The sequence below is a fragment of the Tuber melanosporum genome, assembly GCF_000151645.1.
Source record: "Tuber melanosporum whole genome shotgun sequence assembly, scaffold_148, strain Mel28".
NCBI classification, from domain to species: domain Eukaryota; kingdom Fungi; phylum Ascomycota; class Pezizomycetes; order Pezizales; family Tuberaceae; genus Tuber; species Tuber melanosporum.
This window is the reverse complement of record NW_003298806.1, coordinates 147,467-212,953: the sequence shown is the minus strand read 5'-3', so window position 1 is coordinate 212,953 and position 65,487 is coordinate 147,467. Positions and strand designations below refer to the sequence as shown.

General features: G+C 43.7%; 4 protein-coding genes; 2 read left to right on the top strand and 2 right to left on the bottom strand.

Moving 5' to 3' along the window:
- Positions 1-6,248: 6,248 nt before the first annotated feature.
- Positions 6,249-7,421, top strand: GSTUM_00002847001 (uncharacterized protein; the record flags this gene model as incomplete). XM_002836468.2 has 4 exons in its annotated part: positions 6,249-6,657; positions 6,720-7,027; positions 7,081-7,165; positions 7,228-7,421. The coding sequence occupies exons 1-4, from the start codon at positions 6,333-6,335 to the stop codon at positions 7,419-7,421; spliced, it is 912 nt and encodes a 303-aa protein (XP_002836514.1). The 5' UTR covers positions 6,249-6,332.
- A 31,147-nt stretch (positions 7,422-38,568) lies between these two features.
- Positions 38,569-39,804, top strand: GSTUM_00002845001 (uncharacterized protein; the record flags this gene model as incomplete). XM_002836467.2 has 1 exon in its annotated part: positions 38,569-39,804. The coding sequence occupies exon 1, from the start codon at positions 39,394-39,396 to the stop codon at positions 39,802-39,804; it is 411 nt and encodes a 136-aa protein (XP_002836513.1). The 5' UTR covers positions 38,569-39,393.
- Positions 39,805-41,809: 2,005 nt separating this feature from the next.
- On the bottom strand, positions 41,810-44,440 carry GSTUM_00002844001 (uncharacterized protein; the record flags this gene model as incomplete). XM_002836466.2 has 1 exon in its annotated part: positions 41,810-44,440. The coding sequence occupies one exon, from the start codon at positions 44,438-44,440 to the stop codon at positions 42,062-42,064; it is 2,379 nt and encodes a 792-aa protein (XP_002836512.1). The 3' UTR covers positions 41,810-42,061.
- Positions 44,441-46,925: 2,485 nt separating this feature from the next.
- GSTUM_00002843001 (uncharacterized protein) lies at positions 46,926-49,873 on the bottom strand. XM_002836465.2 has 10 exons: positions 49,259-49,873; positions 49,081-49,152; positions 48,903-49,016; positions 48,647-48,833; positions 48,482-48,582; positions 48,217-48,405; positions 48,134-48,153; positions 47,627-48,077; positions 47,435-47,555; positions 46,926-47,379 (listed from the first exon to the last, which is right to left on the bottom strand). Exons 1-10 carry the CDS (start codon positions 49,712-49,714, stop codon positions 47,195-47,197), a joined length of 1,896 nt encoding a protein of 631 aa, XP_002836511.1. The 5' UTR covers positions 49,715-49,873; the 3' UTR covers positions 46,926-47,194.
- Between the last annotated feature and the right edge of the window lie 15,614 nt (positions 49,874-65,487).

Sequence of the window (65,487 nt, the reverse complement as noted above, 5' to 3'; positions counted from 1 at the left end):
AGCTCGTGTTGCTAGTTGGAGTTTCGTGTATTGATAGGGTATGTAAACTCAGTTGTCCATTGATCAAAAACTTTAGATTTGAGATCTTTCCCTTCTCCTGTAAATTTCAGTAGTAGGTAGAGCTTGAGTCCAGATATGTCAGATATTTTGACTTCTTGTTAATTTTCTTCAGGGTATAACTTTGAATATCCTTCTCTTGAAGGTCCTCCTCCTATACTAGTCATATCGGATTCACTACAAGAGTTGTGATTGTCAGGATGTCCAAGTACAAGTTTCTTTACCGGGGCAGATGGGAATTCTCATAGAGGCTGTGATGTTTCTGTGGTTGCAGGTTGTTCTAGTTCTTACGCTACTTGGCGATATCCTGGATGCCTTACAGGCTTATTGCTCTTGAGGTCCTTAGCAGAGTATCGGAGTTGTTTCATCCTTGTAAGATCTTGCTATAGGATCTGCTTCCCACTCCCAGTCCTCATTGACTCTATGCCGGTGTTGAAATAAAGCTAATTATACTATAATTCTGCTCCTTCTCTCCACTAGGATTCTAAGGTAAATATTGATAGGTTGATCAGGCCTTGGTCTAGTAACAGGTTCTTAACCACTTGTTGAGGTTAAAAAATAAGTAACTGGTTCATAAGGAACTAATTACATTTCAGGGTAAGGTATAATAGTTGACAAGCTGCCTGCTCTACCAGAGAGAAGACAAGAGCTGCGAATTAAATGAGGCTTTAAAGGTATACTGAGAAAACTAAAGAGTAACTGTTCAACCAAGTATATTGAAATACTCTCTGTCCAAGTTTGCCTTTTCCATCATAGAATCATGTGGTCTTTAAATACACAAATCTGTTTATATTAAGCATAAACAAAACTAATCCAAGTTATCAAGCAATACACTTTTGTAAAATTATTTAAGTATTAAAGAGATACTTAAAACATAAACATAAAACCAAACCAGATATCAAACGAGACTTAAAATAAACTAAGGATCAAACAATACTTAAAACAAAACATAAAACACAATCTTTAATCCCATACCCATAATTGTTACAGAAACACTATTGAAGAAGCTAACAGACTTTAAGGAGTGTTACAACTAGGTGAAGGGATACGTTATAGTTGCATAAATCATTACCGATTCCATATGATGACCAAAGTCCTATTGCTTAGAACAACTACGAGTTCCCAACTAAGTGATTATAGGTCAATATACTAGATTGGCTTTTTGTACACCAGTAGAAAATTATCTGAAAGATATCTGTTTGTTGGATTAGGAGTTTTGGAGGTTCAAAGTTGGTGACCTAAAATGGTTGCATATATGACTACTATAGTGGATACTACCCTTAGATGCAACTGATCGTTTCATAGATAGGAGAGACAATTAGGATCAATACAGTGTAACTTAAGAAATAGTCCATAAGTCTAAAAACTCTTAATATTGGATAATTACTATTGGGAACAATACAGTCTCCCAATTGGTAAAATAGTAATTACTAAAAAGAGTGTAATGATTTTCAGGGCCTCAGAGTTTTTGTACTTCTGGAGAATACCTGACATTGCGAGTTATAGTCAGAGAGGTACATAAATTGTATGAGAGATAGATGTAGTCTGTGAAAACTCAAACATGGAATATAAATATTAAAGTGCCTTCTAAGTATTTAGATATTATCAAGCAATACAGAAGTGAACTTAATATAATATAATTTATACGATTCTATTCTACTTTAGTTTACTCTTATTAGTTATACACAAAACAAGTAATTCTTTTTCAGCCTTCTAAGACAATTTTCTTTCTACAAAATGAATCTTCATTGGTTTTGACAATTCTAAGTCTATACTGATTGTCTTCACTTAACAACTATGCAACAAAGTATTTTTCTCAATTATGTATACAATAGTCCTCAATCTTAATAAGTGAAATTAATAGCCAGTTCCCCTCCTATTTTGCTGTCACTTATAGTTGGGCAAAGCAAGTGTGATGCCTCAAAAAAAGAAAAATTGTATTTTTCTACCACAGCTTTCATAGTATTATATTCAATTGTATGACTTTTATTATACCTTAAATAAGATATAGAAATAATAATTGACAAGTAGACTCCATTCATACATTCTTGCCTCCTTCAACTCAGTTTAATTGAAATACAATAACCAAATTTTACCTCCTACACAAATTACCATGTCGAATCTGATTAACTCAATGGAAGAGAAAGAGTGCTTAGATTGTATCCTAGAATGGCTTGATGAAGAGCCTACTGAGAAGGCTAGTACTGTAGCACGAATATTTCATGTTAAAGCATCATCAATTCCAATACGTCAGTTGTGTCTGAATAATCAAGAGCATAACACCTATCGTATTCTCAATCACTATGAAGGAAATAATGTTATTTTGACAGCAGAATAACAGAAAGCTGTTTTTTTGTTACTGCTTTGAGCAGATTAAGATGGGATTCGGATCGACACCACCAATCATTTATACAGCTATCTGCAATCTTCGACAAGCAGAGCAACTAGGCCCGCCATCATGAGAATAGTTCCAGCTGTGGCTTAAGAGTAATCCAGATCTCCATACTATTAATACAAAGCCTATCGCCCGTGTCCAAATAGTTAGCCATACAGAAGATCTTCACAACTTTTTTGTTGAGTATTAAAACACTCTCTCAAAATATAGAATCAGGTGAGGAAAATACATCTTCAATATAGATGAGTCTGGGGTATTTGTTGGATGTCTCACTGGAGAAACTGTTATTGTTCCAACAGAGGTCAAGGAGCTTTATACGGCAAGTCCTGAGAATAGAAAGTCTGTTACAATTATTGAGGCTATATAATGCCAACAGTAGCCGACCATTGCCACCTGTTATTATCTGTACAGGAGAAAAGATTATGGAGAACTGGATACAAGATACCTTGACAGGTGCTGAGGTAATTGCACTATCAGAAACAGGATACACAAATGAGAATGTTGCTCTCAAATGGCTTGATTACTTTATCAAGTATGCTAATGCTGGCCCCAATGAACACTGGCACATCCTTCTATTCGATGGACATGTCTCTTATTGTACTGATGAGTTTACAATCAAGTGTTATGAGAACCATATTGTTCCCTTCCAATTTCCTTCTCATCTGACACATGTCCTACAGCTGCTAGGTGTTGGAGTGTTTTGGCAATGGAAGCACTATCATAATAAGGCAATTCAACTTGCACTTCACTCCCTTGATATCGATTGTACTATTTCTTCCTTTTTCTGTGACTTGAGTTCTATCTGAGAACAAACCTTTCAACCACATACTATCAAAAACTCCTTCAAGGATTCTGGAATGTTTCCTATTTCTTTTAAAAATGCTTTAAAAAAGATGCGCCACTATGATAGTAAAAGGAAAGGACAGTCAATTCCAGTTGATAGCCAAAATCATGGTAGTCAAGAAATTGAAGATCTAGCTATAAAGGCGTCAATGGATGATATGGAGAGGCTAGAGCTCCTGAAAATTCCCAGCATATACTTTGAGCGCCAGTGAGGCATAGGAGAGTGAATTGACCGAGCTGAGAGTTTTAGTCCCACTTCTAAGAAGCGATTTTAACAATGGGCCAAGAGTACTGAGGTTGTTCTAACTCAGGCACAACTACAGCAGGAACAATACCGTACTATTCAAGCCCAAGTTCTCGAGAACCAAAGACTTAAAACCAATTCCCACCGCATAGTGCAAAAAGGAGGTATGATTACATCTGAGGGTGCCAGACTTCGAAAGAAGGAAAAGGAGGAGAAGGAAAAAGCTACCACAATTAAGAATGTGAAGATGAATATCCATATGGTTATGAATAAAGCCAAGAGTGCACTAAACAGTCATGGTATTAATGCTCGAAAGATGGAAAGAGAGAGAGAAAAAAAAGTACAAGAGATTGTAGGTCAGGGTAGGATTGTTCTAACTGAGTTGCTGATCCCAATTCCTGACTCTGAGAAGAACCCAAGCCCAGATGACCTTGTGTCACTTCAGATACCACCAGATTTAATGCAAGCTCTCTTGCTGCTACAACCAGCAGGAAGTATTCCTGGTAGTGTGATTGATCTACAATTATAAGAGATTGAGGAGGACATAGAAGCAGTTAGAATTTATAGAGCTGGGAGGAAGATTAGTAATACATATTATGGCAATACTAGTATTGGAAGTGAAGGTGAAGATTTGAGTAGTGAATCAGATTCTGATGATTCTTCCTCTATATCCACTGACTCAATTATGGAAAATAATGATTTTGTTACTTTAAATTGAAACTTTGTATTCTCTTAAAAAAAATGATGTATCTAATTAATACTAGTATTGTGAAGGCCTGTAAGTGGTAAAAATAAAAAAAGTTCAAAAAGGTTTGAAGCGTCACACTTGCTTTGGCATCACTTTTACTTTGCCCGACTATGAGTGACAGCGAAATAGGAGGGGAACTGGCTATTACTGTTATATCTTAAATTTATTTATACCACTTTCGAACTCCTGTTCAATATAATCTTCTCTATTAAAGAATATACTTTCATCTTTCCACTGGCAGTCTCTGATTTACAGAGTCAAATTGACATTTTCATAAAACTTCTTTCTAATTAACTATTATTCCAGCAGTTTCTTCTAAATTCATAAATTGGCTAACTTATATGTCCAACACCTATGCATAATGTACATCTGATATATACTATACTAATACTTTATGTCTACTCCTTATTAGATATTCTGAGTCTGAGCAACTTCTTCTTGGTCTACCTTGCCTTCTAGCAAATTGCTTCTAGAGGAATCCTATATCTGGGATCAACTAATCTCCTGTTATTTTCAGCACATAGTCATGATACTAAACTTTAAAACCTAATAATTCAAAGTGCTTCTGATGGATTTCTTTCATTCTACTTATTTGAGGTACCTAGAGGTTTTCTCTTATATATCCTGTATACAGCATCTGTTTGGACAGACGGCAGTAATATATATGATATTATGGGGTAGACTTCATTGAAATAACATTATGGTCATGGGATACAACTTTTCAAATCTTGGTAAGGATATACAAACCTCATGATAGGATGGGAGGGAGGGTGTTGGCAGATTTGATAAATAAGAATCTATGTGCAGCTTCCTTACTGCAGAGTCTGTGCACTTCCATATACCTAACAAGTATACCCAGGATTCTAATATATCTAAAGCAGTAGAGTCCAGGCAGTCTACTAGTAAAAAAATATTAATCTTTTATCTAGAGTATAAGTTTGTATTAAGAGGAATCTAGAATATATGCTGAGTGTATTTGCTATATCCTGCTACTGTGTTAGGGAATCTTTACACTATAATTAAGACAAGAATAACTAACAAGTTACACTAAAAAGCTCGGTCAATGAACAATTATTTTGTGCACTTTTGATATTCGAAGTAGTATGATCGTTTTGTTTGAATTTTGCAAACTTTATTTTCAAAATACAAATATGTGTCTAGATCTTACCCAATTGGATGTAAATTTTATATCCATTTATAAAAGTAATATTTTTGTTATTTTTGCAAGTATCAAATTACATTAATTAGACATTATTCAAATGTACTTTAGACACATACAATGTACAGAAATATGTAAATGCAAATTAGCTTTCAGAATGTAGGGATTTTTTCTTTTTCTGATATACATACTAAAGGAAGAAGAGTCATCCAAGGTGTATCAAGTTCCGTCTTGTACATACAAAAAATATTAAGCTGTATACAAATATAGTAGGTCCATGCAGATTTATTCAGATTTGGAGTTTATGTTAAGAGTGTCTGGAGTGTCTGACTTACAGGGTGCACAAGACACAAGTTGTTATTTTTGCTGATGAGGTATATCTCGCCCGGCCTTGGGAACTATGCCATTTCAAAAGTCTCCGGACACCAGGAGGCCAAGGAAGGTTTTCAGTGCACCTCCTGGTGTCCGGAGACTTTTGAAATGGCATAGTTCCCAAGGCTAGGCGAGATATATTTGAGCTTGATAGTGCAAAACATCACCGGGAAATCGGTCAGGAAAATGCGCGGAGCAGTCGTTCGGGCCACATTAGCAAGGGGGATAGTCCCTATCAGAAAGGAGGTGATGGTAGCGTAATCCTGGTAGTATAATTGTGAATACGAATGGGTGTACGAGCGGGCAGCGTGTAGGAGAGGTACGATACGCGTATGGGCGGGTGGTGTGTGAGAGGCTGAGCATGTGTGGAGGGGAATTTTGGGTTACCCTTCTGAGAGTTTATTTCGCTCTCAACGTGCAGCCTTTCCTTTCCTTTTCATAGAAGGTACAAATCTCTTCTCACTCCAACCAGCTACGCAACTGAGGGATTCATTTGACCACCACTAAAGGAAACATGGGCGATCAAAACCCTATGGTACAGGAACCGGTGGCAAAATTCTATGTGGTAGAAGATCCAGAGGAGGATGAAATCAAGACCCAGAAGGCAATTCCCGACACCAATGAGATTGGCGCATACCTCAAATATCTGATCTTGAACCACCGAATGGGCTTGCAAAACATGTATGGTAAGATTGAAGCGGAGTTAAACAAAAGCCTGGCAGTAGCAATCAAAAGGGGAGAGATAATGGCGAGAAGGTTGATTCTGGAGATGGGATGCGGTTATGAAGTCGCGAAAGAATTAACTGTGTTGACACTTTATGATATGGCTATATTAATTGGTATGTCCTGATGCTAATACGTATTCCTTAGTATTTGTTTCGCTTATAGGTTGAATGGTCAGATGACTCTGATTCCATGATCTACGAGGAAGAGGGCAAAAGGAAGGAATGTCTGATACAATATATCGACCACATCACCGACATCTATAAGTTGGCAAATGAGTCCGGTATCCTTGCTATGCGCTTCATGAACGGTCATAAAGGTAAAAAAAACTGGACCGGGGAGTCGAAAGAATATCTGGATCAGCACAAATATGGAGGCCCGACAAGAATAGGAACGGAACTCAAGCAGAAGATTTTGGACTTATTTGTAACCGGAAACGAGAAACAGGTCAGGCCATTACTAGTGCTAATTGTTACCGATGGCGTGGTACGTCCTCCCCCTTGAATTTCTATAGCTATATAATAACTATTTGAAAACAGGTTGAGGGGGAGAGGAGAGGCCGTCTGAAAAAAGTTATTCAAGATAGTGTGAATGAACGTCAAGAAGCAGGTAAAGGGTTCGACGGTTAGTCGGTCATGGGATTTTGATGATATACTTTGCCTCTAATATTTACACTCAACTGATAGCCATATCGTTCCAATTCTCATGCATTGGAAACGATCCGTTTGCCCGTCAGTTATTGATAGAACTAGACCAAGACCGAGAGCTTGGTGGATACATCGACGTGTTCCCGGTTGAATGCGAATTCAAACGCCAGCTCGAGGAAGACAAGTGGTTTGTGGTGAGTTATGATCTGCTCTTCTCCGGGCTGAATGAATGAAATGGAGGTCTCGCTGACTCCATATCCCCTCTTTTTAAAAACAAGTTACCCAAGATCTTGCTTGGTGCAATTTTACCTCATGTAAGCTCTTCCTACCACAACTCTTCAGCTCAACAATCCGCCAACGATGGAGAACAGTGGGACCGACAAGATTACTACAATGGTAGCTTGCCATTGGACCGCCTGGCCAACAAGCATGCCTAATGCATCGATCACAGAGAGGACCATGGTGCTTACTAATAGCCGAAGCCCAGCACGGAGTCCACTAGCACCCCATCCTGAGCAGATGTTTTTCAAACTTAAACTATCTAAGCATTCTCCGGTTTGGCTGTTAGTTAGCCTTTGGTTCTTCCAGAGTTATTTTTCTTTTTCTAGGCTGTGGTTCTGCTAGCCATAGGGCTATCTGAGGGACATGAAACTACTCTTTTGTTTAGGCGTTCCTATGTAAGGTGAACAAAATTTCTTTGCTTGCAAAGCGTGCATGTTCTGGCATGTTTCTACCCGCGACGCAGCACCCGAGCACAAGTCAACGTCCCCAATTCTCCGGAGGCCCCTTAGGCAATAGAAAAGCAAAAACAAAAACTATTACCATTACCATGGGCCGGCCTATCTCGCAATCCTCCGTCCGAACCCCACAGCTGACAGGCTCACGGGCGCTCATCGAGGTCAACGCCATCCCGGGGTTAATGCGTCCTCCTAGCTCGCAACCCTTCTCAAAAGCTTCCGGGCTGCTGGCGGTTCTCATTCAAGTGAAGTTAGTGAAAACAATGCGGAATATCTGATATCGTTCTTTTATCATGAGTGAAAGCCGCCAGCTTATCCACAAGCTGAATACCCGTATGACATCCCTACTACTGTACTCCCGCGACCTCACCAGGTGTAACTTCCCATGACAATTGCGAATCCCTTCTTGCCACCGAAGATCTGATAACTCAGGTCCCTGATTTAATTCAGCTTTCCAGAAGGTATTAGGATACTTGAGTTTGTATAGGGAAAAGAGGGAGAATGAGCAATTAAGGTTTGTGGAAATTTACTACCTGGTAGAGTTGCACCATAACCATCCCATATCATGACTAGAAAGCCGTCCGGTATGGAATCACAATATGTTACAGACATACAAAGCCTGCATGTTACCCAGGCCGGAACCGACTTGGGTATTGAAAAGCCACTTTTCCATAGCGCGGCCCAGCCATCCCGCCAAAAGTGTGGGTCAGCCCGGCCGCTCGGAATCACTACGACAAAATAACCCTCCACACTAAAAATCAGGCCATAATATTATGATGTCAATCCACAGCAATTCTCCAATCAAAGCCTGGGTGGTCGAGCCCGAGGGATTAGAAGGGGAGATTGAATCCGGTCACCTGAGGACCGCAGACTAAGGTAGAATACCAAGCATCAATAACGATTTCTCCCAAGGTCCTATCACCATGTATTTTTTCCCAATCTCAAACAGATAACTTGCGAATCTATCGAGTCACACTATTTACTTTTAAGAGCAATTGTAAATAGTCATGAAATCTAATAGTTCAATGCCTCTCGGGAAAACGCAGCTGCGACCACTGACAACGAACACGGTTTTAGCTCTTTCTATGAGCAGCCTATCGTGAACCCTCGTACTCTATGTGGGGGGGGGGGGTAAACCACCTTTGACCAGCAATCCCCTCAGAGCAAGCCAGTGAGAGATTGCCTTAGTTATAGGCATTCCTAGCCCCCCCCCCCGGCTAATAGATCTTACCCAAAATAAGCCATTGTTACCATTTCCCCCGGAGCGGATCCATTCATACCCAGCCTTCCCGCCCCTACCCTCCTATGAACTTCCTATTCCACCTTTCCCCTTCCTTCCCCCTCCCAACTACATTTCCGATCCGTTAACCCCAAACTCTCATCTCCAGTTTAGACATCATAATATTATGATAATAAAAATTACAGTACTCGACATTTCTTATGGGATTAAAGCTGAGTGATCACTGGTGACTTTTCCATGATCCGCCGTCATACCCTTAGTTTATCAACAAGCGGCATTGATGTGAGTGTTCTGGCGAACAATGCGCCTTATAGGTGTGCGCAGCAATCATATTTTGAAAATGCTAGTATAGGAACAGAAACGCAACAGGTCATCTACGGCTGATTCCCACAAATTCCCATACCCCGGTACGGATATCACATCCCTCACTGGAACAAAACGTTTAGAGTAGAATAGCATGAGGCATACAAAAAACAGTAAATTCGCGTTTGTAAACACTGCATGAGCGACCGGCTTCCAATCGATAACCCACTAGAGACGTTTAATCTATTGAACATTTAGGAAGTCATTTAAGTATTGGACACAATAAAAAGGAACATAGTACTCACCGGTCGCATTTTTGACCCTGCATTACAAGCCCGGGCTGGGCTGCGCGTGCAGATCCGGCGTGTCCTGGATGCAAAACTACCGAGGGTTAATAATCTATGTTGAGGGTAAGACAGTAAATTGGAACGGCTCACGGACTACAAGAAATGTTAGCAAATATCCTGTACCGACAGTGTAAGTAGTAATAAAATAATATTACTCACTTTCTGTGTTTCCCGAATGGTTGTGAGAAAGGCTATGGGTTAGTGGGGGAACCAAGAAGAGGGAAAAAGAGATCTGCTAACAAGCTGCAACACAATACCAAGTATCAGTTATAACCTACAGGAGATGGAATGGAGGTTGCATACAAACTGAGAGGGGAAGTAGTAATTGGTTAGCTTACGGGAGCGGTGTGATAAGGGGATTTACAATGCTTACCTCCTATGGAGGAATAAAACGTGAAGTTAGTCTGGAATCACAAGCACTCCCGAAGACCTCAACAATTGTCGACTACATACAATCTAGAAGAGTGGGAGAGTCGTCAGTAATGCAGAAACAAATGACAGAGTGTACAGGTCCGCCTACCGCCTTAGTGTACCAAGAAGCAGGTCATCAGCGATTGACTCGCGCAAGAACCATCGTTTAGAACCATTGTATGTCCACTTACCCTCTACAATACTCAATACGCCAGAGGTCAGCAATAGCCACGTCCAAGAATCTTGGTTGATCTTGTGTACTTACAGCCTATAAAACTCAATGGGCCAGATTTCGGCAATTGCCCGCTTCGGAACCGTGTATGACATGCTCACTTACCTCCTACAAGATTCGGCGAGCCAGAGGTCAGTAAGCGTCTTGCCCTAGATCCGTAGCTGAAACTATCCACCTACCCACTGCAAATGCCAGTGAACCAGAATTCAGTAATTGGCTTTCCCAGAACCGCGGCTGTCCAGTTCACTTACCCACTATAACACGCAGCAAGCAAGAGGTCAGTAATTGACTCGTCCCAGAACCGTAGTTGATCTGGCTCACTTACAAACTGCAACACTCGGGGAGCCGAAGGTCAATAGCTGCCAGCACAAGAACCGTGGTTGATCCTATTAACTTACTCGCTACAACACCCATCGAGCCAGATGTCAGTAATTGCCTCGTTTGTGAACCGCAGCTGGTCCTGTTCCCTTACAGTCTGCAACGCTCGGTGAGAAAGAGGTCAGCAAACTATCTTGTCCCAGAAGCGCTGCTAACCCCGCTGACTTACTGTCTACAGCACTCGGCAAGCTAGAGGTCAGCAAATGACCCGCCCTCGTCCCAGAACCGTGGTTGACCCGGCTCACTCACATCCTACAACACTCAGCCATCCAGAGGTCAGCAGTTGCCGAGACCGGGGACCGTAGTTGATCCCATTCACTTACTCTCTATAACACTCAGCGAGACAAAGGTCAGCAGTTGACTCGTCTAACAACGGTGGCTGATCGAGCTCACTTACCGACTACAACACCCGGCAAACTAGAGGTCAGTAATTGACTTGTAATGGACCGTCACTTGCCCCAGAACAGTGGCTTATCTTGTTTACTTACTTCCTACAACGTTTCTCAAGTCAGGGGTCAGCACCTGTAACACCCCCAACCGTGGCTGATTCTGTTCACTTACCCACTATAACTCTCAGTGACCCAGAGGTCAGTAACTGCCTCACCAAAGAGCCGTGCCCGATCCTGTCCACTCACCGACTGCGACACCCAGCGAGCTAGACGTCAGTCCTCTCGTTCCAGAGCCGCGGGTAATCCAGTCCACTTACCCACTACAAGGCTCAGGGAGCCAGTGATCAGCAGTTGTCTCGTCCCAGAACAGGGGTAGGCCCCAGGCACTTACTCGTTACAACACTCAGGGGGCCGGAGGTTAGCAATTTCTTTGTCCCAGAACCGCCATTGGCCCTGTTCACTTACTCGCTACAACGGTTAGCGAGCCCAAGGTCAGCAATTGCCTGGCCCTAGAACCGTGGCTTGGGCTGATCTAGTCCACTTACCCACTGCAACACTCGGTGAGCCAGAGGTCAGCAATTGCCTTGTCCCAGAACAGTGGTTTATCCCATTCACTAACAACCTAGAGCACTCAGAATGCCAATGGTCAGCAATCGTCTCCCCAAAAAAGACCTTGGTTCTATTTACTTACTTCCTACAACATTCCCCCAGCCATGGGTCAGTAACTATTCCGTGATAGAATCGTGGTTGGTGATGTTCGCTCACTCGCTGATCAGCGAGACTGGGGTCAGCAACTATCCCGTCCTAGACACGTAGTTGATCTTACAAGCTACAACATCAGCCCATCAGAAGTCAGCAATGGTCTCGTTCCAGAGCCGCGGTTGATCTTGTTCAGTTACCTCCTGCATCACTCGGTGGCCCGGAGGTCAGCAACCGTCTCGCCAAGGAACTGTGATTGATCCTGTTCGCTCACCTCCTACAACACTCAGAGGGCCAGAGGTGAGCAACTGTCTCGTCCCGGAACCCTAATTGGTCCTGTTCACTTACAAGCTACAAGGCGCAGCGCGTCGGAGGTCAGCAATTGCCTCGTCTCAGAACCTCGGCTGATCCTATTCACCCACCATCTACAACAGCCAATGCGCCAGAGGTCAGCAATTGCCTCGCCTCGAAACAGTGGTTGGTCCTGTTCACTCACAGCCTACAACGCTCAACCAGCCAGAGGTCAGTAATTTCCCCGTTCTAGAGCAGTGGTTGACGATCTTCACTTACCTCCTAAACATACGGCGGGCAAGAGGTCAGAAATCGCCTCGTATCATAAACACTCTTCATCCGTTTACATACAAGCTGTTACACCCAGAACTCCGCAATTAGCAGTCACTCCCTTCATCTGTGATATTTACCGACCCTACCTCCTGTTCCTCCGCCACTAATCAGTAAACATTATACTACTATCCACTAGTGTCGGTCGGAAATTCTAACTTACACTCTGCACTCACGGATCAATCCGGAGTTAGTCGCAAGGGCTACCCCATATCCCATACCCAGTTCACTTACTCTCTATAGTTCCCAAACCCCTAGCATCAGTAATATGAGGGTGCGAATAGGACATGGGTAGGGGCTCCGACTCACCTTCTTTAACGTAAAACAAGTTCTGGATTAGCTCTAACCCTGTCCGATTATAGAAGATTCACACACCATCTATCAGACAATGTTAATCCATTGTCAGCTGTGCACTAGTCACCTCACACAAAGACCTTACATGCAAGACGCTATACTCCTTCCCACCTAGACGGGCTCTGGCATTCCTGTCCAGCAGCATTCTGGTCATATCCTTGTCCTTCCGGGCAGCTGCTATGTTCAATGCGGTGCCATATTTTTTGGACCGGGAATTAATATCTGCTCCCTCATCTAACAGCTGCTCAACTATCCTCACCTGCCCTAGCCACGATGCTACCAGCAAGTGTGTAAAATCATTGGGGCGTCCATACGACCGCTCGGCATAAAACAAACAGACTTGAAACCATGTCAGAAATCGTTTAGATCCACCTTTACAAATCAGTTGCGTAGACTTGAATAGCTCCATCTGCTGGTCCCCCGAATCTCGAAAGTGATCTGCCCAGTGCCTCGCGGCGTAATCAAGAAAGGGATATTTCTGCAAATAGTCATCCAGTGCCTCCGTTGCGACTCTGCTGTTAGTACCGATCGCTAAGGGGTCGTTTTCAAACTCTTCTAGTGAAAGATAGGAGATACAAATATCAGCTAATGCAAAGTTGGAATCCTTGGGACACAAGGTATACTGCGAGCTGCCTTGGCCTGTCAAAGATCCCTTAAGCAGGAACTCCCTCGCGGTTTGGTGAACGAAGTAGATCTTTGAATCGATAATCCGAATGAAATGCCCGCACAGATTCTTCACAGTTCTTTCGAATTCGGGGGAAAAACACTCGAGGTCCTTGACCGACCCGTGGCCCCGGTTGATTCTAAACGCGACGTTGAATTCCTGGAGTGTAAGCGGCCTTGCAGCTGCTACCGCTATTTTTAAGATTTTCAGGGCTTTGGTGTGTGATCGGATATTCCCAAGAATCTTGCTATAAAATTCCGCCAGATCGCGTGGTGCAGTGGTGGCAATGCGGGTCAACTCCTCCGACGAACAATCCTCGGAAGCCTTCAATTCCGTGAGAACAAGGGAAACCCAAAGGAATGTCCGATCGGCAGAGGATTCGAGGAGGTTTCGCAAGTATCCAAGCCCGCCAGGCCTTTTCCAGTATTCCTCCAGCTCCGCGATGCCATCACCTATAAAACGAGTAATGTCAGCAGTAACAGCACCGATCTCTTCCTCGCCTTTCAGCCGGATTGTCGGTGTGCGTAAACAAAGGCCCCTCTCAATTAAGCTGTATGGACGACTTGTAACGAGGAGTTTCAAAGGTATCTCAGGATTTCGTGACCCAGAGAGGGGAGCCAGGAGCGGAATGAGTTGCTCCTGAGTCTTTCGTGAGCACTCGTCTAATGCGTCTATAACACAAATCACGTTGCCGCACTGTTCCAGCGCCACTGCTTTAACCAAAATCTCCCACAATGTATAGACCTCGTCCGTAAACACCCCCCCTTTAGACCCAAACACTTCCTTGGCATGTTCACTGACAAATTTTCTCTGCACAAAAAGCTGATGAAGTATCGCGCAAAGTGCAAATGTTGCGCTCATTTGATCTTTGCTGTCGTCTTTAAAAAAGAAATAGCAAATAGTGGCGTTCGTATTGGTTTCAAGGTGGGTTACGAGGAAAGATGCTATGACTGATTTTCCGCAACCAGGGTCTGCCGATAACCAGAGGAGATCTGATGTCTGCTTTTCCAACCAGTTCTTATAATTTGGATGTTCCGTAACCCAAGTGCATGTTCCCGTGGCTGGCTCCCGAACCCGTTTTCGCTGCTCCTGGTACGCACACCTGTATAGGCATCGCAAAACCTCGTCATCCGTGGGTAGCAAGTCCTGGACTTGGTGGTAGTAAATGGAGTTACCGGAGCCGTAGATATTATAATTTCCGACGTTGCCGCTATAATTGCCTTGAACAATGCTGCTGGCCCCAGAGTTGGAACCGTGGTGACTGACACCAGTGATTAGAAACGCCAATACAAGCACGCGACATTCCTGAAGCTTACCGCTGGTGTGAGGAAGGAACCTCAAAACGAGTGTTTGATCGTTCATTACCCATCTTGTAGGTTAATTTTTGAATTGCGAGAAGCCGGGTTTTATCGAGGTAAGAAATGAGCGTGTTTGACGTTCGTAAAGATAACTTACAAGCAGGTGCGGAGACTGGAGACAGCCCTCCTTCGAGAAGACAAAGGACTGCTTGTGGAACACTGCTTGTGGAACACTGATTGTCTGCTACCCCGCACCACTGGTACTGTACGTTACTGCGCCATCGCTCATGTCGAATGAATAACTTACCATATACGGAGAATGGTACCCCAGTATCATAAGAATCGCGTCCTCCCAGCAGACAGCGCGTCAGATCGGTCGATACAAGAATCTTCTTTAAGCCGCGCCAATAGCTCTACCGTACTCGAGTACAAATAATTCCACAATCTACCCCAGTACTGCATCACACCTGCACATTTATGCAAGAGAAAACTCTCAAGTGGGACCACCGTTCAATCATTCAGGAAGTTCTCTATTTACCTTAATCTACAATGTTTTCTTTTTTTCCATCAGACTATAACAATGTCAACGGTCACAGTCATAGTAAGAAAATATCAAGGAAGGGAATACAATAGGTTTGACAGTACAAAAAGCCAACAGAAAATCAATACAGAGACAAGAGCAGCAACTCAGACTACTCTAATAGGTAGGTTAATGCACAATGAACTGTAGAGAACTATAATAAGACTCTTTGTATCCAGTGGCCCGAGCTGGGTATCTAGCATAGCAATAATACTATACAAAACGAGTTAAAGTTACTACTCAAAAGTCTTAGTAATCACGTGATCTTGTTTATGGACCAATACACCTAACCATAATAATTAGTAATAGGGGTATTTGATATGGAAGTGCAGCTAGAGTTATGAGACTCCTAAAAAGAAATAAGGTTTAAGACAAAGTGGTTTGAGAATATGTGACCTGTTAAGATAGATAAAGCAATCCTTGAAGACAATAGTTCCCTTATTCTATTCTCAACAGCGACAATGTGGGAGACTCCGCTCATTAAATACATGAAAGGAAAAGTAGTTATCTCTAGAATACGGGGCATAAAGAGAAAGAAATAGGACACATATCCAAACTCAGACTCAATGACAACAATCCACCTCAATATTACCTGAAGACATGTAAACAGGAGGTATAGGTGTAAAATAGTTAACAAGAAAGTATAATCCTAAAAAAAATTGTAATGTTGTAACTATAACTACAGGAGTAAGATAATAGGAAGAATACAACAACACATACAATTATCAACAAGGGGCTCCTGTCAAAAAACCAGATTGTGACAAGGCAGACTGGGATAGACGAATAATGTTTTTACATAACTCAAGGTTATAAGTCATTGGTGTTTATTATTAAGTAATGACTCACGTTTGTAAGTTATATAATATTATAGCTTTCATGTGTGACTTACAAGTATGAGTCATGAGTTTCATACAGGTGATACACGTAATACACATGACTTGTTATAATATTTATGATTAATTTAGGTATTTTATTCCGTTGACTTATAAGAGTCAGTTGAGAGATCTTACATAACTAATGCCTGTGAGTCATAGGATATAGTGACATGGAGGTATGAGTTATATCAGAGTTAGGATTTAGTCAGGTGTCTATATATAAGACAGGTTTAAGGATCTCTAAAGCACCATGCTCTATGACCTCTATTTTCCTCCTCCTATGTTTTACCTCTGCACTCAACCCCACTAGTAGCTAGTAAAAATTTCTTGCTCCTCATAATCCTTCCCACCCTGTGACTAAGGACCTTCTCTACTTGCTTAGGCTCTAGACTCCAGCACCTCGTCTCCCACTGGTACTCCTATTTCCCGAATAATATATCCCTTCTCACCCTTCCTCCTGTTCATTTTCAACAGCTCCAATTTTCCCCCTCCAGGCCTATCTAGCTTCCTTAATCTCTACAACTGGTGGAATACATGAATGACTCCTGGAACATGTCTCCTTCCTCTCCTGTAAAAACTTAATTGACCTCTGTACTGGAGAATACTACCTCCTCTCTCTAATCTGCTCATTCATCTATGGCCTGAACTTCCTCTTCAGACCTGTTACTGAACTTGCCACATAGGTTCACAACCTCTTTTCCTAAATTGCCAAGATGCTTTCCCCTCCTGCTGGCCTCAATAAAGCCAGCAACATTCTGGTGAGCTCTGTGATCTCCCTCTAAGCTCCAATCAGAGACCTATCCAGTAGGATTTCAGCATCCCCAGTCCTGCCACCTTGTCCTCTTGGGTAGGCCCCTACTGTCATGCTTCCTTGACCTTCCCACAGGGTAAGGAGCCAGCTACCAACACTTTTACTCTGACAAATACCTCAACTCTACTCTCAAGGTACCCAACTGAATACGGTTTCGACACCTCTGTATATGACACTGCAATAGGTAGACACCAGAGAAACATAGCTACCTTTATAGCCAAATACTCTAAGCTGTGGGACGCTCAATAAAGGAGAAATGAGAAGTACCCTGACCATTATGAGTTTCTCCACAGGATTTCCGATCCAGACAACTCTCATTACACTACTAGGCTATCTTATACTACTTCTTCTTTTGCCTTTACACACTCCAAGGATAAGAAGAAGTAAGGTTCAGCAGCTCCCACTATAGTTTAAGTTGTAAAAGCTACCTCCACTACAGCACAACTTGCAAAAACAGCCCCAGGGCTGACAGGTCTTCTGGTTCCTCTACTGCTGCTAGCTACAGAAAGGAGGTATTATACTCCTTGCCCATTCCCTACTCTCCAGTTTCTGTAACCAGTATGGATACTTAATTAAGTATATTGTTTTATGTTTTGTTTGAAGTATCGTTTTGATACTTAGTTTGAAGTATTGTTTCATACTTAGTTTTGTTTTATAGTTTGTTTTAAGTATCATTTTGATACATGGCCTGTTTTTTAAGTATCATTTGATACTAAGTTTTGTTTTATATTATTTTAAAGTATCCTTTTAATACTTAAGTTATTTTACCAAAATAAATTGCTTGATACCTTTGATTAGTTTTGTTCAGGTTAGACATGAACAGATTTGTGTATTTAAAGATTGCCTGATTGTACAATTGAAAAGGCAGACTTCAACAGATATTATTTTAATATACTTAGTTGAATGGTAACTTCTTTTAAATTTTCCCAGTACACCTTTAAAGCTTCCTTTAGTTCACAGTGCTCACCTCCTCTCAGTAAGAACAGGCCACCTGTTTTATAACCAGTACAGGTACTCGGTTATTGGTTTTGTTTTATATTTTGTTTTAAGTATCACTTTGATACTTGGTTTTGTTTTATGTTTTGTTTTAAGTATCGCTTTGATACTTGGTTTGTTTTAAGTATCGTTGGATACTTGGTTTTGTTTTATGTTTTGTTATAAATATCACTTTGATACTTGGTTTGTTTTAAGTATCGTTTGATACTTAGTTTTGTTTTATGTATTGTTTTAAGTATCGCTTGATACTTAATTAGTTTTACCAAAGTGTATCAATTGATATTTTTGATTAATTTCGTTCATGCTAGACATGAACAGATTTGTTTATTTAAAGACTACCTGATTCGACAATGGAAAAGGCAAACTTCAACAGACAGTATTTCAATATACTTGGTACGAATAGTCTTTGCTTGTAGTAAATCAACTCATCGGATAGGATCCAGTCTTTCGGGAAAGGTTTGCCATGGTCTCGTAAGCTTTCTAACTCATTTCTTCTTTTGAGCCATTCTCTATCCCCTGGGATAGCTTTTAGGACTTGCTCTAGAAATTCCGGGTTGAATTTCTTTAGTTCCTTATGGGCCAGTATAGCGCTAGTCATGAGTGTTTGTTCGGGTACTTCGGTTGCATCATACCAATGTATATTTTGGTTTGTTGACGCATGTAATTGGGTGACTACCGGTTCTAATTCTCAGATAGTAATAGCCCTTGTTGCGATGTCTGTGCTGCTGAATCCCAATATACCTCTTTCGGTATTCTCTAAGTTGTCTATTTCCATCATCTCTGCAGTATTAATTTTTTCTATCACCAGTTAGGCAATTCGGTCGCTGGCCTTGATGTAACAGTCTGCATCTCGATAGTTGAATAGCAGTACCTTGAGTTCACTGGTATAATCTGCGTCGATTACACCAGCACCAATGGAGATACCGCTTTTGACTGCGAGTCTGCTTCTAGGCGTAATCCTTCCATACATTCCAGTTGGTATACCAATTGCAATACCGGTTCCAACAACTAATTGTCCTCGTGCTGGGACTGTGTTTTCCTACATTGCGTAGAGATCATGGCCCGCTGCCATTCTTGAGCCTTTAGTTGGCAATCTTGCCCTGGTATCCAACTGTTTTACTCGAATTACCGAGTCTAAGTCATTCCAGTTAGGAGTTTCCTGTATATCACCTATGCTTGTATCGTTCGTTTGGCTACCTGCTATTAAGCATATTTGAATTTCCCCTTTCGCAGTTCTTGTTGCTGAACTGATTTGGAAGTGTTTGGATTTCAATATCGCCTGTTCGCGATGTGCAGCTCCCTCCTCAGAATGGTACTCCGGCCGTCGACTGAGTGCATCAGGTTTTCCCCCTCTCATTCCTGGGCGGTACACAATTCTAAAGTTGTAATCTACTAACTTCTGTGCCCAACAGATTTGGCGTCCACTCCAGACTTTTGGGGTGAGAAAATATTGAAGGTTTTGGTGATCGGTATACACAGTTATAGGTTTCTCAGTTCCAACCAGGTATTGGCGCCATTCTTTGAAAGCTTCCAATATTGCCAGTAGCTCTTTGTCGTGGATTTCGTAATTTCGCTCTGCGGAATTCAACTTGCAGGAATGAAAAGCTACAGGATGTAGTCTTTTTTCCACAAACTGGGATAGGATGCAGCCCAAGGCAAAGTCACTAGTATCTGTTTCCATCACTGTTTCTCTCTCTGGGAAGAATGGTGCAAGATTGGGGTCGAAGTAAATCTTCTTTTAAGCTTCTGGAAGGCCCTTTCCTGTTCCGAGCCCCACCGGAACTTCTTTGAATCGCCTTTTAATGTTTCTGTAGTAGGAGCACAAATTTTAGAGAAGTTTTCTATAAAACGTCGGTAGAAATTAGCAAATCCTTGAAATACTTGGACTTCCTTAACCGACGTAGGTGATTTCCAGTTTAATACTGAATCCACCTTTCGCGTACTCATGGATACCCCATCAACGGCTATCATGTAGCCTAAGAATTCCACCTTTTTAACGTGGAAGAAAGATTTCTTTATTGATATCGCGAGTTGGAAATCCGTTAATCGCTGTAATACTTTTGTTACCAGCTCGATATGTTCCTTATCATTATTGGAATAAATGAGAATGTCATCCAAATAACATACGACCCCTTGATCTAGATATTCCTGAAGGACCTCATTCATCATGTCCTGAAATATAGCCGGAGCGTTGGCTAGTCCGAAAGGCATGACCTTATACTTGTACTGTCTATAGCATGATCGGGAAGCTGTTTTCCATTTATCTTCTTCTTTGATTCGGATAAGATTGTAGCCGTCTTTTAAATCAATTTTGGAAAAGATACTAGCCCCTACTACGCGATCACGTAGCTCCAACATTAATGGTAGTGGGTATTTGTTCAAGATGGTTATCTTGTTCAGGTTTCGGTAGTCTACCACTAGTCGTAGTCTTCCATCTGCCTTTAGTGTAAAGAGAATTGGGGTACCAAAAGGCGATTGACTCTTCGTGATCTTTCCTTGTCATATCACGTCATCGAGGTATTCTCGTAACAGCTTAAGTTGTTTATCAGACAGAGGATAAATCGATTCCCAAGAGGGTTTCGCTCCCTCAATTAACTTAATTTCATGATCGAAGGTTCTCCTAGGGGCTAACTTTGCTGCCGTTTGTGGGAGAAATAATTTCTTGAATTTCCAGTAGTGTTTTGGAACAGAATTGAAGTTGATATCATTAGGATTTTCTGCAACTCCGATTTTTCCTATTTGGATCGCATTCTCATCCCAAGCGACGGTTTCATCGTATTCGAACATATCCACAATCCCTTCATCCTCTTCTTCCATGCAGTTCTTGCATTTAGAGTCCCGAAATTCCCATTTTGTAGGTTCTCCAATGTTGGATAGGGGGTGCTCTGAATGCCACCACCCAAAAGGGATTATCATCCCGTAGTCACCTGCTGCTGCGATTTCGCACGCAACTTCAGACATGTGTTTGTTTCGTCCTATTTCAAGCCAAATAGGGTGTGTGTAGAATTTTCCTCCTGATGGAGTTGATACTCCATCAAAGCCCTGAATGTTGACCGGATTCGGTCTCTCTGTGAATGGGATTTTTAATTCTTTCACGAGTTCTTGGTTGATTAGGAACACATTGGATCCTGAATCTAATAGTACTCGTATTTTGTAGCGCAGACGATTCGGGTTTATAACGTGAATGTAAGCATGTCCCTCGGGACACTCATATCTTATAGGCTTCGGTGCGCTAAAAGCGCGCCTTTTTGGGTAAAATATCGAGTCGTCGTTTTGTCGTTTCGACATGTCTGAGGATTAATAACAACTGGGATGTTTGTTACTGCGCCCGCGCAGTTTCGACCATTTAGGTCTCCTCAGATAAACTTGTTTCCATTTTGGTATATCGGGCAGCCCACTACTAGCGGTCTTTACCCCCTGCCGAGGGATTCCCATACCTTCCACTTTATACTTCCTGTGGAACCAATCTAAGGGGTCTCTGCCATCGTCCAGATATCATGGAAATAAAAGCCGGGTGCGTAGGGCAGGTCAACTGTCTCTTTGATAACCTTCCTGGGCTTACTCTCCACCCTCGCTTAACCGTAGACAGTGTCCTCATTTATCGGGTTCCATTTGGTACCAGTGCAGCACCTAAGAAGCAGTAACTAAAGGTAAGGTCTAGAGCTCTTGTACCTATTTCTCGTATAGATCAAAGATGTGCTTCGCTCATCCTCTAGATCCTTCATCTTAGCCCTACTGTCGCTCCCTTCAGAACCCTTAGTGCTGTCTGTTTCCTGTCTAGGCTTTGGTCCTTATCGGAGACCTTTCAGTATCCAGGTCAAGTGCCTGACTACCCTAACAGTCATGCGTTAGGTCATTAGACCGAGCTTGTGTCACTCTCTTGGGAAGCATAGAGGCGCCGCCAATGTGTACATTGCTCTTTATTAATCCCCTTGTCCTTGCGGCAAGAAGGACGCGTGTACTTCCACTCAGGTCATGGTCACAAGGTCATTTTCTTCGCTTCGACATCCCCTTAATTTGCCCTTGATTTCGATTCCTAGAGAGTATGTCTCTTCTAGACTACCCGAACACCGTAGTTGTCGGTACCAATGAGATGACTTAAGTCATCTCTTCGTCATCACCTAGTTCCCAGAGTTTATTACCTCTTGGAACTTGGGCGGCAGAAATCTTTCTGGGACAGTTGACTGTTGCCACCCTCCTAAGCCTTAGTGTCTTGAATGGGCGGTCATCTGCCCTTGTTCTAGATACCTGAATTTGTCCCCAGTAGGTTCTGTAGTCGTGATTTTTCTTACCACAACGAGTACAATTGCCATCCCGCTTTCTTTCATCGATAGTTGACTGAGGGATTCCTTCATGGGCCGTTTTGAAGTTTGTGTGTATTAACTTCCTAGTTCCAGCAGATTTCTTTACCAGTTTATTGGGTTCCGGTCCCCGTTTCCTTTTCGTGGAGGGACCACCTCCCTTTATGAAGGGTTTCTCCCTTTTTCCTTTGGTTGAATTTTGTCCGCAGGTTTCTTGTCTGAAGACGTCCTTACGGGTTTTGATTAGTCCCGGTCCAGGTGGTCCCGTTCCTGTTGTTCCTCCTCATCCCTTACTGCTTCCCAGACTGCCTTTTCCCATTCGGCACCGGTATCAAATTTGTTTAAGGAGAGTCACCACCTAATCTTGGAAGGCAATTTCCTATCACATGCCATTCGCCAGGCTGGTCCCGTGAATTGGGCGTGGAGATTCAGATTATGCATTTTCCCCATGAAGGTCTGAATATCATTTTTGTACTCCACAGATTCCATATCCCGTATGGCCTTTCGTCCTTCTTCGAGAGGGGCATACCGCCTAGTAAATTCGTACTCAAAGCGAGTCCAGGAAGATAGTTCCGGGTCTTGTTCTTCTCCTCGGAGACCATCCATTGCCCGTCGATACCATACAGCTATTGGACTGACCTGATCCTCTTTTATCCTTCCCAAGGTGTAAATGATGCGATCTCGATCATCATCCCAGATTCTTGAGTTCCGTTCGAAGTAGTCTACGCATTGGATTAACCAATGGTAAACGCATTGACTGGTCTTTGCTTCGAAAAATGGGGGCTGGTCTGCCGGTCATTTAACTGTTTGAGCCAATGCTTCTGCAAGTACATCAGTTGTTCCACGCTGTTCAGGGGTTAATCCCCATTTGAATCTGGATGGTCCTTCTCCACGTTTTCCTCCGTTTCCATCGTCATCTCCATCATCACTTCCATCGTCCGGGTCGCCGCCCGGTATTAGAAAGGTTGGAGGTTCTCCTTCTCTCTGTTTCCCTTTGTCTCGAGGAGGGATTTCCTTAGGTTCCCCCCGTTCTGCAGTTTCTTCTCATTCCTCTGAGACTGATTCCAACATAGCGTACCGACCACCTGATTGTCCGCTATCTAGTGCCTTAAGCTTGTTAAGAACTAGTGATAGGGTATCAGATATGTGGGTTTGATCCTTCTGGATTGTACGGGTAAAGTCGCTATACCGTTCTGAGTCCCTTTCTTACCTTGCAGCCAAATTGGATATCAGGGTTCGCATTGCGGTATTTTGCTAGATCTGTTGTGCTCTGAACTCTTAGAAAGCGCACATTCCAGAGTGAGGTCTCGTTCTAGAGCTTCTTGCTGCAGTTGGGTAGTTACCCCTTCGTGATGCTCTTGTCATGCATCTTGTGCGGCCAATTTGGCAGCAATCTCTCCATTGATCCTTTCTTGGATCTCTCGGACATTTGCTTCTACCATTGTACACTGACGTAACATAATAGCAATGTCATTGTCATGTATATCTTGTCCTTCCAATAATCGTTACTGGATGGCTATCAGTCCTCGTGCATTGGTTTGAGAATCTGCTGATAGCGTGTCAAATGCAATATTGGCAGTATCAATACTGGTTGATATGTCTTGTCGGATTTGATCTATGACAATTTCTACCCTAGTAGCAAGTCTTGCGAGATCTGCTGCATGGGTATTTGGACGTGGTATGGTAGATCGTGAAGCGGGAGAAGGGGCTCTTGAGGACGGAGAGACACTGTGGGCTCTGCCCTCTTGTCCTCCAATAGGGTTCTGAAGAGTGGGAGGAAGAGAGGAAGAATGACTGAAACTTGTAGAATGATCATCTCCTGAGGTATCCATTGGTTCTCCTAGAAGGATCTGCTTAGGAGGTTGAGCCATCTCTCTTGCTCATTTACAAGCTTCCTTTTCTCGTAGGTGGGCTATGAAGCCCACGTTCTAGGATGTTTCTGTTTAAGTAAAATATGCAGCGAAACACTTAGTGTCCTGGCCGTGTCGTGCGGTAGGAGAAGATAGATCTTAATGGGAGTTCGGATGAATTCCGAGTCTCCACGCTAGGGGTATAGTAGCAGAGAATCTGCTGCTAAGAGAACTTTCCTCGCTGGTATCCCAGTCAAGGAAAGGTTTCCAACTGAATTCTGGTCTGTACCAGGTTTCATATATTCTTTGAAATTGTTCCTCCGTAGGAACTAGGTTGGGGTTGGTATACTACGAAGGAGTTTCTTGTAACAGAAATGGCACTTCTGAAAGCTCAAACTGACTAGAAAACACTTGACTAATAGATGGCAAGTGAATCTTAGTCGGTGGTTCGAAAATTGAATTAGTTCGGAATAGTTCTCCAAGGGTATCTAGACTGACCGTAGTATCAATGACTTCACTGAAAGTGTGAATCAAACCCATGCAAGTGGTAACCGATTAGAGAGCCTTAGTAACAAGGAGATCTAACAATATATTGTTAGGCAGAGACAACTTGATAGACGTCAAGATTATCTAGGCCAATCGAGATTCGTTTTTTGTAGACGGAGATTGTCTAGGAAGGCTTGGACTTGGCTCATTTCGTTTATGACTACTAGGAGCGAAGTAAAGTAGGTAAGTTAGAGTAGAATCGTAAAAACAATATTATATTATTAAGGTCTCTTCTCCGTTTCTTAATGATGTCTAAAGCTTGGGAGGCACTTCAATATTTATATTCCGCGTCGGAGTGTTCGCAGACTACATCCATTTATCATACAACTATGTACTTCTTTAATCATAGTTCACAAAGTCGAGTTTTCTTCCAAGGTGCGAACACCTGTGGACCCTGAAAACTATCACACCCTCTTCGATAATTATGATATTTCTTCTTAGGAAATATACTGTCCCCAATAGTAATATCTCGATTAGCAGAGTCTTTAGACTTATAGCCTAGTTCTCAAGTCGAACTGAGTTGGCTCCAATTGTCTTCGCCATTGATAAAATGATCAGTCTTATCCACGGCTATATCTGCAAAGGTGGTCAATATTATAACCATCGTAGGTCATTTGATTCTAATCCTTTGTAACTCCATACTCAACCGATAGATTTTCTTTGGATGACTTCCTATTCACTCGCAGGAAGCCACTCCACTAAACTGGTAATTAATCCCTCCGTCGGCAACCTTTGGTTGCTCTTTGAATAGTAGGTTTCAGTAACCATCGTCATATTTGAAAATCACCCCATGACTACAACGTGTTCCGAAACCCAGTTGCAATACTCCGTGAAGTTCGTTGGCTTCTTCGGTAGTGTTTTTTGAAGTTCTAGACTCTTCTGGTGTATGCAATTGTATCGGTCTCTAGTAGAGATCCTTTACTATTTGATACTATCTCATTGTGCGAAATCGTCCCGTTACCTACAGCCCAAGCCATAGGTGTCATGCCTTTGAAGCCTAGTAACCTTCTGGGTATTTGACAGAATTACTCCGTTCCACTTCCCAGGCCTAACCGAATGTCCCCTCTCATACATCCTGTGAACAGGATCCGGTTGGATGGACAGCGGCGACGTACACGGTGTTATTCTAACACCTTCAATCCTGTGGTAATGTAGTCACAGGACGCAACTGAGATTGATATATATGATGATGTGCGGGCCCCGTAAGGGAGCCGGAGGGGGGTGTTGGAGACCAGAGATTCCAATTCCAAGTGGGGTTACCCTACTTAGACTGGTCCCTAGGTATCGGGTTCTGGTATTCCTAACATACTCAGAGAAGCAAACATTAAGAAATGGATAGCCAAGTCAAGACCTAGGCTAAAGTCTGATTATATGGCTAAGAGATTGAGATGGGCTACAGCTCATAGGGACTGGACAACTGAGGATTTTGAAAGGGTGATTTGGAATAATGAGTACAGTGTGGAGAAATCCAAGAATCCAGAGCAATAATAGGTATTCAGAGAACCTGCAGAGAAGTGGTTGGCTGATTGTTTACACCCAAAAGAGAAGGATAAGGGAATCTCGCTTATGGTTTGGAGGTGCTTTTGGGATAAAAGAAAAGGTCCATTAGTTCCTATTACTCAAACTATCAATAGGATCAGGTATGTTAGACTTTTGAGAAGATATCTTTTTCCTGTTATTTATCAAATGATTTCCTTTGGTATACAACTTGAAGATGTTCCTTTTCAGTAAGATAATGCTCCTGTTCACAAGGTATGGAGTGTTATAGAATGGTTGGAAAGAAACAGTATTGAGGTTGTAGACTACCCTCATTATTCCATGATTTAAATCCTGTTGAGCATGTATGGGTTGAGCTTAAAAAGCGATGACACCAGCAGTATCCAAGGATTGCAGATACTCCAGGAGGAAAAGAGGCTATTAGGAGAAGACTTATATGTGTATTACCATTAGTTTGGGAGTCAATTCCTGAGGAGACATTTGAGAAGTTGTGGAAATCAATGCCTGATAGGGTGGCTGCAGTTTTAGAAGCAAGGGGAGGTTATACAAAATATTAGCTAGTTTAATTTATAGCAGGTCAATTGACCATTGAATGTTGAGAGATGTCAGTAGGGGTTAATCGTGAACTTAAACTCGCGTGCGTACACCCTCATTAACAACCCCACGGGCACTGCTCCACCATATAGTGCAAATGCAATTGAATATTGTCTCAGATCACAAACACTTCTGCCTAGTGACTGTACATAATTACTATGAGAGATAGATATTATCGGTGAATACTCAAATGTTGTGTAAGGTGTTTGCAAGGTGCTAATCACATTATGGGGAATAATACGATAGTTGGCAGGTGGCCTGCTTTTCCAGAGAGGAGGTGAGAGCTGAGAGCTAAAGGAGGCTTCAAAGATGTAATGAGGAACAAAGAAGTAACCGTTCAACTAAGTATATTGAAATACAATCTGTTAAAGTCTGCCTTGTCTGTCATAGAGTCAGGCGATCTTTAAATGTACAAATCTATTCATGTCTAGCATGAACGAAACTAATCAAAGGTATCAAGTGATACTCTTTGGTAAAACAAACCAAGTATCAAAACCATACTTAAAACAAAACATAAAACAAAACCAAGTATCAAACGATATATAAAACAAACTAAGTATTAAAGTGATACTTAAAACAAGATATAAAACAAAATCAAGTATCAAACGATACTTAAAACAAATCAAGTATTAAAGCGATACTTAAAATGTAATGTGTTCGCAAGTTGCTAGTCAGGTTATAGGCAAAGATACGATAGTTGGCAGGTGGCCTGCTCTACTAGAGAGGAGGTGAGAGCTGAAAACTAAAGGAGATTTCCAAGGTGTACTGAGGAACAAAGAAGTAACCATTCAACCAAGTATATTGAAATACTGTCTGTCGAAGTCTGCCTTTTCCATCGTAGAATCAGGCAGTCTTTAAATAAACAAATCTGTTCATGTCTAGCATGAACGAAACCAATCAAAAGTATTAATTGATACACTTTAGTAAAACTAATTAAGTATCAAGCAATGCTTAAAACAAAACATAAAACAAAACTAAGTATCAAATAATACGTAAAACAAACCAAGTATCAAAGTGATACTTAAAACAAATTAAGTATTAAAACAATACTTAAAACAAAACATAAAACAAAACCAATAATCAAGTACTTGTACCGGTTACATTTCCCAAAACAAAATAACTCTTTAAGCAAACAAAACCTAATAATCATCAAAGGCGGAGTCTGAAAAACTAAAGGCTTCAGTTTCTGCTATTAGCTCTTCAGCATAAGTGTCACACCAGGAACAAGAAGAAATCCTAAGAAAACATTGAGACTCAAAGAAATACAGGTCATAGTAGTCACAAATACCAGATTCATGCTGTACATCTACTTAAGCACTATCGCAATCAGGACAGGAGTCCACCCAGAGGATAGCGAAGTAGTTCTCAAGTTGGATAATATCGCGGTTCAACAACAGTCCAACAATCTGTTGTCATAGCCTCACATTCAGTTCCACATAGTTTGATATCATTATGGTATTCAGATGGTAGATGGTGATCAGATGAGGTTATCGAGAGCCTACTCCATAGCCTGATTTTTGTTATCACTGCTTTTGAATTCCAACTCAAAGTATAGTGCCCAAAACCTCACTCTAGCTTCGAGTTCCATCGGCCATCGCTCAGTCTCTGGCATTGTTGGTGTCCAGCATATTGTAATGTAATTGAGTCTTAGAGGGAGGGATTCGTTTGGCATGTTGTCTTTCCACTATTCATTCACCATATCTATAATATGCTCCAGTCATTCTAGTAGCTTCCAGCTGTTTTTGCTCATTGGGTATTTTTTCCATTTGACCAGGAACTGATTATTCCCATTCCAAAGGTGGTGGTCTCAGATTTCCTCAACTTCCGATTCTTTTTTTTTATCAATGATGATAAGTCCAGGTCGAGAGTGGATTCTTCCAAGGAACTTGACATCATCATTTAAGTAGATTCGCTTGACAACAGAGGCGTGAAAAACTGCAGTATTGCTGTAATATATGAGTCCATATATCTGAACAGTGTAGTTTTCTGTATGTTCGTCAAAGGATAAGACCTTGAAAGGTCCTCACCATCGGAGTTGTAGTTTCTTGCTGCATCCAACATTGGTAATAAACATGTTTCCCTATACCATGAGCATATCACCTGGTAGAATATGAACATGTTTGGTTGTCGCTTCAGAGCAGTAGTAGTACTCCTGAATCAGGTAGCTTTAACAGCTTGGAAGGTAACATTCCGAATTGCTTGATGGCAATTTAGATAGTCATTGGAGGCAGAGACTGAGGAGTTCTTGAATGGAGTTGTAGGTAGGAGAGGGTATTGGCAGCTAAAGATTGCCTTGTATGGAGACATTTCCAAGGTGTCTGAATATCCGGTTTTAATATATACGGCAAGCTCAATGAGGCCTATTTCCCAGATGATCTGACGTTCATTCATCATGTTCTTAATTCCGGTCTTGACTTCGTGGATCTTCCAATCTGCTTGGCCATTAGTCTTATGATGCCTAGAAGCAGCCATAATGTGGTTGATTCCAAGGGAGGTCAAGGTTTGTTTCCAGAATCGGGCGGTGAAGTGGAGATCAGCATTACTGACAATAGATAAAGGGTATCCATAGGGGGTAAATAGGTATCACTGGATGTTAGGCGGAGACAACTTGATAGACTTCAAGATTGTATAGGCCAATTGAGATTTGTTTTTGTAGATGGAGATTGTCTAGGAAGGCTCGGACTTGGCTCATTTCGTTTATGACTACTAGGAGCGAAGTCAAGTAGGTAAAGTAGGGTAGAATCGTAAGAACAATATTATATTATTAAGGTCTCTTCTCCGTTGCTTGATAATGTCTAAAGCTTGGAAGGCACTTCAATATTTATATTCCACATCTGAGTGTTTGTGGACTACGTCTATTTATCATACAACTATGTACTTCTTTAATCATAATTCACAACGTCAAGTTTTCTTCCAAAGTGCGAACACCTGTGGACCCTGAAAACTATCACATCCTCTTCAGTAATTACAATATTTCTTCTTAGGAAACGTACTGTCCCCAATAGTAATATCCCAATTAGCAGAGTCTTTAGACTTATGGCCTAGTTCTTAAGTTGAACTGAGTTGGCTCCAATTGTCTTCACCATTGATAAAATAATCAGTGTTATCCAGGGCTATATCTGCAAAGGTGGTCATCATTACAACCATCATAGGTTGTCTGACTCCGATTCTTTGTAACTCTATACCCAACCAATGGATTTTCTCTGGGTGACTTCCTATCAACTCGCAGGAAGCTATTCCACCAGATTGGTAATTAATCCCTTACTCGGCAACCCTTGGTTGCTCTCTGGGTAGTAGGTTTCAGTAACCATTGTAGTATTGAGAATTACCCTATGATTCCAACGTGTTCTGAAACCCAGTTGCAACACTCTGTGAAGTTCGTTGGCTTCTTTAGTAGTGTCTTTTGGAGTTCTAGACTCTTCTGGTGGATGTAAATGTATTAGTCTCTAGTAGAGATCCTTTACCATTTGAAACCATCTCTTTGTGCAAAATCGTCCCATTACCTACAGCCTGCACCAAAGGTATCATGTTTTTGGAGCCAGGTAACTCTCTGGGTAGTTGACGGAATCACTCCGTTCCACTTCCCAGACTTAGCTGAAGGTCCATTCTCATATAACCTGCAAACAGGATCCGGTCGGACGGACAGTGGCGACGTATATGGTGTTATTCTAACACCTTCAACTCTGTGGTAATATAGTCACAGGACGCAACTGAGATTGATATATATGATGATGCACGGGCCCCATAAGGGAGCTGGAGGGGGGTGTTAGAGACCAGAGATTCCGATTCCAAGTGGGGTTACCCTACTTAGGGTGGTTCCTAGGTATCGGGTTCTGGTATTCCTAACACTGAAACTTATTTTAGGTGTCTTTGCAGGACTCGGTGACCTTCGTAGGCATGAGTCATGTATATCCAAAAAACCCATCTACCACTACCAAGATAGTACCATATCTGGCGGACTTGTTAAATGGTGTTGCGAAATCGATAGTATAGGATTCGAATATTTCACACGGCACTTAAAGGGTTTGCGCTTTCCCTGCAGAGAGTTGGATTTGTTTCTTGTTTGCTTGGCAGAGTTCACATTGTTTGATGAAATCGTGGAAGTCCTTTCACATTTCCGGCCAGTAAACATATTCTAAGGCATATTGGAGGTTACAGTCCGCACTCTTGTGTCCTTTATTATGGATTTCAGTAATAACATATTCCCTAATAGTCATTCCATTGAACATATAGCCTTTTGAGATATAGAGGCAATTTTCACCATACCGGGTGCTAGTATAGACCATTCCATTAGCTATGTTGGAGGGGGAGAGATCTCCACATCTGGAACTATCCATAGCTTTGAAATAGATTGGGTCATGGTGGTACCCTACTATCATCTGGCTTCAAAAAGAGGAGGTTAATTCTTCTGTAGTTGATCTAACATCTCGTTTATCCTCAATGAGGGATCCTCTTGTCAGTTTGATAGGTGCTTCCTCTTCTTCATTTCATAGAGCTGTCGGCAATACTCGTGAATAGTGGGAGGTATGACAGAAACAATAGTTTCATTGTTGTATCCTCATAAGGGTCCACCATACAGTGGTTGTAAATCGATTATGGGGGGAGAGGATAGCAGAGCTGACCGCGGAGGGTATAGGTAAGATATTGCATCAACGTAGGCTGCTGCTTGTTGGAGCTTTTCAAGACCTTGATGTTATCTTGGGACAGGATTAAGGGTAAGGGGAGGTTGGATCGATCCATCATTAACTTCATCCATCACCTGTTCTGTTCCTTCTGCAGTGTCGAAACTGGTATTTTGGAATCATCAGCAGGCATATAGTACGGTCGCTGGTATCTGTTACCGAATTTGAGTTCAGTCTGGTGAAAGAGGCAGGTATTGAGATAATAGTGGGACCAGTAGAGTCTGCTTTGTTCAAGCTTGTGAGGAGGTGTGCTGCGGAGAGTGCAATCATCTTTCCACTTGTCATCAATATCTTTTCCTCGTTCTGTTCCCGCAGCTCTGTACATGGGGTAAGAAAAAGTAGTGGAGGGAGAGGCTGTACTGGCATTAGCTATTGATGGTTTTTGTTTATAAGAGGTGTCGTCAGCGCTATCTTCTCTTTGTCTTTTATGGCCATAAATAAGGGGAGAGTTTGTGAGTTCTTAGTTCTCATATAGGCAGGAGAGAGCATCAGCTAAATAGTTCATTCTTCCAGAAGTATAGATGATTTTTGCATCGTATTTGCTGATTTCTCCTATCCATTATGTTCTTCTCCTTCTAGGAACCTTTTCCGTTTTAAGGTTTTTAAGAGGTTGGTGGTTGGTAACATTGGTAAAGGTATTGCCCATCAGGAGGTGATTGAAAGCGGTAAGAGTATCGATCACTGCAAGGGCTTCCTTATCAATAGTTCCATAGTTCATCTGTGAATTAGTAAGCTTCCTGCTATGTAATGCCACCGGTCTTGCCGTTTCATGAGATGCTCCTTGTCCAACCCATGCTCCAACTCCAAAATCCGATGCATCAGTAATCAGCCATATCAGGTCTGGTTTACTGTAGTCAATACGTCATATAACATCTGCATTCTTAATCAATTCCTTGATATTAGTAAAGGCTTGGTCATGAGTGTGAGTCCAGACAAATTCCGCATTGCCAGTAAGGTCTCTGAGCGGCGCTGTCATAGTGGCATGGTGTGGTAGGAACTGGGAGATATAGTTAACTAGTCCTAAAAATTGCATGAGTTCTTTTTGATTTCGGGGTGTTGTCCATTCTGTTAAATAGGATATTTTTTCAAGGGCTATGTAACAATCCCTCTCTGGATAATTAATGCTTGGTGACGGGGAACGATACTTCTCTTCTTGTCTTCTTCTTCCTTTGACTTACGATAGCTCTAGGCTTCTGCCTACGTTACCGATAGTACAAGGCCCTTGTCTTCTACCAGGAACGCCTATCATAAGCTTTCTCTAACCCTTCTTCGTAAAGTGCCTTCTTTGGCGTAACGATAATGTTGCAATAAAGATAAAGATAGTAAAGGTGTTTTATATTCGTTAAAGTAGTAAGTAGGAAAAGTACTTAGAACAAAGCGTGAAGAACCTATCTTCCTCTGCCACATCGGCCTCCTTATATAGTGTTCTTCCCGCCTTTAGTCATGTGACCTAAAGTGGTCACATGTGCGAAACTAAATCATAACAAACTAGTCATATGACCAAAGTGATCACATGCTCAAAGCCCATGACCTCATAGCGAGGTCATGTGCAAAACTCATAAACCAATCATAACGCAATAAACAAGTCATATGACTCGACTGAGTCATATGCACAAAACCCATGACATCATAATGAGGTCTTGTGCGAAACATAAATCATATGCGCAAGGCTTACCTGTAAGGAACACTCGTAAGGCATACTCGTCAGGCGCATGTCCCATGACTCATACTTGAGCCATGTGCGAAAGCATCACAAATCCCACACATAACAAATCATATAACCCGAATAGGTCACATGCGTGAAACAATAACATACCTGTGACTCATAACCATATGTCACATGAAAACCCTTTCCTCACTAAGCCACGTTCATGACAGGCTGCATGTATTCCTTCATCATCAATTACATGTCCTAAGATATCGAGCTTATCAGCAAACAAAATTAATTTATTTCTACTAGCATAGAACTTAGCTTCCCTTAGTCTGGTGCAAACTAAACCTATATGGTAGGCATGTTCTGTTTTGGAGTTTGAGAAGATGAGGATATCGTCAATGTAAACTCATACAAAATGGTGCAGGTATTCGCTTAGGAGGTGTTCCATAATTCGCATAAAGATGGTAGGCACATTCATATCACCTTGTAACATAACTCGGCTAATGAAACTTCCGAAGGGTGTTTTGAAACTGTTATAGCATTTGCTTTCTGGATCTAACCTCATCGGGAAGTAGGCATCGCTTAGGTCAATCTTGCTTCGAAATCTAGCCTGTCCAACTGAATTGAGGATTTGAGTTTGATTTAGGATAGCAGAACTGTCCATAACTGTGTTTTCATTCCGTAGTTTGAGGTCAACCAGGGGGCGAATTCTTTTGCCGTCTGCTTTGGGTTGGACAAACATAGGTGCAACACCTGGTGCTTCTGCTTGGTAGATGACTCCTCTTCTTTGTTGTTGGTTTATCCAGTCACATAGTGGGTTTTTGTATGTGTCAGGGATGGTGTAGGTAGGTTCATTCTTAAGATTAGAGCGGTCTCGAAGGTGGATGTGTTGGCTCACTTTCTTTAAAGGCGGTACTTCTTCAGAGATCTGATTATGGAAAACATCTGAGTATTCATTCGGTAGGCATTGGGCAGTTGCTTCACAGACTGCAGCTCAGTACTCTCCGCTTGTTGGTTTACATGAGATTCTGATCTTCTGATCTGGGAAATCAATGGTTGATTCCCTACATCTGATTATAGCTTTGTAGAGGTTTAGGAATAGCATCCTTATGAGGGCATCATATTTGGCTAGATTTCCAACTAGCATCTCCTGGGTGAGTAGAATGGCAGAAGCAAGTCAGAAAGTTGCGCTACAAGTTTTATGACTTGTGGATCATGATTTCTTAACTGTCATATTGACTAGTATGGGCTGGTTAAGGTCTCAAGTTGAGAGTCTATAGACAGAGACAAATGTATTACTAATCATGTCTCTTCCAATTGTGCCTGTGTCAAATAAGACTCGTGCTTTCTTGCTATTGATCACAATAGTACCTTCTAGGACGGCATGTGCTTTAAATGTAGCAGGAGGCCGGACACTGTTGCATTCCACATCGATATTTCCAATATAGATCTCCTCATATTCACTAGATTGGGCATCATCACTACAGCTCTCAATATTGTGGGCTGATGCCTCTTGTTTAATCGCCTTTCCTTTTCCTTTTTTCGTAGAGTAGTTCTTTGCCATGTGTCCTGTCTTCCCACATTCAAAGCATTCTCCCTTCTGTCGTCTTGATTCTTTGGAGGATTTTGTTTTCTTCTTGAAAGCCCGTGGGGTATCTTCTTCAGAGTTATTGGAGGGCATATGTCGTAGTTGCCTATGACTGCTAGAGGATGTCTGTGTCTTGTATGCCTTAGTTTCATGGAGGATGGTGTCCTTTCATTCTGCCCTTGCAATTATTATGGCGATATCATCATTATCTTCCTCAAGTGGTTCTACCTCTCGCTGGAGAGTAGGATGCATGACATCATAGAATCATCACTTAAGGATGTAGTTGGAAATACTTTCTTTTTTCATTCAGTCCTTATACATCATCAGATCAGTAGCTATATCTGTGATTCTCTTAACATGTAATGTATTCGCTAGATGCTAATCACATTATCGGTAATGAATACGATAGTTGGCAGGTGGCCTACTCTTCCAGAGAGGAGGCGAGAGCTGAGAACTAAAGGAGGCTTCGAGAGTGTACTGAGGAACAAAGGAGTAACCGTTCAACCAAGTATATTGAAATACTGTCTGTTGAAGTCTGCCTTTTCTATCATAGAAACAGGCGGTCTTTAAATACACAAATCTGTTCATGTCTAGCATGAACGAAACTAATCAAAGGTATCAATCGATACACTTTGGTGAAACTAATTAAGTATCAAAGCGATACTTAAAACAAAACATAAAACAAAACCAAGTATCAAACGATACTTAAAACAAACCAAGTATCAAAGCGATACTTAAAACAAAACATAAAACAAAATCAAGTATCAAACGATACTTAAAACAAACCAAGTATCAAAGCGATACTTAAAACAAAACATAAAACAAAACCAAGTATCAAACGATACTTAAAACAAACCAAGTATCAAAGCGATACTTAAAACAAAACATAAAACAAAACCAAGTATCAAACGATTCTTAAAACAAACCCAGTATCAAAGCAATACTTAAAACAAAACATAAAACAAAACCAAGTATCAAACGATACTTAAAATAAACTAAGTATCAAAGCGATACTTAAAACAAAACATAAAACGTAACCAAGTATCAAACGATACTTAAAACAAACCAAGTATCAAAGCGATACTTAAAATAAAACATAAAACAAAACCAATAACCGAGTACCTGTACCAGTTACATAACATGTATTCCATTCACTTGGTGGAGTTGATTGAATTTGTTGTATAGGAGGTCGTTGATGATAGAGGATTGGAATAGGCCTTTCAGATAATCGAGAACAGTGGATCCTCTTAATCTTACATTTCTGCTGTATTCCTTATAGTATTAGTGGTATGCGTCGGTTACCTTTCCTTCGCAGAATGATCCAATCAAAAGTCCGGTTGTAGGATCTTCCACATCTTTCCCTTATAGGAGAAGGTACTGTGTGAGTTTAGTCACCCATCGATCAAAAGCTTCAGGTTTGAGGTCTTTACCTTCTCCTGTAAACTTCGCTGAGAGGTGAAGTTTGAACTTAGTGGGTTCAAATGCTGCAGGTACTTCCTCTTCTTCAGGCTGAGCCCGAGATTTTCCTCCTCCTGAAGGCCCTCCTCCTGTACTAGCCATATTAGATTTGCTACTGAATTTAGGATCAATCAGAGGTTCAAAAAAAAGCCTTTTTGCTGGTTTAGGAGGGAATTCTCCTGGGAGTTGTGTGTCTTCCGTGTTTGCAGGTTCCACCAGAGTTGTTTCTTTCTTGTAAGGTCTTGCTGTGGGATTTGCTTCCCACTCCTGGTCGTCAATGACTCTATGTTGGTTTTGAGACGAAGCTAAATGTGCTGTGATTCTGCCGCTTCTCTTCACTAGCGTTCTGAGGTGGATATCGATAGGTTAATCAGGCCTAAATCTAGAGACAGGTTCTTAACCACTTTCTAAGGTTAAAAAAATATAATGTGTTCGCAAGGTGCTAGTCACGTTATCGGTAAAGATATCATAGTTGGCAGGTGGCCTGCTCTACCAAAGAGGAAGCGAGAGCTGAAAACTAAATGAGATTTCGAAGGTGTACTAAGGAACAAAGAAGTAACTGTTCAATCAAGTATATTGAAATACTGTCTGTCGAATTCTATCTTTTCCATCGTGGAATCAGGTGGTCTTTAAATACACAAATCTGTTCATGTCTAGCATAAACGAAACTAATCAAAGGTATTAATTGATACACTTTGGTAAAACTAATTAAGTATCAAGTGATACTTAAAAAAATACATAAAACAAAACCAAGTATCAAACGATACTTAAAACAAAACATAAAACAAAATCAAGTATCAAAAGATACTTAAAACAAACCAACTATCAAAGCGATACTTAAAACAAACCAAGTATCAAAGTGATACTTAACACAAAACATAAAACAAAACTAATAACCATGTACCTGTACTGGTTACATAAAACAAAACATAAAACAAAACCAATAACCAAGTACCCGTACCAGTTACATGTAGAATATAATGATTGCAGTGCCTCCTAAGCTTTTAGACATCATCAAGCAATAGAGACAAGACCTTAATAATAGAATATTGTTTCTACAATTCTATTCTATTTTACCTTATCTTACTTTTAGTAGTTATAAATGAAACCAGTAACCCTTTAAGTCTTCTCAGATAAATTTCTGTCTTCAGAAATAAATCTCCATTGGCCTAGATTATTTTGAGTCTATATACATCCTCTCTGCCTAACACTATAGGTTCAGTAAAAAAAAACTTGTCAAATACACAACAAGTTCTTACTTAAGCCTTGGCGAAGACTTACCAAAGGCTTAGCAGAAACTTATTAAAGGTCAAGTAAAAGCTTATGAAAGGCTCAACAGAAACTTGCTAAAGGCTTATTAGAAACTGACTCTACATCTACTTGCCAAAGTCTTGGCAAAAAAAAAAACTACCTAAATACTCAACAAGGTCTTACTAATACCTTCACTAAAGTTTCTACTTGAGGATAATTCCTAGTACTTAAATTAAATGATTAGAAAAACACTCTAAATAGCATTTAGAATTAAATACCTATTAATGTAACCTTAATAGAAATTGAGTACTTGAGGACTTGATTTAATTCTGGTATGGCCTAAATGAACAAAAAACTATTAGCAGATATTATAAGACCAGTTAGTTGCAGGTACTAGCTTCCATTAAATGAAGGCTTTGTTATTTCTTTAAGGTATAACCCTAATATTTCGGAATACGTTGTAATGCATTACCTTCTGATGGTCAACTAAATCTTGAAAAAGTAATGGAGCAAAAAGGGGGAGGAAAAATAATGGGTACAATAAATATAGATAATCCTATAGCAGATCAACAAGGATCACATAACATAATCTCGGGTCTTCTCTGTTATTCTATAAGATTATGGCTCGTTAAGAAATGGTTGTAAGTTGGCAGATGTTTGGTGATGAGTGAGGATGTGACCGAGCTATGATTAGCAACGGGGACTGAGGCTCCTCCTGCTTTCCTGCTTAGGTAAGCAAGCATTTACTTGCTGCTCCTCATCCTCGGTTAGGCTCTTTTCTTTTTTTTTTTTTTTTGCACTCGATGTCTACTTGACCCGCCGTAGCATTCGACTGCCGTCTGACTGGACGGCTGGAAGCACTGCTGGCTTATGCTTGCATCCTGCTGACAAATTTAGCTCAAGTACTCGTACACCCCGAGCGCAAGGTTCATCGCAATTTTAAGCCTCCTCTGTCCCAAACTAATTTCAAGCACAAAGTGACAGGAACAAAGTACTAAACTGTGTGAATCTCTTCTCTCCCTCTCCTGAAGTTCCTGAAGTAACACACCCTAACCTCCTACCGTAACTAGAGTATAGCCCGGCTCTTGAACGTGAGCTATTACCCTTATTCCAGCGATCCGATCCCTCCGATCCCAACACGCAATGGCGGTCCACAGCCTCTTGTGCCCACCATACCAGTATTATCGCCCAGAGTCACGAATACCGGTAGCGAAAGAGAAGAGCCCACAATGCTGCCGACCTCACCCGCCACCCCAAAGTTTCGCGATGCAAACCTCGTGGAAAAGAATCCCCTAATGCCGCTCGCCCGGGCAGCAAAGACGAGGAACGAAGATACCATGCAGGCGCTCCAAGTCCGGAGGGACGTTCACTCTGGTGTGATTGACACATTCAGCCGAGTACCACTGATTCGGGCATTACTCTACGGTTGCGCGCGCGGCGAATCTACTCGTCGAACTAACGCGGTAACGGCCTTCACCCCACAGACGATACAGTCATGGAGCACTCTCGTGGGGCCGGCTGCGAAGAAATTGCCAAAATATTATTGCCAAAACACGGGACCGATGTCGACCTCAGCGGCAGCCTGGATCTGCGCACCCTATCCTAGGCGGTTAAGGATGGCCACGACCTCCATCACAGGATGAGGGTATGGAAGGTAATCTACGCGACATTCGGGGGCCGGTGTCCACTCTCGCGCGCCACTGAACTGGGTCGGGAAGTCATCGTGAAACCCTTGTTGCACCATGTGGACGTCTGCCCCAGCTCGACCGACCTAATTCTCCGACAGACGCCACTCTACTGAACTGCTCAGGCGGACGCTGTGAAATTACTACTTGAGATAGGAGACATCATGCCGACTACCCCCCCCCAGCGTTGCCGGACGTACACCGCTAGAACACGTGATCACGAGCAACTACGAATGGTAAGACTGTTACTATACTGGTATCGTCAATCGAGGATAACGAGATTACCTACCCGCCGCCCACCTCCGCTACTTCCCGTAGGCGGGAATGGTTTACGAAAAGGTTACCGGAGCAGGCGGCATCGACCAGATTCTTCCAGACACAGATCGGACAACCCCTTCCCGGCGGCTCCGACTCCCCGCAATCCTGAGCTTGCGGAGTTATTAACAGACTGTGACAGCGATGCTGACCCTTACTATGCTAATAATTGTGGCCAAATCCCCTTACATCGCGTGGGCAGGCTGGGAAAACGATTAGGTATCAATTCGGCTTCTGGGAAGGGACGAAATCGAGCTTAATCGCGCGGATTCTGAAGGCCCCACACCGCTGGCCCATTGACGGCAGATGACGGTGGAAGATAGACAGCGCAGTGGCAGACGGCATAGTATGAAGATTTGCTTAGAACTTGGGTAGGGAAAATAAGGATTAGAGGTATGGTAAACAACTCCGTTCCCTTCATCCATTTATCTACTCAACTAAACTAATAGTAAAGACAGATCCATAAATGAAACACGTTCTGATCCTTCCACAGATCATGACAACTCTCTGTGTCCCCACGTATGTCCTCATTCCTCCGCACACACCCGTCATAACGAAGGAACGACATGTCTTGAGAACCTCTTCCATAATGATCTACTACACTACCAAACTTTATGTCAGACCCCCGAAACTTTCATAATCAACTCCAATCATCTAACACCCATCTTGAACCTTCAACACGACTAAGCTTGTGCGGTGTGGGTGCGTCGAGGCAGCAAAGCCACCGCCGGGATATCCAGTCGCGAACCCAAATCCTAAAGACCATGATGGACGCTCATCACTTTCCCCTACTACGGTGGCTGGGCGTGAGGATTTTGCGAGAATGTTATCAGGTAGAGCGGATGTCGATCCAACCACCGCGTTCTCGGGCTGTTGCGGGCAGACAGGGCAGGATTGCGGAGACGATTCAGCAATGAACCGATGGGTCTGATGCTTGATTACACATTTTCAGATTTGTCCGTAACTTCCTTCTATATCTTTTCAGACAGATTCCGCATATACGTTAACCTACTAACCACCCACCTCGCATCTAACTGGCCTCGCCGAACCAATCTTGCAGTAAAACAAATCCATCAAGAAATCCCACCTCCCCAGAGACCCCCTAGCATCACCTCCATCCCCCCCCTCTGAATCCAGTCCCCAACACAGCCCCATCGAAATGCTTGAAACCCCAAAATGTTGATGGTGGATAAAGGCGGAAGACCGGTCAGTCGCACATAAGAGGACGATAGAACAAGAGAATCTGCTCGGAATTTAGGTGGCGGCATGTGAATGAATATGATATAGCATGATAAACAAGTCCGCTCTCCCCGTTCCCGCTCCCACTCTCCAAACCAACAGTGAAGTCAAATACATATATAAATAAAAACATGATCAATGCATCCTGATCCCTCCATAGATCACCACAGCCAATCTCTATATCTCCCTCTACGCATGCCGCCCTCCATTCCTCCGCGCACTCCCGTCATAACAAAAGAAAGTCATACCCGGAAAATCCTCACCGTAATTCTCCAAAAGCTCCAAACCAATCCATTCATACCAACCCCCAAACAATCCACCAGACCACCCCCAGAGATTTCCACAATAAACTCCACTCGCCCACCACCCAGAATCTTCGACACTCAAAACCCCCTCTCCTCCCCTCCTCGCACAACAACACCCCGTAGACCATCTCCACACCCGTCGTATTCCCAAACCAGCAAAACCCATCTTTCCCTTTCCACCTTTCTCATATCCCTTCCCGTCCCGCAGACGCTGAACCTCTAGATGTTCCATTAGTAAATTAGGTGTCAAACTCGTATTCTTTGATGCCCACCCTTTCACCCGTTATCGCCCTCGCGGGGGGTACTCGCTGTTAGATTATACGCACTAGCACATGCGTGTATCGTCTATTGATTCTTGGTCATTCTGAATCACTCGAGTACTGTATTATACTAGCTAGCATGGGTGGGAAGGTTATGGTATGGTACAGGATGAGTTAGCCGGGGGATCTTATGCGGTTGGTTGGCTGGCCGATGAGACAGAACGAAGAAATGGATGGATATCTCTTCGTTGTAGTGGTAAGTGGTATCCACGCAAAGTGCTTAGGATTTTTGCCGGGGGGGTCTGGAGGAATTGTCTTGCGGGGCTTCTTCGAGTGATGTTCCGTGATACCTCTCCAATATGACCATCATACTGGGATAAGTGGAGATTTGATTTTGTTGAGCCATCTAATATGTACAGTAGTATAGTACAGTATGTAGGGTGAGACAAGGACATAGAGAAGTAAGGAAGAAACATATTGAACCACAATATAATACAATACAATCGATCGATTAGCACTCTATTTACTGTACTTTTTGGAGAAACCACTACACCTCCCACCTTTCTCCACAACTCTTGATATCCATCCATCTTTATACGTGTAAATCAGTCAATCTTACCAAACCAAACCAGCAAAAAAAAAAAAAAAAAAAGCAAGGAACTTTTTCGTATAACAAAAACGCCGAAGACATGTGGAATAACATATAACCTTTCCTAAACTCCAAGCACGGAGGCTCCCACCACCCCCGTAAACTCAAACCAGACATAGCGCTCAGAGAGACTAACATTGTGAATCTTGACGCTCACAACGTTGCCAACCTGGACCTTGGCCTCATCGCGCCTATCTGCAAAGCACATCTTGGCCGCGAGTCCCAACTCGCGGACAATGCCATTGCATGGTGTGGGAGAGGAGTGCTTCTCCATGACAAGGAAAGTGAGCTTCTCCGGGAATGTGTACTTCTCCAACCCTGTCTCCCAAGCGCGCTTTATGGCAACGGCGGACCAGAGACGGTTGGCCTCCTTCGATATATGCTTCGCTGTCTGTTCCGTCCGCTGGACGGAGGCTATTATTGGTTCCAGCTGCGCGGCCGTCTTGGGTGACCGGTTTAGCAGAACGGACTGAATCTGGTATTGCGCGAGCATGTCCGCATACCGACGCAGTGGGCTGGTGGCCTTCGCGTACCCTGTCGGCAAGCCCATGAGCATGTGCGGTCCCGGACTGGCTTGGAGGCGAGTTTGTCCCAGGAGCATTAACCAGCGGATTGTCGAATCGAAGGGTGGGCAGCCAAGGTCTGTGCGTCGTGGCAGCACGGTTTCTTCGATGGTTTTGACGACATCTGGGCGCCCGTAGTCGTACTCCATTACGCGATATGGCATAGCGAGCCTACGCTCGCGAGACCAGATGGATGCGACGTTATTTGCTAGCGACATCATCTCTGACACCATCAATTGGGAGTCTCGAAGCTCGACGGCCGCCGAGTCGGCCACTGTTAGGTGCACCGCTGGATGGCCGCGGTAGAGAACGGGGTAGCTAGAGTTGTAAGGGTGGTTTCGTGACCCGAGGCCGTTGTACACCTCAACTTGAAGATTCGCAGACGCAAGTGTGATTAATCCGTCTCTAGCTCTGCGACGGCGCACGGTAAGGGCTATGTCCCGGAGCTTCTGTAAATCGCTTAGCTGCTTGGGAGTAAACTTGTCTGCCTTTGACGTGGCTCTTAGGCGACTTGGGAACTTGCCGATCCTTAGATCCGCTATGAAATTGACAGTTTGGTAGCTGCCCAGGGCGTGGTCTACCGCGTCGTAGGTTGTCCTTCGCACGTTCCGGACGAAGCCCGCTTGGATCTTGTGGTCGAGGATCTCGCCTTTGTCATTGACCTTTGTGCTTATGGACATTACTGGTTTGTTTGGCGCTACGCCTAAGAATGTACCGGTGATCCCTTCGGGAAGCATGCTGTAGAATTTATCCGGGAGGTAATGCGCTGTGGCTCTCCGCTTTGCAATCTCAGCGATCCAGTGGTCTTCTGGTATGAAGGCTGTGGGGTTTGCGATGTGAACGTGTACCCAATTCTCAGTATCAGATACCCTCTCCAAGGACACGCCATCATCGATCTCGTAGGCGTCAGGGTCATCGATGGTGAAGACTTGCATGTCACCCCAGTCTTTCCGAACGTTGTGCATGACATCTGTTAACCCTAGCTTCTCAATTGCGCCTTCCTGATTCAAAAGCCGGAGCCTATCCTCTTCCTGGTCTCCGAGTTCGGACCTACCCAATCCCGGAAGATCCAAACCAGATTGATGCAGACTGGTGTTCTCCCACTTACTCCAGGCACCAATCTCCCTCAAAAATTTGTCCGCCGTGAGCGCATCTAGAACGTCCCCATATTTATTCGTAGCTCTCAAGATCACTGGGGCGAGTCCATCAATAGGGGTCTTTTGCAGGCCGTATTTGAGAACCCTGGCCTTCACATACTCGATGAAAAACTTGTCGTTCTCTTCCCATTTGAGTTCTTCAATCTCTACCGTTTCAACCAACGGCGCACCATTTTTCCTGCCGACCAGAACTTCTTTCTCATACTCCCTGCTCAGGTCAATCAGGTAATTCGCCTTCTCAATGAACTTTGCCATGACTTTCCGTCCGGTATCCTCCGCAGTCATTCGTCCAGACTTGTCGGTGGATTGTTGCTTGTCAGCAGTTTTCCTGATCAACTCTGTCACAGAGTCGATCATTCTAATATCCTTCTTGCTCCGAACCCTGAAGATGTTCGTGGCTCTGTGCATGCCCCTATCCCCCATGAAGTGCAAACCATCGCCCATGAGAGCAGTGTGCACAGCGTAAAGCATCGCGTTGTAGTTCGGATCCTGGTTACATCCTATTCCGAAGGCCATCTCGGTCGCTTCGAACAACGTAATCTTCCGCTCCTCGGTCTCGTCAGCCCATTTTGCATAAAGCCCGTCAAAGGCAGGCCGGTGTTCGGCGTAGAGCCTTGCTGCGACTCCACCAAATTGGCGTACGGGGTCTAGTATACCCTCGGTGCGAGTTCTCGGGGCGGCGATATCACTAGGATCAACCTTGGACCCGTGGATCTCACTCATCTTGATCATCTGATCGTAGTACGATATAAACCCCTCGACCTCAGCCTTTGGAACAAAGCCCGAGATGGAAAAGGTAATTCGGGGGAGCTGGCGTTGGGCAATGTTCCCGCTTGACATCAGAAAGTCGGAGGTTGGCTCGCCGCCGGGAGTGGGCCTGAGATAAAGTCCCAATTCCGCTTGATTCCCGCTCCTAGAATCCTGTCAGCCATCGCACGCCTGGGAGAGAGGGGTTTGAAGGGTTCGAAATCGATTACACTCACCGCACCTCGCTTAGATCACCAACCCCCAGTGGCTTCGCCGCGCTCGCGTCCAGGGGGTCTGACATATCCCCGAGGCCCTCCCAATTATGTCCAAGAGTATCATCTGTTGAATCCACCTTTGGAACCACCTCTACTGAGAAATCTTTCATTACAGTATTAGAGATAAACCCCCTCAGTGCAGCCTTTCTGCGTGCTTCTGCATTGCCAAACCTTTCCCTGATAGGGCGAGCTTCTATCCTGGAAACCCGAGGTGGCCCCATAGGCGCATCAGGCGTGGAGCTGCTGGATGGCCGAGGCGTCATGGTGGAATATTGCCGTGCGCCGCCAAAGTGGATAACTCTAGATGCGAGAAAGGGGCGCGTTGGCCCGGTTCGCAAACCGACTCTCCAAATAAATGACCGCCTGAGCGGGCTTACTCGCAAACACTCAAGGACCAGGAAGATTGCTCTCTGCTGCTGTTGGATTATCTTCTCGACCACTTGCATTTTGGTGCAGTACGACGTAGTGCGCGTTTCCTTGCCGTAGAACGGGATCATGGTGCCTCGGCCATTTCCCTCGGTTGGTGTGCTGGATAGCGACTCTGTGTTTTGGCGAATCCTACGCAGTAGCTTTTCATATGCTTCCAGTGCAAGATCAGTTGGGCTCTGTTTCTGCCTTATAAGGTGCCTAACACCCAGATTCACCAAACCAAGGGATGAACCAAGACTCTGGCATATCTTTTGAAGTACTTGAAGCCGGGGCAGATGATATGTCCCGCTGAGTGCCGGGTACTCGACAATATCCCGATCCATTGGCGTATCTAGATAGGTTTTCATCTTGAAGCAATTCCGGTCCAAGGCAAGAAAAGCATTTCTCAACATAGTATTTGCAAAACCCCCAACCTGTCCAGGTCCCCCACTATTATGGCCCAACCCCCGACCAGAGATATAATCCATATACTTTTCTATTTGAAAGATCACCTTCTGCCCCATGTCGGTGGTTTCAGTCAGAGCATCCATTCGGGACAGTAGGCGGTCCCGGCCCCTCCAAGTCTCGAAAAGGATACCCTCATCCTCAGGCGATTCGATGAGCCGCTTAACGTTGCGGGAATACCGCGAAGACTCAACCGTGTCCTTGAGGGGTGCCGAATCCATCATATACGAGCGCCGCTGGGTCTTCCTCACCAAGCCCTGCACGAGTTCCAATTCCGGAGTAGGCTGTCCCCCCAAGCCCTCCTGCGCTCGCCAATAGGTATGTATCGCTCTCGCCATCAACCTGGTCACCCCAATACCCAAATCTCTAGTGAACGGCGATTCCTGTTTCATAGCCCGCTTGCGCTCGTTCTTCCAAAAGTCCCATTCCCTAACCACGTACTCTGGGCTAATGTACACCATGAGTTTCTTGACACCCCCAAACCCTTGGGGATGCTCAATCCTCACTAACAGACCCTCCAGCTTAGCACAGGTAGGATCCACACCTTGCTTAAACATGGAAACGGGTATTCGGTGGACTCGCGTTATCTTCGCAACGCCTTCGGTCGTGACCTTTCGAACAGTGAAATTTCTCACCCGTTGCTCCGGCTCTCCCGGCGCAAAATCCCTATTGCCGGTATTCATTCTGCGGATGGCAGGCGCACCGCGGGAAAGGACTGGCCGGAAAATACGAACCCGGGGACGGCGCGTGATGGGAACCCTTATCAACCTAGGCCCCACATTCACATCCCCCCGCTCTCCCGCCCCCTCTTCCGAAGGTGTCGGAGCCTGCTCTGGGTCCGTTTGAGGGGCTTCCGGCGCCTCGCTGAAAGAACTAGTCACATCTGAAAGTAGTGGTAACGGTTCTGATCCCGGGAGATCAGGGGCAGGTGGGGGATCGGAGGGGGTAGAATTGCGTTTAAAGAATGAATTGGCAAACATCCTCCCGCCAGACCTCGCCGTTAGAACATGGGACCCAATTGATCGCCGAAGAGAAACAAGCACCGGCGTCTGCCTGTGTAGGATATTAGGGAGCGGCATCACCGTCAGAGGCGAAGGGAATGGACGATAAATTGAGGCGGCACCAAGAGGAGCGGTGGAGGAAAGAAAGGTGGAGAGTTTAGTTTTGTTTGAAATCGAGTAGCGGAAAAACTTTTGCCAAGACTGCCTCTCTTAATCCCTAACCCTACTGCAGGTTAGCCTCGAGATTCTGGATCCGGTATTGAGCACAGTGATAGGAAAAGCTTGAAAAGCGGAATTTGGGAGGAACAACGGTTTCTCGAGAGCGATTGATAACATTTTACAATCCAATCACTTCCTCACAGCACATCTAGCCCCCAGCTCCAGAATCACAACTCGTGCCCAGGCATTTTCATTATCCATCCGTAATCTTTCACCATATATCCGACAGAAAGAGAGATAAGAGAAAAGTTGTAACACCTAATATATGCGAAAGAAGGGATATAAAAGCCAACCAAAACACCATCCAGCATGAATGCACTGAGCAAGCAACGAAAGAAGGAAACTAAAGCAAGAATCCAAAACTAATTATAATGTCCCTCCGGAAACCTCGGCACCCTCATTATATCCTCGCCAACATCCAGGTGATGTATCGGCTGCCCAGTTGAGAGGTCTGAACGAACGCCGTAGCGTACGGACCGAGTGAAGGTCTGCGAAATTTCGAAACCTGTAGAGGTGGAACCGGAGTTCCCAAGTCGCTCAACGAGTGCTAAGGCATGTTAGTATAGTATAGCATGATATGGGGTTTTATGGTAGAGGCATACGTCTAAGCAACCTCGCAGTAGAAAGGTAAGAATCGTCCTTGCAGAACACAGAATTGGCAGAGTAAACGACAAATATCCCGCATACGAACTGTGCAAAAAGAATAGACCCCAACGTCAAGCTCTACATCACCCAGGAGAATTAGTCAGAACCTAAGAAAACTCCTCATTCATTCCAGGTCGAGGCGAACAAACCACGTAGAGCCAATTCACAGACAAACTGATACCAGGTCTCGACTGCAAACCCATCGCTTCAATCTTCGGCCCGTAAAAATCATAGGCGGCAATAACCCCTACGGCAAACTTCCCCACGAGCACCGCTGCGATATCAGTCGACTTCATCCTCTGTCCCCACCATGAGGCAGCACTCGTGTATCGAACGAACTGGCGTTCAGAGTCGTCAACAAATCCTTCGAGGCCGATGGCGCCAGCAGCCATCTCTGCGGTCAGGTCAGGCATGCTATGGAAGGGTTGGAGGGGATTCGCATTCTCCACCTGGGAGATGTTGATGGTGCAGTTGAAGAAGGAGCCGGTTTCGGAGGGAGGGTCCCATTTCTCATCCACCCATTGGAATATGTAGACACGACTGCATCGTGGGCCGCAGCCCTCTGTGTCGGAGACGAATCCGCCAGGGTTTACATAGGTTCTGGAAGGACGGGGCGTCAGCTTTCGCTATCAGAAGTCAAGAGAGATGCTACCAACGTTGCAGCGGTACCCCAATCCTGAATCGATCCAAATTCACAGATTAGCCCATGCTTGCTGTTCCATGGCTTGGGAGAACAAACCTCCATCCAATCTATCGTCACATTTCTGTTTCCAATAGAGATTGTCACGTTCGTATCGTTCACACCGGCAAATTGTCCCTCCACAATCGGGTAGTATTCGCAATACGGCGTGACCGTCACGGAGCGGTTCGTCTTGGTTGTTGGCAAACCGGCTGCCCCCGGCTTTTCCGTATAATAGGTCTCTCGGAACTATGGTCCCTCAAAAACGGCTCGAATTAGTACTAAGACTAGAAACTTGGGATGTGAAGAGGGTTTGGTTTCTCACATAGTATCTCCATTCTGTAGATTCCTCGCCCAGCAGCTCTAGGAGAGTATAATCTTCGTACTCGGGCGAACCAGGCACTGCATATGGAAAAAAGGTCGCCACTAAACCACACTCATCGGTTAGAGTTGCGGAAATAACGCCCCTCACGACAGGGCAAATTCTTACTATCTCCGTATAAATGGGCCGTAGACTGTTGTACACCATAATCTGGCTCTACGCTCGTATCCATATGGAAGGCCGGGAAAATGGACCTCATATCTGTGATGTTGACAAGGCCATTGGTCAACTGTACGACGCCATCGTTCTCCATATTGTAGGATAGACCCAACAAGGCGACTCCAATTTGCACCGCCTAATGGTAATGAAATTAGTCCAAGCAACTAGGCCAGTCAGAGGGGCGGGAGTGTGCTCCGGTGCTTACAACTCCCAGTAATATCCAAGCGAAGCAAGCAAGGCTTCGGGCTGGCCGTCCGACAGAAATCCGCATTAACTCCCAGACACTTTGAAAGCTGGAGAGATCGAGAACGAGGTCGACCTGATACGCAAGGTTAGGTGTCTAGGCCAATGATAGCATCAGAGTCCGAATGCCATCAACCAACCTCTCTAAGCCTGAACGTTCCCGCAGCCAGGATCTTCCACCTCATCACGCTAGCCATAGCTTTAAACGATGACTATAAAAAAGCCCACGCATGTCAGTCCCACTCCACCTGTTCCGAAAAATAAAAATAAAAAAGGACCCAACAACGCCGCCCCCCCCGCCCTCCAAGAAAAACTGACAATTATATTCATACTCAAAATCAATGAGATGCCAACATATATAGCGTTGAAAACTCTCTTCTCTATCCTCGAAAGCACCTTCTTATCTTCGTAAACCTTAAACGCCGCAATCAGGCCCGCACACGCTGCAAAGCTAACAATAAACCTCGCCGTAACCTTGGCGAGCAACTTCCACTTCTGACTCGAAGCAGAGTAGTTCCTTCCGAGCATCTGCTGGTGTCCCCTCGGCAGAAAGGAGTACTTTGTCTGCAGGCCGTCGGGAGAATAGCCTCCCGGGCTAAACATCATTTCGTGGGACTCCGGGTGCCCAGCGGGCGAGGGCCGGGTAGGAGTGTCGTGAGGGTAGTCATGGCTGTAGCGTGAGTAGCCCGGTGCTCGGCCTTCGTGGGGATCGTTTGGGGCGAGTGGACTAAAGTAGGCTGATTGTCCGGGGTTCGGGGCTTTGAAGTAATCCATGATAATAATATGATGCCGGAAAAGGTATCATCAAAAACCAATATTTGATTCCCCACAAGTCGAGAAAGAGAATGAGGAGGGGAAGAAAAGAAGAAAGACGAAAGAGCAGACTCGGTAGCTTAAGACTCAAGAGTGTTCCCCCCTTCCCCAGCACATTAGCTAGTACGGGTACTGTAGGGAAGTACGAGTAAAAGGGGAAAAAAAAAAAAAAAAAAAAATTTCACAATACTGTACTCGAGGACGGTATCTTACCTGGACCAGGGGGCCCGCCATCCCCTGTCACACCCTGGAGTTACACAATCCTGCCAATTCAAGCATAATAATTTTTCTACAAGTTCGGTAGGGTGTTTTGCTCCACAACGAGCTGTACTTGTAATACCAGTAACTCGGTAGGATCTTATTATACATTGCATTCAAAACATCATGGTCAAATCATCTAATTTTATATTACAAATAATAGTAGCGGTAAAAAATGGGAATAAAAATTCCCAGAGAAAATCTCCAATCCCCCCACGAAGGGACGGGAAAGCGTTCTACCTTCACGCGCTGTAAGAGAAACAGATGGGTAGAAATGGGTAGACTACGAGTTGCATGCGAGGTGCGAGCATGATAGGAGTGATGGCAGACAGGAAGTCAAGTCATGTGTTCCTTACGCTTTAGGGTAGCACTGTACTCGTACTGTACGAGTATCATACTCGAGTACAAGTGCAGGTGTTAGGACCTTCCCAAAGTGCCGCAGCGGACTGCGATAGTGGCGCTATTCGTTCCCCCACAAGCTCCTTTGCAGCCACCACAACCCAATGGCGAGAAGCATTATCGTAGCTTTTCCAAGACAAGCCACTGAAATTTCTGTGCCACCATAGATTGGAGGCAGGATCGGGGGCGCCTAAGCATTTCAAAGATAGAGAATGTTACTCGAGTACCGGTACCAATACTTTACGAATACAAGCTTCCACGGGAAACCGCGGACCAACCACAGGACCGGTAAAGGGTTGCCGGCACATTGTTGGTGGGAAGGGTTTCCCTCGTTGAATCCCACTCGTAGTCTAGAGTGCGGTACTCGTACAATTTTCTATAGAACTTCTACCGTTAGCGGGGGATATCTCAAGGCGCAGAGGGTACTGTACTCGAGTACGGTAGCGGTACGAGTACTGTACTCTTGCGCACTTGCCAGTAGCAACCTGTAGCAGTGTCTTGTGTAGCCGAGGGGGGAGAGGAGCGATTAGATCACCTTTATGACTCGAAAATGGGGAGTGATCGCAGGACGGGGGGGAGGCCTCCATCACTTCACTTGAGATGTGATTACAGTATCCCAACAACAGCAGAAAAATTCGCCAAGATTACGGGCACCACCACAACCCAAAACTTTCACAATACCTGAGCTTCCAGTCGCCCCATCGGGTCCTCTGACTGACGGCCGGGATTGAAAATGAGAGGAAGGGCTGATCGAGCGGAATACGGTACAGTACCGGTACTCGTACATTATCGATGCGAGAGAACCTAAATTCGCCGACAGCCAACCACCTTGACCCGGTCATCACATTCCTCCCCCGGTAATGTGCTTCTAGAGGACGAGTGGATGCAATTACGGCACTGTATCCAAGATGTTTGTCGCCTCCCTTCTCCACACCAAGATCCAACAAGAGCAAGGGCATGCGGCTGAAATTGTCTGCATTACCGCTACAGGTAGGCTGGCGTTCCCACGTGATGGAAGTCTGCAAGTCACAAAGTGAACATATTATACGCCCCAATTGGCATCGGCATTGTGGCCGTCCATATCACCTTGATAGCACTGAGGAATCGGGTATCATGAAGCTCTTTGATAAAAGATTCGACACCATTTTTTTTTTTTTCATGACCAGCAGACAATACCGGCAGCGATAGGCTAGATACCCCCGTCCCTAGTTTATTAATAGTGGCACCACACGGAGAGGCGCTGCAGCAACAAAAGGGGAAACAAGCCTTTTTTAGCTCGCACTTGCTGTGGCGGTACCGTGCACTCGAGAGCCACTTCCACTCGAGTAGGCTAGACTTGGTGGGGACCCCTTTCCGCCAAGTGATTGGGTGAGTGGTCGAAGCACAGAGGATGGTTACTCGAGTACGGTATTATAATACTGTAGTTGTACTCGTACTGTGCGAGTAGACTACATAGTACTACATTGAAGCATGTGAAGTTTCAGTTTCCAGTGGTGTAGATTGCTCCTTCCTTCTACTCGCAGAGCGTGGTTAGGGCACCCTACAAGACTCGAGTACTGTACTAGTACCGTACCCTACTCCAGCAACTGGCACTCGCGCGAGAATGCCGCTGAAAAGGGCCATGGCGAATACCGTGGGGACCGTTCAACCATCCGTGGTTCTAGAAGCACAAAGCTTTCTCCCGCAGAGGGCAAGGAAAATAACAGGGGACGCCGGAGCCGCAACCCCCGTACTTGTACTGTACGAGTACCTGTACGAGTACCGGTATGTACTAGTACAGTATGTGTCGGGTATGAAGGTACCCAAAAACCTAGTCTAGGCGAGTTACCGTAATGCGGTACCGATACCCTACTCGAGTATGGACACTCAGACATTCACATGCGGCTCACAAATAGAAATTTTTTGATCATCCCAGTGTTCGAGGGCCTCGCTGTGCAAGGCCAAAAACATTGCCAAAACTTGCTGGTGGAGGCGGGATGGGCACAGTGCCGCCAGAATGACCAATTTATAGCGTAAAAATCCCTTCAATCCACTGTCAGTTTATCTGCCGAAATCAGCCCTGTCGGCCCACGATAGGTTTTGGTTAGGTTAAGAGAACTGCGAATACCAGTTAATGAGCCCCCGTCTCAGAATGCGGATATTGCAGAGCTCGTAGGAGATGGTACTCCTGTTCGGTACTAGGACAGAAGACTGCTCGTGCAAGCTGTCTACGACATCGACTCAAGAAGCACTGCCGCAACCCCAAGTCTGTGCAACCATGAGGCGCACTTGGAAAGGCATGTGCTTGTGGTGGCGAAGGATAGAATATAGAAATATCATAATGCTACAAGTAATGTGATGAGACAACTCGCACCTACAAGTGCAGCAAAGCGAAACCTCTGCTGCATTGTGTTCCCGTAACCCCCCCCCCAACAACCGCGTTGATACGGTATGATACCTGAAACTTTGAGATATGGGCACCCCTCACCTGGATACCCGTGCACATCCTGTTGGCCAGACAAAGTCAGAGGCGCTCCTCGAGCCCGGTGGGTAGTAATGATACGGTACGTTACTCGTACCGGTGATCCCTTTGTACCGGTACTGTCCAGGTATTCGGTACTGGAAGTTGACAACCATCCAGAGCAAACTGGGGATGTGTGTGTTCCCTGGCGTTTCGGTTGTGTGCACGAAGGGTACTAGCCGTTTTTTTAAGTCTCCGGAATGTAGGTGACGGTCCAAGTTACGCCAAGAGTCAACTTACACATGGGTCATTTAAGATTTTCTTGCCGGGGGTGCAGAGGAGGATCATGTTGCTCACGCCTACGATGATGAAAATGGCATTGACTGAGAAGCCAGAAGTGCCCATTAATTAGTAGTCTGTAGAGTCTAATTATAATATGGGCGGTAATCAGACTGGTTGTCAGGCTCCGGCCTCTTAAATTCTCTCTTCTATTGGCCTATTCTTTCCAGTTATTTTGCCTCTCCACTCCGTTAAGCATGATAGTTATTCCCTCCTTCGACCCCAATACATTTTGCTATGATACTAGGAAGTTTAGCTACCTCTTTATTGATCTCCTCAATTGTAAGCCTTTCCCACTCCTCCTGAAGAACAAGCCTCATTTGTGGTAGAGCAGTGATTCTCTCATGACTACAGCGGGTTTGAATACGGCTTTTCATCAAGGCCCATATATGCTCAATGGGGTTGAAATCGGGAGAATTTGCAGGCCAGTCTACCTTCTCAATCCCTTCTTCTTCCCTTTGAGCATTAGTGAAAATGGAGTCATGTGCTGGTGCATTGTCCTCCATTAGCACAAAGGAAGCATTGAACTCCAACCGCTCACGACTTGTAGGCCAAAGAAGTGGTCGGGCAACACACTTCACATAGCGCCAAGAATCAATACCCCTTCCTTCCCCCCTGTTATATTTTGCTAGCTTAAATTTTTTGCCCCGATGGGTTTGAGGTACCCGTTCCTTAGGTGCATTTTGGTGCTTTTCCGCATAGCATTGGGCAGAAAAGGCTGCTAATTCCATAGTTCTCAGGTCCTCCCACTCCTCCGAGCTCCTCCATTCCTCATTCAACCTCTTTTCCTCTGCCTCCCTTCCCTCCTCTAGCAATGCAATGGCCCGTACTGCCTCCTCCTTTTCCTCACTACTTTCAATCTCCCATACATGGAATGGTCCCTTCCATTCCTATCTTATCATGCCCCAGCACATTACACTTTCTCCCTGCTTTTTCTTGCATCCCACACAGTCATCGTGCCACTTTTCTGTTTTATCTCACCAGACAAGATTCAACCCAAAGAGTCCCCCCACCTCAATTGACATCTCATCTGTGAACCCATAATTCCTCCATTCCTCCATCCCCCAGTCCTTTCTCTCCATACAGTAATTAAGCCGTACAACTTTATTCTCAGTCTTAAGAATAAATTTAAACAGCTCTTTATATGCCCTAATCCCACGAGACCACAGAGCCTTCCAAATTGTGGAATCGCTAACGTGGGAAAGCTCAGCTTCTCTCCGAATATCAACAAGACACATTCGCTGAGTACTGAAGTCGCGCCTTACTGTGGACACGAGGTGGTCGACTTCCGCATTGGAGAAAGCCTTCGGACGGCCGGAGCAGGGATTCTTATCCAAGCAATCCTTCAAGAGCAGCTCACAAAGTGATATATTATCCCTATCTCTGCTTCGCATTTCTCTCCTCCATCCTACTCCATCCATTTCGCTCGCCAATAATCCTTCCCCCTCCCCAACCAGGCTAAAACCATTGGATTCCCAAACCTCTTCCAGTCCAGCCCCACCTGGAGCACTAGGTGTAGCTGCCTCTGGTTTCGCGATCGCATTTTTCATCGCGTGACGGTGAATATCACTCGCAGTTGAAATTGCAACACCGGTACGCGTCTTTATTTCCTTAAACTCATAGCCGAGTTCTCGCATAGTAATGATTGCTGCTCGTCTGCGAGGGGTTATTTCTCTTCCTATACCACCTCTAATATGAGTACCTTCTTGATTAAACAGAGTGGATTGAATTCATCGCGCTTACCTTTTAGGTGATTCGCAGCTGCCATAGTTGTGGTTGGTTGCCGGAGAGGAATGTTACATGCGAGAAAATATACCTGTGATCCACAACTTACACATTTGCCAAGGCAACACTTACCCCACGGCAGGATACCTTACACTGAGCCATTCCGGAGACTTAAAAAAACGGCTAGTACAGTGCTCGAGTACTCCGTTATCGTTTCCCAACCCCGTGTCCCGCAATTCAGATGCCAGCATGAAGGAATGAGTGCCTCACCCACCCCACCCTCTCTACTCGACTAGGCAAGGGGATCGACTGGCACCGCACCAAGCCGTTCCCATAGAAATCGAGTCCATGGATCATCTCAACGCGGTTGCGCATTAATGACCCATGTCCATGTCCTCGTGATTGATTACTCGTACCGCAACCTGCTAAAAGTAGACTACTGCTACCAACTGTGCCGGTCCTTTTGTCGGCGGTGGGTCACGTGATTTTGATCAACATTACTAATAAAGTACCGGGCACTTTTGTCATACAAGTCACACACCTGCCCAAGCGGGTACTCGAGTGCCGGTACCTTAATGTGCTAGAGTAAGTGGAGGATGTGCACGGCACGATTAATGAGAAAATGAGATTTAAAACTCGACTCCTCCGTCAACTGCAATTCAAGCTTTTTCCAATAACCGACCCACCGTTGCCCAACAAACCCGGTCGTCAGCATCTGCGTCCCTTAGTACTCAGAATACTATTATATCATCGAACAGTGTTACCCTATTCCGAGTAGGGAGGAGACTGTTTCTATTTACAAGTCCGCGCGGTGATACTGTGCTCGTACTGTACTGTACGAGTACCTCAAAACGCGCCTTCCCCTTACAGCAGTCCACGGGCGCCGCACCCAGTTCAAATAAATTTATCATCCCTGTTCGCCGACCCGGCTTCAACATGCGATCTGGTTGGAGGAAACAACAAAGTGCGGAAAGGATCATAATAATAATATTATTCTCCCTGAATTACTAGTGTCTCAAACTGGGACCCATACCGCCAATCACCTTAGGGCGCTCCCACGGACAAGCGATAACCTTTATTGTGCTCCTACGGTAGCGCTGTGATCACAACTAATCACTCGGTCAAGCGGCTAATCAAGTGTGCGGTCTAATGCGCTAAACGCGGAAAGAGGGTTATTTCTTGGTCCTTCAGTCGTGCAGGTCTCTTAATCCGTTCTTTGAAACTTCCCCCCTTGAACACTTTGAGAGAAATAGTCATCTTTTAACCTTGGACAACTCAATCAATCTACTACCTCCAACTGTGACGCTTATCTCTCCTTTGCCCCCCCCCCCGTTCTCTCATCTCCGCTGGGGTCGCTTCTTGTGCCTTTCTTCTCGTCCCTCCAATCTGCTATTTCCGCTGCCTTGTTCCCACACTTGAAAGAAACACACTCGATTCCAATTGCGTCGCGCCCTACCTGTACATGATTACTACGGCCTACGAGTGATGGCGTATACCGAGCTGCAGGAATTCAGAGGACGGGGCCTGTGAGGCTGCTTTTGGGTATTGAGGTGGATGAGGGCGGGAGATAGATGGCACAGCGGTAGAATGAGAGGATTCGCTTGGAACTTGGGCACTGTGTATGAAAGCTACCTAGGGGAGGTATGACCAACAACCTTGCTCTCCCCATCTCTCACACTTCTCCCTTCTCCTTCTGACTAAACTTGCGGCGAAGACATGTATGTGAACAGACATAATCTAAGCATCCTGGCCCTTCTATGGATTGCCTCTCCCCTATATCTGTCTCCACGTACGCCCCCATTCCTCAGCACACACCCGTGATATGAAGGGGGGATCAAGTACCCCTCTACGTGGGCGAGCAATTGCGAGAAATCGGGGGTTGGCTGCCGCGACTCGCGCCGCCCCCCCCCCGCGCGATTGCCCCCCCGCGCGATTGCGGCGCGAAGTTCTTTTTATCCATCACTAGTAATCTGGGAGCAGTATCTTCAAACGCCAAGTACAAGTTAACAGATTTGACACTGCGCAATTGGACGTGGTTGAATACAGGACTTTTAGAAAATCTAATCTCAAGATTGACCGCTGAAGCGGATCCTAGTGGGGTCTGTGAGGACGGATGAAATATCTTTGCCTGCTCGTTGAATGTACAGGCCTCTACCGACCATATGCGGCATTCCACTTCCCCCGCTCCCAATCCTTCCCGCTCCCTTCAGTGTCTTTCAGACTCCCATCCGGATTGTTACTCCATTTTAGGGGTTTCGCCCTTCCCCTTTTCTTCTCACCTGGTTTCCGTTTCCCCGTCATGGCGTGTTCGATCCAAGAGATCAAGAGATTGTTCGCAGTATCTCTCCTTCATGTCCAGTCCTTGGTGGAGTTGCTGGGGGCAGTCTGTTATTTGGAGGGATTGAGGAAGCACCCTTATGTTTTGGAAGTGTTGTGAGTCATTTGATTTTGTTCCGAATCACCATGACTATGGAATAAGTCCTCCAGAATTACTATCCTCAGCCCCGACCCAAGTGTGGAGAAATAGGGACATGCATGAAGGGGTATAGATATGCGCAGCTATCCACAGAGCGATCAAGATACCTTGCTGTGGTTTAACATGCTCCTGTTTTTCCCATTAGCATTAGACTGTCAAACAAAACAACAGAGTTCATGTGACACATTTCCTATACCTCATGTTTTCAGACTCCAATTGACCCCCGCTCACTCCACCACTTCGCCATCTCCAAGCATGAAACATTCATACTCATTCTGTGATTTTGATCCAAAAGCCAATCCCTCCACTCAATCTCCCATCCCATTCCTTCTGCCTCATCCGTGCTACCCACATCCGATTTTCCGTTTACCCCCGAAGCCTGTTCAATGAATTATGAGCGGTCATTACGGAGTCCACTTAGGTATTTCCTGCGCTTGTCAAACTTCCGGCAAAGCACCATACAGTACTGTGCTCCATTCCATGTGAACCGCCCCTCAAATGTGAGGGGTGTAGATGACATAAACCATGGTGGAAGATCGATTTATCGACCTACTGGTAGATGATGTAGCAGACAGACAGAAAATACCTTCCATCCCTCTTTAGTCCCGACCCGGAGGGGGGTAGTCTCTCCGCTCCCGCGTCTAAATCTCGCGCTAGCAGCTCACGCTCCAACATTACAATTGTTGGGGGGGCTACTTCAATGTGACGGAAGTATGTTGAATACGGAAAATTGGGACTTGGATCACTATATATAGTAACCTCTGATTGGTATAAGTATGGTGGTTTTAGGCATTAGAAAAATTAAGAAGAACGAAGACAATCGCATTTCTAAAAAGCCACTGTCTTCATCGCCAACAACCTTTCTGTTCCACAAGTCTTTACTTCCCTTCGTTTCCTCATTCTCAGTTACCTTCCTTCACCGACAACAGCAATACTCGAACCGGCCGAGTGATTATAGGTGACGAAGAAGCTGGACGCGGGATCTTGCGCGAGTAACTTGGGCCATGACTTTGCTCTTTTGCTGTTTGCTGTTTGTCCCTCCCCCTTCCCACCGGGCCCCGTCTGGTTTTCCAGATTAAGAGCTGGGGGTTTAGCTTCTGCCGGAATCCCTGGGTGGTGTCTGGTAGCTCGAGTTGGGATAGGTTATCACGAGTGATCGTTTGGGGCACGCTTTTTTCCTCATCTGGTCAAGCAGTGTCAAGATCCATAGTGAGTCCGGTGTGTGTTGTGATGGAGGTGTTATGTGAGTATTCTTTTCTAAGAGTCCTGGCTTTGTGGGTGAGCGGGAGAATAATTCTAGAAAAAAAAGGACATTGGATAGTTGAGTGTTTGTAAAACCCTTTTACCTACTGGGTAGCTCCGCTTCTGGATTTGCACTGATTTGTTCCAAGGCCAAGTTCCAAGGCCAATGACCAAGGGTACCCTTCCTAGAGAGTTTAGAGAGTTGACTTAGGGTCGTGGGGAGCTCTTGAGGGGCATGCCTACTCTTCGAATCCCACTTTTCAAAAAAAAAAAAAACATCTTAAGAGCACCATCAATTTCTGGTGGGATTTTTCGGACGATGCAAACCAGAAAAGACAAGCTTATGATGGGGTGGAGGTAAGTCTGGTCACGCACTCCCCCGGTAGCACACCAAAAGTTGGAAGAAAGGGTTGCAGACACTCATGCTAGGTAGTTACAGTGAGAACGAGCTCCCAATGCACTGCTTTCAATATCCTGCCGCCGCCGCCATTTTCCCGTCCGCACCGTCTCTTGTGTCCCGAAAGAAGAAGCTAAAGAGGCCCAGTCACTGCCCAAGCTAACTAACCAAGCCCCACAAAGAAAAGTGCTTATTCGGATGGACACTCCGGCCTATGGGAGAATCCTTAGATCCGGCGACTTCCGTTTCGGAATAGGAATCGTACGAAGAAATTTTGGAGGCCAGGGGTATGCACGCTGGAGAAGTGCTATTGAGATCCTGGGTAAGAGGCAGTGCTATTGGTGGAGTGAGTGCTCTTGCGGAAAAGGTGACTTTTGCGGATACCAGAGTAATGTCTTTTATTACACAGGATCCCCCGATGATAACTTCAATTCGAGCACTACCCCCTGTGATGTACTCCCACGGCCGAGTTGAAGTTGAAGTTGGTCACTTTCTATGGGAATTGCCACCTTAGGCGTCCGGATGCAGTGACAGAATTATGATATAAAGCGTTTAGAACGCATTTCGGTCCGGGCTTCTTGTGTGGGTGAAGTCGGGGTTTTTTGGAGCAATCGACCGGTCCCATCATCCTGATTTCGGGAGAAGATTATATTAGTTTGGTGCCGCTGTTGCATACTTTGGTTTTGTGAGTGCGCTGTCCTCAGTGAAAAGAGTTGTGATGATTCGCCAAAGACAGTACCCGTAATCGATCCTCAGCGGGACCGATATGAGTAAAGCCATCTGATTCTATTCCCATTCCCCCGGGTGGAATAAAGATGGCTGAACAACTGGAAAGGGTACCACCCTCCCCCATGGCCAGTTACCCGCTCCGTGTAGATACAATACCGTTACCTGTATTCAGAGTGCCCTAAAGAACTCCGCACTGTTACGCACAGTGACTGCGGATCCTGGAAACCCCAATTGCTGTGGGTGTCAAGAAACAAGATCAAGGGGGTTCCTTAAGGGAGTGAATTAGGACCAGTGCATTCGCCTTCTTCCTTCTTTCTTCCACTCCGAAAACACATACCGCGCATCATGACACATCACAAAACAACCTACTATATCATACGATATGAGAGTGAAAGCAAGCAGGGAGACAGCCTGGCCAAACACCACTCTCATATGACACTTCCATGCAGAAGTTTGGTGTGCATTGCTGTCTTCTATGCAATTGGTCAATTTAGTAAGGTAAGATTTTAAATTTGTTTACTGCTTTAATCGTTCTGGACAAAGCTTCTGAGATGACTTTGTGCTATGTTTTTTGTACTTTACTTCACTTTTAATCAGATGACTAATACTAACATACCTACTATATCTTGTTTTATTATAGGTTCTTTTTTATTATTATATTCTAATTTAATAAATTACATTTATGCATATTCTTGCTAAGTACTGCTCACCCCTCTCCTCCGACCTTAATATAATTTATCCTCCCTCTTCATCCGTTTATATATTCCTTTTTTTTCTTCTTCTCTTTATCTTACATCTTATTACAATGCATTTCAGTGTGCATTACAATATATTTGTTAATACATCTGATTGTTAGTAGTCAGCACTTTATATCTCATACATACTCTCTTATTATTGGCATTTTACCTTTTTCTTTCCCTTCTTTACCTCCTTTCCTTCATTCTTTTCATCATTTCTTTCTCTATTCTTTTTATTATATTCTTTTCATACCTCTTCTTCTTTATATTCCATTCTTTCATACAAAAGTTATTTTACAATTTAGTTTACTAAGATTTCTCAGCTAATGTTACAAGATATCTCAAAAGATATATATGGAGAAGAGCCAGAGTTGACACTTTGTCAACTCTCTATAAACTAATTAGATGGATGGCTAACTTACTAAAGTAAGTTGTCTTAAATAGTTTTTAAGCTATATAATATAAGTGACTAGTATACTAACATTTTATTCTAAAACTAGTGGAGGAAGCCATCCACCAATCCTATTTGAACCAGCTCTTATTCATTTAATAGAGTCTGATATCAAAACAATCTGATTAATTAATAATTAAATATCATTCTTTATTTTATATTATAAAATCAGAATACATTTATACTGCAAGCACTAGCTTGCAGTATTACAATCATTGGAAATACTATCCCAGCAATCTACTACCCTATTGTGAAGTGGTATTCCTCCTGCTCTCAAGTTTATTTATCTCTTCTCAGTAAAAATACTGCATAGAAGATAAATATAATAATTAACATTATTATCAATATTTTATAATATCAGGATATAATTGATTTAAAGTATATTACTCTTATCTTTAGTAATAGAGGAAAATTAGTAATGTAAGAATATTATAATAAAAGTCTACCTAATAGTGAAAGCCAATATGAAGAAATGGTATTTATATCACTACTAATACTACTAAACTGAGGAATAATACAGAACTCAAATACTAACTACAAGTGTTATTATAGAAGGCAATAATACTGTTAATACAGATTGAGCATATTTGCCTCTAAATTGCTACAGCTGGCAGTCTGAGCTTGCTCAAAGAATTATTGTTTTTATAACAACTAATATAATAATTATTTTAAGTAATTAGGAGAATTATTATGAGGTAAGTTTTAATCAGAATCTATAACTTATTAACAGATATTATACTTATTTTGGAAGTGGATTATATTAATAATTATTTAAAAGGTTAGGAAAAAGTATTAGCTTAAAAAATAATACTATATTCCTACTTCATATTTTAAGAAAATTGAATATTGTACTCACTTTCACTAGAGGCTTGATTAAATGTTCAAATCTTTCCTTTTATGAATACATATATAGTACTTATATCATATATTCCTATTTCTCCATACTTAGGAGTAGGAACATCCTGACACTACATACACTGGATTTATTTGGTGGTTACTGTCCTCCCTACTTATAGGTAGGGTAACATACTATTAAGTAGAATTCAGTTAATTGATTTCAGGTAAATAAAATTCTTTTAAATCCTTAAAACTAATAAAATAAAATAAATCTATAATTAGTAAGCTAATAACTTTTTTTTAGAAAAAAATAAAATAAAATAACAGTCTTATAAGAAAGTAACTTCTTAGAGGTTCCTGCTTTGTTTCTGGTTTTACAATTTTAGGAATAATAATTATAAGATCTTTAAAGATTATTATGATAACAGCAATTTAATATTATTTTAGTATGTATTATTTCTGCTTTACTTTTATTTATTTTATTACTAATTAATTTCATTGAGAGTAAGGTATGATAATAGATATTATAATTAGTAATATTTTGTAAAATAAATATATCAAACAAGCTACAAGAAGCTTAATAGTGATGTTCTTAAGAAGTGTTGTACTGCACTATAAATTTTAAAGATACTTTCAAAGAAGTATTATTAAGATTAGTAGATTTCATATAAAGTAGATAGCTGTTAATTTATTAAATTACAAAAATTAGTTATAACTAAGATGTTAATATTTATTATCAAGACTGTCAGATAAGATGACAGCAACTACTAGACCTTTCTTGCATTTTCAGGTTTTAAGTCTTGTAACCAGTATGGGTACTTGGTTATTGGTTTTGTTTTATGTTTTGTTTTAAGTATCGCTTTGATACTTGGTTTTGTTTTATGTTTTGTTTTAAGTATTACTTTGATACTTAATTAGTTTTACCAAAGTGTATCGATTGATACCTTTGATTAGTTTCATTCATGCTAGACATGAACAGATTTTTGTATTTAAAGACCACCTGTTTCTACGATAGAAAAGGCAGACTTTGACAGACAGTATTTCAATATACTTGGTTGAACAGTTACTTTTTCGTTCCTCAGTACACCCTCGAAGCCTCCTTTAGTTCTCAGCTCTCGCCTCCTTTCCGGAAGAGCAGGCCACCTGCCAACTATCGTATCTATAACTGATAACATGATTAGCACCTTGCGAACATGTTACAAGTATTAGGCGGAGACAACTTGATAGACTTCAAGATTATCTAGGCCAATTGAGATTCATTTTTGTAGACGGAGATTGTCTAGGAAGGCTCAGACTTGGCTCGTTTCGTTTATGACTACTAGGAGCGAAGTAAAGCAGGTAAAGTAGGGTAGAATTGTAAAAACAATATTATATTGTTAAGGTCTCTTCTCCATTGCTTGATGATGTCTAAAGCTTGGGAGGCACTTCAATATTTATATTCCGCGTCTGATTGTTCATGGACTACATTTATTTATCATACAACTATGTACTTCTTCAATCGTAATTCGCAACGTCAAGTTTTCTTCCAAGGTGCAAACACCTGTGAACCCTGAAAACCATCACACCCTCTTCGGTAATTACGATATTTCTTCTTAGGAAATGTACTGTCCTCAATAGTAATATCCCGATTAGCAGAGTCTTTAGACTTATAGCCTAGTTCTTAAGTTGAACTGAGCTGGATCCAATTGTCTTCGCCATTGATAAAATGATCAGTCTTATCCACGGCTATATCTGCAAAGGTGGTCATCATTACAACCATCGTAGGTCATTTGATTACGACCCTTTGTAATTCCATATCCAACTGATAGATTTTCTTTGGATGACTTCCTATTCACTCGCAGGAAGCCACTCCACTAGACTGGTAATTAATCCTTGGTCGACAACCTTTGGTTGCTCTCTGGGTAGTAGGTTTCAGTAACCATTGTAGTATTTGAGAATTACCCCATGACTACAACGTGTTCTGAGACCCAGTTGCAACACTCCGTGAAGTTCGTTGGCTTCTTTGGTAGTGTCTTTTGGAGTTCTAGACTCTTCTGGTGTATGCAATTGTATCGGTCTCTAGTAGAGATCCTTTACTATTTGATACCATCTCATTGTGCGAAATCGTCTCGTTACTTACGGCCCATGCCAAAGGTGTCATACCTTTGAAGCCTAGTAACTCTCTGAGTAGTTGACAGAATTACTCCGTTCTACTTCCCAGGCCTAGCCGAAGGTCCCCTCTCATATATCCTGTGAACAGGATCCAGTCGGACGGACAGCGGCGATGTATACGGTGTTATTCTAACACCTTCAATTCTGTGGTAATGTAGTTACAGGACGCAACTGAGATTGATATATATGAAGACTCGCGGGCCCCGTAAGGGAGCCGGAGGGGGGTGTTGGAGACCAGAGATTCTGATTCCAAGTGGGGTTACCCTACTTAGGGTGGTTCCTAGGTATTGGGTTCTAGTATTCCTAACAACAAGTTTCAAAAATATTCTCTTCTTTAAAATGCAAGTAATGTAATGTAAATATTTTTATCATGTTTCCAGCTAGTCTGCAATAGCCTGTGATTCCTACATTACTGTTGTTTATAAAATAAAATTTACTTATTATTAAATCTCATCAAAGAAATATTTGCCAACTAATTTATCCAATATTAAAGATTAAGTATTCCAAATTTTAATAGTATTTTTATAAACCGGACCGTATTTTCCTGATGTGGATCTTTGAACAAAGTCAGCACCGATGGGTCCATGTATCAGTCAAAACACACCGCCACCGCTGCTGGCCAAGGTCTCCGAAATTGGAATTCGTACCCCACTTTTTTTCTGAAGCAACATAAGACATCTATCAATAAATTGCTGAAGAACTGCCAGTTCCGGAATCCCCATTCCTATACTGCATTCATTTGTTCTGTGGGCGACTGTGATTACACGGCATGACTGATACCAAAATTGGACCCAAGTATCATACTGGGAATGCTCATCGGCGCCGGGATAACAGGATATGATACCCCCTTTGGCAGTAGTTCACCATATGCTTCAAGATTTGGATCTTGCAGTTGGAGTATCCGGAATCCGCACCTTGCAAGGGACTTGTTCACTCCCACCATTTGCGTCGAGTTCCCGCAAAGTGGGAAAACAACATTTTTGGTGTAAAAATGCTCACCTCGCTGTACTGTACGTACGCCCCCTCCCAGTACCGACCAATTATTGAAGGCAGCCTTATCACAGAAGCTCTTCTAGTGCTCAAAAGACTTTTCACTCGGGAGTTTTGTGAGAAAAAAAAACAAAGAAACTGTATTATTTTTTCCTATTTCCGAATCCTTCCGTTTCAGGTCTCCCAGGCTACACTCTCAGCTAGGCAAAGACCCTCAGAAGAACCATTCGCACTGGCTTCTAGAGGGTTGAGCTTTTATAAAAAGTGCTTTTGAAGGGTTCCTGGAGATACCTAACGCACGGATGAGCTATGTCTGAGTGCACACATCGTCCTCGGAAGCATGCAGAGGAAACTAACGGTCACCGAGAAACAATACGGGAGAGACTAGCACAGATACCCCCCCTCCCCTTACCGGTGCACTATATCCCGACTGTTGGTGGCGCAAACACCCTGAAACTCTCCGGTTCCCTGGTCTCTCTGGGCAAACCGGGTCGCTGCATCCCTGGATCCTGCCTCTGGCTGCCCGAGTGAATCGAGTGATGCCTCGTGTTACAGAAATTCTC

What these genes read in the sequence shown, in the direction of transcription:
- GSTUM_00002843001 (XM_002836465.2), bottom strand. Translation starts at nt 49,714, where the DNA reads ATGGATTACTTCAAAGCCCCGAACCCCGGACAATCAGCCTACTTTAGT. An exon ending in GGCCCATTTATACGGAGATA is followed by an intron (nt 48,583 to 48,646) that starts GTAAGAATTTGC and finishes AGTGTGGTTTAG; the next exon opens with TGGCGACCTTTTTTCCATAT. An exon ending in CTACAGAATGGAGATACTAT is followed by an intron (nt 48,406 to 48,481) that starts GTGAGAAACCAA and finishes GAGGGACCATAG; the next exon opens with TTCCGAGAGACCTATTATAC.